A 72089-nucleotide genomic window follows, 5' to 3' on the forward strand; every position below is an offset into this window, starting at 1 on the left:
GATTACAAACCAAATCTTGTTATTAGTTTAACTTTCAATTACATAAACATGTGTTTTTTATGTGATATAATTTTGGATATTAAATATTCAATTAATTATTTACTTCATAATTACTCATTTTCCTTTATCATTACTGCAATAAATACATCACAAATATTAAAATATTATATTATCTTAAATGAAAAATTATCTATAATACTAATTATTTTCATTATTATTTTACCATTATTAATTGTTACAATAACTCTATCTTAATTTTTAGATGCTTTAAAACATTTTTTAAATATCATATTGTAATCGAATTATATATATTAGAAAATTATAATTTTATTTTACAAAAAATATATGAACTGCTTGCTTTTCCTTTATAATATCGAAAACCATATAAACTAGTATGAATATCCCATTGTGTACAAGCCACAACATTGTATTTCAGAGTTGCACATTTGACAATGAGGCACGTAACAAGAATGGTTGATGAATAATGTGAATCTTTTCCGTGCTATTTTGAATTGTAGCCGTTTTTCACCCACATCGCTTTCGATGGGTGTGAAAGAGGATCGACCTTGGAGCCTTATCGTGTGCACGTGCCACACGTCTATTCCCAATAGCTGGTTGATATTGACACGTTAATTTAATCACCATACTGTAACAATTATGCTTTTTTGTTCTAAAAGTTATGGAAACTTTATTTCCAACAATGTTGTTGGAAAAGTTATGGAAATTTTATTTCCAACGATGTGGTTAACAGATTACTGAAAATGAAAAAGCCTAGTTTAAATTAGCAAAAATAAATTCATTGAAAAAAAATAGTTTTTCCACAAATTTTGTGATCAAATTTATACAATTTCAAAATTTTAGATGTTTTAAAATTTTTGACGTATTGAATAGAAAAAACAATTCAACCACTCTCACTCTCACTTCTAGATTTTTTTTGAAAAACAAATCCCATCGCCATCCAGTGAAATTGTCACCAAGTGCAAATGAAAACGACACGTCAATTGGATCCCCGCCCATTCGACAAGACTAACGTGCAAGAGCGTAAAATGTTTCTATCAAGACTAACGTGCAAGAGCGTAAAATGTTTCTATCAAGACTAACGTGCAAGAGCATAAAATAATTTATTTCCTTCAAGAATTTTTTATTTTTTTATTTTTTTCTTTATCTATAGTCTATTTTGCAAAGTCAAGAAATAATGAATTTTTAATTTTTTTTTTAATGAGTGGCCTGATTTATAAAATCTTTACATTACTTGTTTCTCCAAACAATTATCACATCTCCTTCAAGAATATTTTGATTTGTTTTGAATGTTTATAAATATATATTTTCCTCTTATAAAAACAACATCTACACTCAAATCTATGCATCCAATGCAAGTAGTCAAATAAGATTAGAAATCAACATCTACACTAAAATAAGTGCAACTACTGCAAGCAATCGAATATAATTAAAAATCAACATCTGCACTGAAATCAATGCATCTAGTTCAAACAATCAAATAGAATTATAAATCACCTTCTACACTAAAATAAATGCATCTAAAGCAAGCAATCAAATGGGGTTAGAAATCAACAGCTACACTGAAATCAGTGCATCTAGTGCAAGCAATCAAATATAATTACATCTATACTCAAATCAATGCATCTAGTGCAAGCAATCAAATATAATTACACCTATACTCAAATCAATGCATCTAGTGAAAGCAATCAAGTAGGATTAGAAATCATCATTTACACTGAAATCAATGCATCTAGTGCAAGAAATCTTCTTCCCTTTGTCCCCCCTCCATCTATATCTATATCTCCCTCCATCTCTCCTTTTTTAATCTCTCTATTTCATCCCCCCAAAACACACATTATCTCTCTCCCTATCTATCTATATATTCCTCCCTCTTTCTATATCTCTCTTCTTCCCTCTCTTCACCTCCCATTTATATCTCTATCTCCCTCTACTTCTCCTTTGTCTCTCAATATCACCCCCGAAACATACACACTCTTTCTCCATATTTATTTATCTCTCCCTCCCTCTCCCTCTGTCTTCCCCTTCTCTCCCTCTATCCCCCTTTTAGCTCTATTGCATGCTTCTCTCCTCTCTCCCTCTCCCTCTATCTCCCTTACCACTCCCTCTATAACATCCCTGGTGAAAATTCCATGTAATAAAAGTTAATAAAGGCAAAAATAATAACAATGGTTGATGGGACACTTATTCCAAGTTGAACGTTGGGCAAGACATCCTAGTGTAGGTGTTCATTGGTTTATTATGGCTAATGAAATTGGCAAAGGCAACGGCTAAGTATTTGGAAATGAAAAACGACATTTTTGGCACATTTACTTATGAAAATAATGGAAATTAGGAGAAAAGGGAGGTGAAAGGTCACAGATTTCATGTGAGGAGGAAAATGAATGAAAATAATGGAAAAAGAAGAAAATAGAGGCCTCATTAATAAAAGGGTTTTTGAGGATCAATGGGTAGCCTTTTGTCAGTTCACTTTTGGAGCTATTTCATTATTCTCTCTCTCTCTCACTCTTGGACACTTAAGAGTATTCTTGGAGCATTTTGGCATTGGTTCAAGAAAGGAAAATAAGGCAAGATGAAGCAAAGATCGAGGAGGGAAAGGAATGATCAAGAAGCTACAACAAGATTCTTTGCAGGTAGCAATTTGCATGTGTATTTTCCTTGCTAGATTTGGCATGCATGGTATTTCATGTGGTTATTTTGTTGTTATGGCATGGGTTTTTCTAGGTGTAATAGCGTTTTCATCCTAGCCTTGTTATTTCTGGATAGTCATGGTGAGATGTGGTTTTCATGTTTTGGTTGAGATGGATTGCCGGATGGATTTGAAGCTGAGTGAGGTGGATCTCCGAATGATAGAGAACATGGCCTAGTGGTCCCTAAACCAGACTATGGATCATGGTAAAGCCACTGGCCTAGTGACCCCTAAGTTAGACTGTGGGTTGCAGTAAAGCCATGATTGTGTTGCTTTGGTGGACCTAGGAATCCATGTCGGTGAATGGAAGGATATACGTTAAAGACAATAGGTGGTTTTCTTTCCATTGGGCCTAGTAATCCAAGGTTTGGGATATGTGGTAAAGCCTGGAGGGTGTGTCTCAGTTTATGGCCTAGTGATCTAGGTTTGGATTGTGGTAAAGCCCGAGAGACTAGGAGACAGGAAAATTCCTCATGGTGTAGGTGGAGAAATCCGGTGGCATCCATGCGTGTTTGTCCTAGTGACCAGGTGGAGATCATGGTAAAACCTATTATGGCATTTTTATTGTGTCGGCCTAGTGATCCAAGATGGATTACGATAAATCCTAGTTTCTATTGATGAGGGTGAGGTGGTTTAGCCTCAGGATGCCTTGGTTGGTTCTTTGGTTTGAGTCCCACATTCATGCTCAGAATATGGCACGAGGGTGAATAGCTGAAGAGAGATTTGGCTCGTCCATTCTATGGTTGGGTGGAATGTGGTAGTCCCATCCCGGACTTGGATTTTGCATCATTAATGAGAGGTTATTTCTCCTTGTATTTCTATGAGTATTATATTGATTTTTATGTGGATCATATGGCTATGGTTTCTTTGGTATTTCTACTGTTATTTTGCTAGTTATGTATGTATTTTATGACAATGGATATGTATGGATCTCATCATGTTTTTACTTGTAAATGAATGGACAATGTATCTATGACCTAATAGATGATAATGCGGCAAATGATATGAGGGAACAATGGTTCTTAACAATTCTCAGATAAGTATGATACCCCTGTGCTTAAATTTTTTATTTACACCTCTAGATTAAATATTTGTGATACGTTTGAAGAAATGCCTATCATAGCTAGTAGGGGTCTGGTTAAGGGATTGTTCAACTATTTGTTTTTGCATCATTGTTCGCCTATTATTTTACTGTTCTGAAGATGTCATTCAGTTATGGACAGTGACCTCGGCTCTGGGTACGAAAAAGTGGATTAAATCTCAGGGACACTCGCAATGAACTGGATAAAATAATCCCTAGACATTGGCATGCTTGTAGCAGGAGAGCGTCTAGAGCCTCCTAGATGATAGTAGGCCTATATCATGAGAGTGTCGAAAGGTCAAGTGATGAAAAACTTTAGTGGGACCCAGGGGAAAGTTGCTTGAAGTGTTGGGATGAGTCTCAAGGGTGTTGTAGCTATTATGGAAGGTATCTATGTTGTGTTTCTATTGATTCCATTTCCTTAAGGTCACCTAGGAGGTTGAATTTGATCATGGTAGCCTCTCGTCGCATGCTTTCCCCGATTAGTTGGTTACTTGGGTAGATGTGGGCAGAGGATGTTACAAGGTCGTATCAGAGAATGATTCACCCCTCATAATGGATGGGTTGTGTGTATTGGTCATCCATTCATGTCAGTTTCATGTGTGTCTCTTATGCTTGCATTCCATGTGCTTGTTGCATTGTCTAGTGTTTATCATGGTTGTAGTGATGTTGCCATGTGGAATTTGAGGTTGTTGTTGTGGGATGCATTGTCATTAGCGTATGACTAATTACATGTTGTTATATGTTGCTTACATGTATCATTTTGTATGCTTGGTTATATTCTTGTATGTTTTATTATATGTGTTCTTGCGTGTGTGTGGTTGATTATGCATTGCTTATGCATATTGATGTTTACATGTGGCCATGTGTACAATGGTGTAATGGCTGTTGTCATGCATGAGGTCATGGTATGTGTAATTGATATGGTCATGCATTGATGACCAAACTCTATCTAGAAGGATGCTTATGTGTTCATGCACTTATTTGTATACATCTATACGTTGTTATGATTATGTTATACATGTATCATGTTGATTTGATGATCTTGTAGATGAGACATACTACCCGAGCTATGCTAAGGTATGTTGATTTATTGTGATTTGGTTTAGCTTACATAGTATGCTTTGCAAGAAAGAAGATCAAACGGCTAGCAAGATGGTAGACTACAAAGACTCTCCATATGAATCATATGAGCAGCATGGTGTTGGGAACTCTTCTAATTTAGCAGACACATTGAGAATATTGAAGGAAGAAATAAGGAGTTGTTAGGCAAACAACGACAAAATCATACAGGCACAAGAGAAGCAAGTAGAGGTAAATGCTATACTTCTTTAGAGTTTGTTAGAATTGCAATGACAAGGGCCACTTTGGATCAACCATGGACAGGAGGACATAACTAATGGGGCAAATGGAAGTAGGCCTCCTTGTGGTCACATTTCAGATAGAGATGCCACTATTATAGATGGAAATTGTTGGATACTCCAAATAAGAGAGGTGATGGATATAGGTACTATTCTAGTTCTGGTTCTGATAAACATTGTGATTGTCATCGTTGTCATCCTTATAGGAGGAGTGATAGGGGGTACTTTCCATATTAATTTAAGAAAGCAAAGCTGCCTACTTTTGACGGAGATGTGAAGAAGCCGGAAGATGCAGAGGCTTGGATACTTGGGATGAACAAATTATTTGAGTTGCATAATTACACAGATAACATGAAGGCCAAATAAGTGATCTTCAGCTTGAAAGGTAAAGCGTACGTTTGGTGGGAAGATGTGAAGTGGGTCAGAGACATCAAGATCGATGACTTGAGTTGGAATGAGTTCAAGAGGATTCTCAGGAAGAAATAATTGTCAGAAAAGTGCTACGACAGTAAGGCCAAATAATTTTATGAGCTAAATATGGGATCAATGATAGATGAAGAGTATACGACTAAGTTTCTGGAGATATTGAGGTATGTAATGTATCCTACAAATGAGAAGGCTTAATTTTAGTAATTTGTCAGTGGATTGCCATTATCATTTAGAGACCATATTGAGTATGATGAGCCTCAATCACTTGAGGAAGTTATTGGGAAATTGAAACATTGCTATGGATAGTCAAAGTGTAAGAATGAATCTCAGGAAGTGTTGAAAGGGAAAGACAAAGGTAAAGGTAAAGGGAAGTCGAAAAGAACAAGGCCTCAGAATGCAAATGAGAAAGAAAACGTGGCACCACAAAAGAGGTTCAATGCAACTAGACATGAACATGGATCACATCAGTGACATAGAAGTGAGGGTACTGATCGGTTATAATATTTGACATATGGTAAGGAGCACCTTAAGAGAGATTATCCACAGAATCAGGGTGGTAGGCCTAAGATATATAGTGCGCAGGAGGCACAGACTGTTGGGGATGTTGGTCAAAGCATTCCTCATATTTATGTAGCATTGGATAACAAATAGGAAGATCATCAGGTATATATCATTGAGATGGATGGTAAGCTTTGTGATCAATTTATTTATATTTTGATTAACCCTGGATCTAATTATAGCTATGTTAGTCTTGACTTGGTGGATAAGTGTGGTTTAAGTAAGGAATTACATGCAGAATATTGGTTAGTGCGATTGGCTATAGGTACAAAGAAGTGAGTCCATCATTGGGTAAGAGCTTGTGTGTTTGATTTGAATGGTATGCCTGTAAGGGAGCTACAACCCCCATAGTTCTTGTACTAGCCGATCCATTTACTAGTACGCAGGCTGCTACCTGCTACAATGCTCCAAAGTTTTCAAATGCTACTAGAAGGGAGCTACCACCCCCTTAGCTCTTGTACTAGCTAAGATACTAGTACGTAGGCGCCGGCCTACAATCTTCTCTCCTCCAAGTACCATGTTTCATACATTTTCATACTAGATACTCCTGAAGCACAACACATAATCTGAAAGGCCACGTTTCATCCAATTTTCATACTGGACCCATTAATATCATTGAAGCACATAATCAATCAATCTTCTGAATCACCCAAACACCAGATCAATACATATACAAGGATAATATGTGAGTTATCAACCAGATCTAATCCATCAGATCACATAAAGATAAGTCATTAAGAACTTGATCCATTCAACCATCAATACTGAAGCTAAACGTAATCATGCTGTTATCAAAATTCAATACCAGTAACCAGACATCAATTATGCACCCAGAACCTTGCAGAATAGTCAAAGGTAGTTAAAACAAATTTCAAGCAGGGTCCGCAACTTCACCAATAGACATCTGCGAACATCCGCGCCCGTGATGCTTTCTTATATGCGGGTATCCGCACCTGCACAGTATTCTTATCTGCGGGTATCCGCACCTGCGCACTCTTTTGCTCTGCGGGTATCCAATCCTGCACCGTGTCGCACCTGCGGTCCTGTGGTTATATCCGCCCCTGTGCACTCTTCTGCTCTGCGGGTATCTGCACCTGCACCGTGTCGCTCCTGCGGTCCTGCAGCTAGATCTGCACCTGCACACTCTTCTGCTCTGCGGGTATCCGCACCTGCATTGCGTCGCACCTTCGGTCCTACGGGTATAGATAGTTTTTCAGTCATCAAGCATACCCCAGACTATCAGATCTACAGATCTGATCATGCGCCATGGAGATCTCGACCCATCAGTAGATCCGCCTTATAAAGCTCAGGTTCCTTCTTTATTCAGATCTAGATCTACACCATAACCCAATCATCGTATTGCAAATCTAGAACTTTATCAGATATTCAATTGATCAGATGATGCCTTGCCAAATGATCTCCTTCCTCTTTTATAGCCTTAGGCCTTTCACAATACCATGGTCCAAAACCATAACAAAACAATACCACGGACCCAATACTTGGGTTCAACTCTTTTGGATGCAATACCACGGACCAAAACCATAAGATAAAAAACTGTCGGACTAATACCATGAACCAACCATGAAAGTGCGTGGACTTTTCTCTGCATGAAAGTGCGTGAACTTTTCTCTTCATGAAAGGAACTTTTCTCTGCATGAAAGTGCGTGAACTTTTCTCTACATGAAAGAAACTTTTCTCTGCATGAAAGTGCGTGAACTTTTCTCTACATGAAAGAAACTTTTCTTTGCATGAAAGTGCATGAACTTTTCTTTACATGAAAGAAAATTTTCTTTGCATGAAAGTGCGTGAACTTAAAAATAACTTTGCCGCACTATAATTTATCATCTGTGTGATTTGCCATCAAGGACAACACTTGTCTCATAATGCGAACGATCTCCCCCTTTGGACTTGATGGCAAAGCTAACTTGTCATACTGAGAACTGTCATCTGATTCCTTTGAGTTGTCCAGCATCCCATGCATTCTGTCACATCTGATATCTCTTCCGTAGATTCATCTAGATATATATAAGTGAGTTGATCTTCTACGAGTTGGTTGCCATCAAGTACAACACATGTATCATAATGCCAACAATAAGAAGGTTGAGACTTAAATGGAACTTGCATATAGCAAGAGTCAAGATCAAAATATAAATAGCAAGTGAAAGAAGAATGACCAATACTTAATTTCTTAATATTTGATGATAATATGTCTGTTAACAAAGGTTGGGAGATAGAATCAATGTTTTTTTAACAATAAACTGTCATGCAACAACGTCGAGCCAGAAGTTATACGCTAGGAAGTCAATAAAGGAGCACATAAGGGTGCAGCGGGGTTGAGTGGACATTGGCCTAACGTATAAAGGAAAATATCCAATCATATAGGAGTCAAGATTACGTGGAGCATGAGTGGGGCCGCTAGGAATGTTGACATCATCCCATAGGAAAAGACGTGCGCACATTTGAAAATGACCGGGGACAATAGCTGACAGAAGTCGGGATCAACTATTGACGGAAATATTTTTGTTTGATGGGATGAGTCCAGTATATGAGCGCGACAATAAAAGGAATCCAAGTGGAGTTGAGGGCCCACGTATCCACTTACATCATCCTAGAAGAAACAAAAAGCATGCACAATTAGGATAACTAGGTTGACATAAGCCCACGCTGACCTATACACCAAAAAACATAGGAGAGCGAGGCCTTGGTCTTGAGAGTTGGTCGTATTATGAAGAGAAGTGGAAAAAGTAAGTGTCGAGATATATAGAGAATAAGGCCATGGAAGTTAATGCCTATTATAAGAGCTTGAGATCAACGGGTTTAATAAAAGTGAGTCCCTCCTCTGTTGATTACTAATAAAAGGTTTTGGTTCCCCTTGTTTTGGCTTAAAAGTAAGGGAAATGTCTAAGCCTCTGTTGGGAAGAGTTCTTGGAATAGAGAAGCGCTTTGGTCCTCATTCTTGATCAGGAATTGGGCTGAGAACCCGAATACTAGTAGTATGAACGAGTAGATAACTTTTCTTGAAACAACACAAAATATTTAGATTTAAACCAAACCTTTGGGTTTGATGGATGAATGGGCCAATAGTTGTTTTAAATGGGTCTTGAAATGCACCATGTGATTGAAGGAAGCGCCTAAGCATCGGTAAAGCGACCCCGGGCACAAATAAGCAGGTTATCACTTATAAGTGGTTAGGCCTGCATCACTAAGTCTCATACATCTCAGTGATGTTCCTGTTAGTATATGTCACACTATGCTGGAAAGAGTCATGATTGTATATGATGGATTCAATCTCTGATTCACCAATAGAATTAACCTTACACCAAAAAAAAATCACAATTTTAAAATATTTTAAAAAATTGTACTTTTAGTTAAAACATCATTTAAATGAAAGGAAGTGATAAAGATATCGATATTTTTTCTTTTCTTTTCGTTTTTACATATATAATGGTCATGACTATTCTCTTTTAATTTATATATATATATATATATCATATTTTTGGGCTGAAAAACATGTCTTCTTAACTCTATAAGAGTATGATATATACCTCATTTGTATTTATAGCAAAATAAATTCTTATTTTTTGAAGATAAATATATTGTAACAAAAATCCATTAAGATGAAAGTGAACTCCTAATTAATAGGTATTATCATGAAGGGGAAATGATTATAAAAAAGAAATGCATCTTTCACAAATGCTAAAAAGAGTCTATTCACATGATGTGACAACTAAGACACCAATAATTGCACTTATCTTGAAAGAGAAAACCAATTTGTGTGGAACTTAAAGAAGATGTAGTGGTAGACATTGAGTCTTATCCTCTCTATGATAAATATATTTTTGAGTAGGCTCAAAAGAGGTTTGAAACATCTTACTATGTCTTTTTCAAGTATCTATTACTTTTCTCGAAAAATCTTCAATAGTATATACATTTGATGACTGTCTTTTTCAAGAAGAAAAGTAAGACGTTGTGATCATTAAACTTGATTAAGAATAAATAGAAAATATTGTCTATGGAAAACCTCCCTAACAAAAATTACCATGATGACATGGGCTATAATGGAAGGAAATCAGGGAGATCAATCCTATAACAAAATAATAAAGAATCTCATTGAAATGCCATAATTTATCACTAGTTTTGAATTGAGTGAGTGATGTGTAGTATATGGCTAATTCCTACTTAGGATGGCTACAATATTATGAACTCAGGTACCAATTGTAAGTCTACCTACTTGTTCCTTATGCTTTGATATAACCGTATTTTAGGAATAAAGGAAATGTCATGTCCTTTAAACGAACATTAATAATGAGGTTTCTGGATGCAATGAATGTACTTATTATATTAATTATACATGGGTTTCATATGGTTTTAACCTCTAACATATTAATAAATATCACTTTTATAAATTAAACTCCCTTTACATATTAATAAATATCACTTTTTAAATTTTGTTATGTAATAATTATCAATAAAGTTTTTAATCACTTATTACTAAGTTAATGGAAAGCTATTACTTAATACTAATTACTCATCACTAAGTAAATTTAAAGTGTTGAATGACTCATATTAAAGTTTCCAAAGACGCTCGTAAATGAGATAAACTCATTTTGAAGGGAATTAATTTAAGCTTACAGTCTAACTAATAAATAAAATGACCTTTTTGGTTAGATTTTTTAGAATTTTATGTTTAAATTATTTAATGTGTAAAGTTAGAGTGTAGCAAGGTTTTTTTAACCTGCTAAATCCATTTATGCATTCAAAATACATTTCAAACAACAAAAGAGCACAATCTTACTAGAAATTGTATTACTACATTTTTTTCAGAGGAAAAAAAAACCACCATATTTTTATATATAGATATAAAAAGACATATAACATAACATAAGGATAACTCCCGACAGATTTGCAGAGGATGGCCGAATGCCAAAGCCACAAAATCCAAAAATTTGATCCTGAAAGCCTCTAACAGGTCCAGCTAAATGAACATATGACCCAAAATAACGAAGAATGCAGCAGATTACAAACCAAATCTTGTTATTAGTTTAACTTTCAATTACATAAACATGTGTTTTTTATGTGATATAATTTTGGATATTAAATACTCAATTAATTATTTACTTCATAATTACTCATTTTCCTTTATCATTACTGCAATAAATACATCACAAATATTAAAATATTATATTATCTTAAATGAAAAATTATCTATAATACTAATTATTTTCATTATTATTTTACCATTATTAATTGTTACAATAACTCTATCTTAATTTTTAGATGCTTTAAAACATTTTTTAAATATCAAATTGTAATCGAATTATATATATTAGAAAATTATAATTTTATTTTACAAAAAATATATGAACTGCTTGCTTTTCCTTTATAATATCGAAAACCATATAAACTAGTATGAATATCCCATTGTGTACAAGCCACAACATTGTATTTCAGAGTTGCACATTTGACAATGAGGCACGTAACAAGAATGGTTGATGAATAATGTGAATCTTTTCCGTGCTATTTTGAATTGTAGCCGTTTTTCACCCACATCGCTTTCGATGGGTGTGAAAGAGGATCGACCCTGGAGCCTTATCGTGTGCACGTGCCACACGTCTATTCCCAATAGCTGGTTGATATTGACACGTTAATTTAATCGCCATACTGTAACAATTATGCTTTTTTGTTCTAAAAGTTATGGAAATTTTATTTCCAACAATGTTGTTGGAAAAGTTATGGAAATTTTATTTCCAACGATGTGGTTAACAGATTACTGAAAATGAAAAAGCCTAATTTAAATTAGCAAAAATAAATTCATTGAAAAAAAAATAGTTTTTCCACAAATTTTGATCCCAGGGCAAAGAATAACCAGTTACACCGAAGGATACGGTCAACACAGCCAAAATTACACCTGTGACCCAAGTTAATTCACGGGGTTTTTTGAATCCACCTGTGAGATAAACACAGAATACGTGCAGGACCATCATTAGAACCATCATACTTGCCGACCATCGATGAATTGATCGGATTAACCAACCAAAGTTAACTTCGGTCATTAAGTATTGAACAGAGGCAAAAGCTTCTGTAACGGTCGGACGATAGTAAAAAGTCATAGCAAAACCAGTAGCTACTTGTACTAAAAAACAAGTAAGTGTGATCCCCCCTAGACAATAAAATATATTGACATGAGGAGGAACATATTTACTGGTGATATCATCCGCAATCGCCTGAATCTCGAGACGCTCTTCGAAACGATCGTATACTTTATTGAGATAGGTAAACTGAAATTCCCCCTCTGAAAACCGTACATGAGAATTTCCCTTCATACGGCTTGAACAAGAACACGCAAATGCTTTTGGACACGAATAAATAAATTTTGGAAAAGAGATACTTGAGGGTTCGTTGCCTGACCGGCTGGAGAAATGAAGATCATTCGAAACAATCCAACATTTCTATTAGAAGACTCTATAGTGCCAAAATTTCAAAAAGTGTCAGACGTATTGAATAGAAAAAACAATTCAACCACTCTCACTCTCACTTCTAGATTTTTTTTGAAAAACAAATCCCATGGCCATCTAGTGAAATTGTCACCAAGTGCAAATGAAAGCGACACGTCAATTGGATCCCCGCCCATTCGACAAGACTAACGTGCAAGAGCGTAAAATGTTTCTATCAAGACTAACGTGCAAGAGCATAAAATAATTTATTTCCTTCAAGAATATTTTGATTTTTTTTTTTTTTTTTTATCTATACTCTATTTTGCAAAGTCAAAGAAATAATGAATTTTTAATTTTTTTTTTAATGAGTGGCCTGATTTATAAAATCTTTACATTACTTGTTTCTCCAAACAATTATCACATCTCCTTCAAGAATATTTTGATTTGTTTTGAATGTTTATAAATATATATTTTCCTCTTATAAAAACAACATCTACACTCAAATCTATGCATCCAATGCAAGTAGTCAAATAAGATTAGAAATCAACATCTACACTAAAATAAGTGAAACTACTGCAAGCAATCGAATATAATTAGAAATCAACATCTGCACTGAAATCAATGCATCTAGTTCGAACAATCAAATAGAATTATAAATCACCTTCTACACTAAAATAAATGCATCTAAAGCAAGCAATCAAATGGGGTTAGAAATCAATAGCTACACTGAAATCGGTGCATCTAGTGCAAGCAATCAAGTATAATTACATCTATACTCAAATCAATGCATCTAGTGCAAGCAATCAAATATAATTACACCTATACTCAAATCAATGCATCTAGTGAAATCAATCAAGTAGGATTAGAAATCATCATTTACACTGAAATCAATGCATCTAGTGCAAGAAATCTTCTTCCCTTTGTCCCCCCTCCATCTATATCTATATCTCCCTCCATCTCTCCTTTTTTAATCTCTCTATTTCATCCCCCCGAAACACACATTATCTCTCTCCCTATCTATCTATATATTCCTCCCTCTTTCTATATCTCTCTTCTTCCCTCCCTTCACCTCCCATTTATATCTCTATCTCCCTCTACTTCTCCTTTGTCTCTCAATATCACCCCCGAAACATACACACTCTTTCTCCATATTTATTTATCTCTCCCTCCCTCTCCCTTTGTCTTCCCCTTCTCTCCCTCCATCCCCCTTTTAGCTCTATTGCATGCTTCTCTCCTCTCTCCCTCTCCCTCTATCTCCCTTACCACTCCCTCTATAACATCCCTGGTGAAAATTCCATGTAATAAAAGTTAATAAAGGAAAAAATAATAACAATGGTTGATGGGACACTTATTCCAAGTTGAACGTTGGACAAGACATCCTAGTGTGGGTGCTCATTGGTTTATTATGGCTAATGAAATTGGCAAAGGCAACGACTAAGTATTTGGAAATGAAAAATGACATTTTTGGCACATTTACTTATGAAAATAATGGAAATTAGGAGAAAAGGGATGTGAAAGGTCACCGATTTCATGTGAGGAGGAAAATGAATGAAAATAATGGAAAAAGAAGAAAATAGAGGCCTCATTAATAAAAGGGTTTTTGAGGATCAATGGGTAGCCTTTTGTCAGTTCACTTTTGGAGCTATTTCATTATTATCTCTCTCTCTCTCACTCTTGGACATTTAAGAGTATTCTTGGAGCATTTTGGCATTGGTTCAAGAAAGGAAAATAAGGCAAGATGAAGCAAAGATCGAGGAGGGAAAGGAATGATCAAGAAGCTACAACAAGATTCTTTGCAGGTAGCAATTTGCATGTGTATTTTCCTTGCTAGATTTGGCATGCATGGTATTTCATGTGGTTATTTTGTTGTTATGGCACGGGTTTTTCTAGGTGTAATAGCGTTTTCATCCTAGCCTTGTTATTTCTGGATAGCCATGGTGAGATGTGGTTTTCATGTTTTGGTTGAGATGGATTGCCGGATGGATTTGAAGCTGACTGAGGTGGATCTCCGAATGATAGAGCACATGGCCTAGTGGTCCCTAAACCAGACTATGGATCATGGTAAAGCCATTGGCCTAGTGACCCCTAAGTTAGACTGTGGGTTGCAGTAAAGCCATGATTGTGTTGCTTTGGTGGACCTAGGAATCCATGTCGGTGAATGGAAGGATATACATTAAAGACAATAGGTGGTTTTCTTTCCATTGGGCCTAGTAATCCGAGGTTTGGGATATGTGGTAAAGCCTGGAGGGTGGGTCTCAGTTTAGGGCCTAGTGATCTAGGTTTGGATTGTGGTAAAGCCCGAGAGACTAGGAGACAGGAAAATTCCTCATGGTGTAGGTGGAGAAATCCGGTGGCATCCGTGCGTGTTTGTCCTAGTGACCAGGTGGAGATCATGGTAAAACCTATTATGGCATTTTTATTGTGTCGGCCTAGTGATCCAGGATGGATTACGATAAATCCTAGTTTCTATTGATGAGGGTGAGGTGGTTTAGCCTCAGGATGCCCTGGTTGGTTCTTTGGTTTGAGTCCCACATTCATGCTCAGAATATGGCATGAGGGTGAATAGCTGAAGAGAGATTTGGCTCGTACATTCTATGGTTGGGTGGAATGTGGTAGTCCCATCCCGGGTTTTAATTTTGCATCATTAATGAGAGGTTATTTCTCCTTGTATTTCTATGAGTATTATATTGATTCTTATGTGGATCATATGGCTATGGTTTCTTTGGTATTTCTACTGCTATTTTGCTAGTTATGTATGTATTTTATGACAATGGATATGTATGGATCTCATCATGTTTTTACTTGTAAATGAATGGACAATGTATCTATGACCTAATAGATGATAATGCAGCAAATGATATGAGGGAACAATGGTTCTTAACAATTCTCAGATAAGTATGATATCCCTATGCTTAAATTTTTTATTTACACCTCTAGATTACATATTTGTGATATGTTTGAAGAAATGCCTATCATAGCTAGTAGGGGTCTGGTTAAGGGATTGTTCAACTATTTGTTTTTGCATCATTGTTCCCCTATTATTTTACTGTTCTGAAGATGCCATTCAATTATGGGTAATGACCTCGGCTCTGGGTACGAAAAAGTGGCTTAAATCTCGGGGACACCCGCAATGAACTGGATAAAACAGTCCCTAGACATTGGCATGCTTGTAGCATGAGAGCGCCCAAAGCCTCCTAGATGATAGTAGGCCTATATCATGAGAGTGTCCAAAGGTCAAGTGATGAAAAACTTTAGTGGGACCCAGGGGAAGGTTGCTTGAAGTGTTGGGATGAGTCTCAGGGGTGTTGTAGCTATTGTGGAAGGTATCTATGTTGTGTTTGCATTGATTCCATTTCCTTAAGGTTACCTAGGAGGTTGAATTTGATCATGGTAGCCTCTCGTCGCATGTTTTCCCCGATTAGTCGGTTACTTGGGTAGATGTGGGCAGAGGATGTTATAGAGTCGTATCAGAGAATGGTTCACCCCTCATAATGGATGGGTTGTGTGTGTTGGTCATCCATTCATGTCGGTTTCATGTGTGTCTCTTATGCTTGCATTCCATGTGCTTGTTGCATTGTCCGGTGTTGATCATGGTTGTAGTGATGTTGCCATGTGGAATTTGAGGTTGTTGTTGTGGTATGCATTGTCATTAGTGTATGACTAATTACATGTTGTTATATGTTGCTTACATGTATCATTTTGTATGCTTGGTTATATTCTTGTATGTTTTATTATATGTGTTCTTGCATGTGTGTGGTTGATTATGCATTGCTTATGCATATTGATGTTTACATGTGGCCATGTGTACAATGGTGTAATGGTTGTTGTCATGCATGAGGTCATGGTATGTGTAATTGATATGGTCATGCATTGATGATCGAACTCTATCTAGAAGGATGCTTATGTGTTCATGTACTTATTTGTATACGTCTATATGTTGTTATGATTATGTTATACATGTATCATGTTGATTTGATGATCTTGTAGATGAGACATACTACCTGAGCTATGCTAAGGTATGTTGATTTATTATGATTTGGTTTAGCTTACATAGTATTCTTTGCAGGAGAGAAGATCAAATGGCTAGCAAGATGGTAGACTACAAAGACTCTCCATATGAATCATATGAGCAGCATGGTGTTGGGAACTCTTCTAATTTAGCAGACACATTGAGAATATTGAAGGAAGAAATAAGGAGTTGTTAGGCAAACAACAACAAAATCATACAGGCACAAGAGAAGCAAGTAGAGGTAAATGCTATACTTCTTTAGAGTTTGTTAGAATTGCAATGACAAGGGCCACTTTGGATCAACCATGGACAGGAGGACATAACTAATGGGGCAAATGGAAGTAGGCCTCCTTGTGGTCACATTTCAGATAGAGATGCCACTATTATAGATGGAAATTGTTGGATACTCCAAATAAGAGAGGTGATGGATATAGGTACTATTCTAGTTCTGGTTCTGATAAACATTGTGATTGTCATCGTTGTCATCCTTATAGGAGGAGTGATAGGGGGTACTTTCCATATTAATTTAAGAAAGCAACGCTGCCTACTTTTGATGGAGATGTGAAGAAGCCGGAAGATGCAGAGGCTTGGATACTTGGGATGAACAAATTATTTGAGTTGCATAATTACACAGATAACATGAAGGCCAAATAAGTGATCTTCAGCTTGAAAGGTAAAGTGTACGTTTGGTGGGAAGATGTGAAGTGGGTCAGAGACATCAAGATCGATGACTTGAGTTGGAATGAGTTCAAGAGGATTCTCAGGAAGAAATAATTGTCAGAAAAGTGCTACGACAGTAAGGCCAAATAATTTTATGAGCTAAATATGGGATCAATGATAGATGAAGAGTATACGACTAAGTTTCTGGAGATATTGAGGTATGTAATGTATCCTACAAATGAGAAGGCTTAATTTTAGTAATTTGTCAGTGGATTGCCATTATCATTTAGAGACCAGATTGAGTATGATGAGCCTCAATCACTTGAGGAAGTTATTGGGAAATTGAAACATTGCTATGAATATTCAAAGTGTAAGAATGAATCTTAGGACATATTGAAAGGGAAAGACAAAGGTAAAGGTAAATGGAAGCTGAAAAGAACAAGGCCTCGGAATGCAAATGAGAAAGAAAACGTGGCACCACAAAAGAGGTTCAATGCAGCTAGACAAGGACATGGATCACAACAGTGACATAGAAGTGAGGGCACTGATCGGTTAGAATATTTGACATATGGTAAGGAGCACCTTAAGAGAGATTATCCGCAGAATCAGGGTGGTAGGCCTAAGATATATAGTGCGCAGGAGGCACAAACTGTTGGGGATGTTGGTCAAAGCATTCCTCATATTTATGTAGCATTGGATAACAAATAGGAAGATCATCAGGCATCTATCATTGAGATGGATGGTAAACACTGGATCTAATTATAGCTATGTTAGTCCTGACTTGGTGGATAAGTGTGGTTTAAGTAAGGAATTGCATGCAGAATATGTGTTAGTGCAATTGGCTACAGGTACAAAGAAGTGAGTCCATCATTGGCTAAGAGCTTGTGCATTTGATTTGAATGGTATGCCTACTGGAACACATCTGAATGTATTACCGTTAGGATCATACAGTATGTTGTTGGGCATGGATTGGTTGTATCTTCATAGAACCAAGGTGGATTGTTATGACAAAGCCTTTGAGTGTGTTGATGACAATGGGGATCCAAGAGTCTTGCAGGGAAAGAAGAAAGCCACATCACTTAGGATGGTGATAGCTATGCAGGAAAAGCGCAGTCGCAAGAAAGGGTTTATGTTATTTACAGTGCATATTTCTAGTGACAAAGGTAAGGAAGTTGAGGATGTAGATGTTTTGAGAAGGTACCCAGTTCTGTAGTAGTTCCAGGATGTATTTTGTGAGGAAATTATAGAGTTTCCACCTCGCGAAGAAGTAGAATTTTCTATTTAGTTAGTGCGAAGGGTAACTCGAATATCAAAAGAACCTTACAGGATGAGCACACCTGAGTTGGTTGAGTTGAAGCTACAGTTGAAGGAAATGTTGGACAAGGGATACATTAGGCCAAGTGTATCACCATGGGGCACACTAGTATTGTTTATGAAGAAGAAGGATGGTACGCTCAGATTGTGCATTGACTACATGATGTTGAACAAAAAGTGACCATGAAGAACATGTATCTGTTGCTAAGGATTGATGACTTGTTTGATCAGTTGAAGGGAGTAGTAGTGTTCTCGATGATTGATCTGGGATCTGGATATCACCAGGTATGCATCAAAGAGGAGGACATTTACAAGATAATTTTCTAGACTAGGTATGGGCATTATGAGTTTGTTTTAGTTCCATTCGGTTTGACTAATTCTCCATCCACATTTATGTGCTTGATGAATAGTGTATTGCGTCGATATTTGGATAAGTTTGTTATTATGTTCATTGATGGAATATTGATATATTCTAAAAATGAGGAAGATCATGCTGAGAATTTGGCAACAATGTTTAGATTGTTGAGAGAGCATCAGTTGTATGCTAAGCTCAACAAATGTAGTTTATTTCGGACTAAGGTACATTACTTGGGACATGTTGTCTCCAAGGAGTGAATTGTAGTAGATACATAAAATATAAGGGAAATAATGGAGTGGGTAGTGCCAAATAAATGGATGAGGTGAGATATTTCATGGGATTGGGAGGCTATTATAGGACGTTCATCAGGAACATCTCGCAAATTTCTTATCCTATTACATCATTGCAAAGGAAAGGTAGGAAGTTCTAATGGACATAGGAGTGTGAGGCTAGTTTTGAGAAACTTAAGTAGTTGTTGACACATGCAACAATGCTACAGATTGCAGATCCGGAAAAAGAGTTTGTAGTGTGCATAGATGCTTATAAGAGAGGACTTGGCGGAGTCCTTATGCATGATGGATAGGTGGTATGCTATGAGTCGCAAAACTAAAGGAGCACGAGAAGAACTACCCAACACATGATTTGGAGTTAGCTACGATCATACATGCATTGAAGATGTGGAGGCACTATCTTGTTGGCATGATGTTTGTACTGATGAGCTACCACATTGGGTTGAGGTATTTGTTTGACCAACCGAATTTGAATGCCAAGCAAGATACATGGTTGGCCATGATCAATGAGTTTGACTTTGAGATCAGGTACATCAAACGAAAGGAGAACAGGGTGGAAGATGCTCTCAGTAGGCGAATACAACTAAATCACATAGCAATTATGAGCTCCTATGGGACGAACTTACAGGATAGGATATTGTATGCACGTCAGCGGGATGTCAGGGATATAGAGATTGTGCATAGGTTGCAACAGAGTATTGGTACTGGTACAGGTGATAGTATAGGTACACATAGAGGTGGTAGGGCATGTAAAGGTACAGGTGGTAATATAGGTATAGGTACATGTGACAGTATAGGTAGAGGTGTAGCACACAGGATGTGGACTATTATCTTACAACATATGGATTGGTTAGATTTAGAGACAAGATATATGTATCAAATAACAGTGAGCTCAAGAAGATGGCCTTGAGAGAGTTTCATGCGAAACCATATTCAGGTCACCCAGGTTATCAGAAGACATTGACTGCAATGAAGAAATTTTATTATTGGCTGAATCTGAAGAGGGATGTAACAAAGTTTGTGGCTAGGTGTTTCGATTATCAACGTGTGAAAGGAGAGTGTAAGCATGTAGGATGAATGCTACAATCGATTACGATTCCAGAGTGGAAATGGGAAGTCATTTCCATGGAATTAATCATAAGTTTTCCAAGAATAGTGAGACAACATAATACCATCATGCTTATTGTGGACAGGTTGACAAAGGTTGCGCACTTCATTCCAGTGAATTCTACATTCTCATCTAGCGATGTAGCACAGGTATTCATTAGATATGTGATCAGATTGCATGGTGTTCCAAAAAAGATTGTGTCAGATAGGGATGCAAAGTTCACTTCCGAGTTTGGGAAGGAGTTATTTGTAAGTTTGGGCATAGATTTGGCCTTCAATAGAACTTATCATTTGCAGACAAATGGACAGATAGAGAGGGTCAACAGGATATTGGAGGACATGTTGAGGATGTATGTGATGCATCAACATTGAAAGTGGGAAGAGTATCTTCCACTAGTACAATTCACTTACAACAATGGGTATCAAGAATATTGGAGGATGATTCCTTTTGAGGCATTGTATGGGTAGAGTTGCAATACTCCTATCAGTTGGAGTGATCCAATTAACAGGGTGTTGATTGGACCAACATGTTGGTAGACATGGAACAGGAAATGTAGGTAATCGACAAGAATCAAAAGACAACACTTGATAGGAAAAAGAGCTATGCAAATCATAATAGGTTGTTCAAGGTGTTCCAGGTTAGGGAATAGGTGTATTTGTGCATCAATTCAAAGAAGAGCTCCTTACGGATTGGATCATGTGCCAAGCTGGCACCACGGTTTTGTGGACCCTTCAGTATTGTTGAGAGGATTGGGCCAGTACCCTATCGACTTTCAATGCCTCTGATAGTGAAAGTCCATGATGTTTTCCATGTGTCATTGCTTAAGATGTATGTTAAAGATATTGATCATGTGATTGACAGTTCTATATTGTAGGTGGAACCATATGGAGAATTCCAACTAGATCCTCAATGTATATTGCAGAAAAATATGCTCATGCTCTAGAAATGACAAATCGAGCAAGTTAAAGTGCAATGGAAGCACTTTGGGCATGACGAAGCTACATGGGAGATGGTGGATCCGATGCAGGCTATGTATTCTTCTTTGTTTTCTGGTTGAGAAAAAACAATTTTGGTATGGTGTTTTGGTATATGTTTTGGTACATGTTTGATGATGTTTTGGTATATGTACATATGTATATGGATGTAAATACTGCCATGATCTATGTTATAAAGCTCCAATAAGCGATATGGGTGTCATGTCATTATGTTGTCATGTTGTTATGTTGTCGTGATAGTTTTCTTCTGAGCAGGGTGATCATTGTAAATACTGCATCGAGCTATGTTATAAATCTCCATGGGAAGTATGTTTGTTTTTCAGTGGTTTTGCTGAGGTATAGGTGTGGTTGAATACCAAGGATGGTGTCCACCAAGGGGGAGGGTTCTGTAATAACTCAGCTAAAAATTTCATGTAATAAAATTTAATAAAGGAAAAAATAATAACCACAGTTTATGGGACACTTATTCCAATCTGAATGTTGGGAAAGACATCTTAGTGTGGGTGTTCATCGGTTTATTATGGCTAAGGAAATTGGAAAAGGAAATGGCTAAGGCTTTGGAAAGGAGAAATGGAATTTTTGGCACATTTATTTATGAAAATAATGGAAATTAGGAGAAAATGGAGGCGAAAGGTCATAGGTTGCATGTGAGGAGGTGTTGATGGTGCTGGACCCACCAACATTCAGGGGATCACCCCAGTATGAAGTCCAAACTAGACCTCGCACTGTTTGGTGTGGGAGTCCCATCTGGTATGATGGCCCAGTTGCCATTGTCTTAAGGATTAGCCTCAACTCTTACTTGTCAGCACAGGAGAGTGGTTTGCGTTTTCTTCGAGAAGTGATGTTCGCGTGCCTGGTGAATGCTAGTGTACTTGTGTCAATGGTTTTTTCACTGTAGATGGAGAAGGTGGGAGTGAGTCCTAAGTTAGTTGGGATGAAGTCCCAACTCGGCTAGGAACACACAACACAACAGGATGTGCACGACTTCCGGAGGAGCAGTCCACACAGATGTGGCAGTCACAACACAGAAGGTAAGCTAACACGTACAACACTCAGCGAATGATTCTGCATGAGTGTAACAATTGTTACAACAAGTTTTATGTGAAAGGTTTGTCTGTTGTCCTGGGAGTAGCCACCACAGGCGAGACAACATTAACATCATATGCAACACATTTTCATTAATAGATTATGTATTACAACAAGGGAAATAACTTCGAGTGTTCAACAAAAGTTAAAGAAACATGAATTAAAAGTGTTCAAGATTATCCTTACAACAGTTACAATACATGTGAGAAAATGTTCTAGCCTTTTAGCAGGCTTCTAAATTAAGTGAAAGTTACAAGACACATCGTTACACCATACATCACTAGCCCCGAGCGTGGGGCGTTGGAGCCACTACTTACTCCTCAAAGAAAATATTACAGACTCTCTTGGCTATGTGGGAGGAGATGAGGTGAAAAGTCCTTTCCATGTACAAATGAGGCAGTATTTATAGCCAAGGGTGAAATTGACCCTTGAGGCTGTTCAACTACACTCATGATGGTTTGACTTCCATGAATTTTCTACTTTACATAACTCTTTGTACAAAAAGTGGGTCTCTTGGACTTCCACGTTACATTACATTGATTTGACAACATGACCCACAGTGGATATGTGGACAACATGACTCATGACATGACTCGACATGACAGTGCTGGTATATCGTGCTGCTGTTGGAGTGCATGTCGAGCAGCAGTGCTGCTGGGTGATTGATGTCTTCATGGTGTATCACAACTTCACCTCCACATGGCAAAGTGCACAGAGTCTTCGATGGTCATTAGTTCACTTGATGTTGCTTTGGCACGTTGCTCCTTTCTTGTATGTTGGAAGGCTTGACAAGCCCATCTGTTCGTGAAAGGTGCATGTTCGTCTGTCTGTCCATCTGTGAGCACATCTTGAATGTTTTCTCATTCGTTCATCCATGAACACATCTTTTCATTATCATCCATTCGCAAGCATATCCCTTCGTATGCATTGTTCATTCGTCCATTGGTGAACCTGTCCTTCTACATGTGCTCCCTTAGTTCATCCTGTTCATCGTCGTGCCATGTTTGTTAGTGTACATGTGCCTGCAGTCACTCATGATGAGACAACATCAAATCCAAATAAATCCTAGTCTACCATGACACATGATCATTTTAGATGCAGGTGACCGCGAGAGGCAGCAAGGTTGCAAGGCGGGATGATGGCTCTGGGCACTGTTGATGAAAACTACGCAAGAGTAACTGGGTGATGAAAATGGGCAATCCAAGTCGACAGTGACTGTCCACGAGGTCTGGCTCGGCTGGAAGGAAAAACTGTGAAATTTTTTTTAGGGAGAGTCTGGGCTGTGAGAAGGCAAGGTAGATAGTATCTGCACATTTTCTGAACTGAGCAGGCAATAGGAGCTGGAAGGCAAAATTTGCAGAATTGTTTGGGGGAACAGGTCGGGCTACATGGAGGACCAGTGGGCAGAAATTGCACAGTTTTTTTGGAGGAACTGGCCGAGAGCATGGTAGCCAAAACTATGCAATTCTGAGAGGAAACTGACAGTTGGCTATTGGGTCACTGTTAGCAGAAACTGCGCAATTCCCAAGGGGAACAGATAGTCATTTGGTGGGAGTTTGGCAGCAAAAACTACCCAATTCCTGGAGGGAACTGAAAGTCTGCTACTAGGAGCTGTTAGCGAGGGAAACTGCATTGAGGTTGGGAGGTCGGCCTGCTAATCATCTCTTCACAATTTCTAAGCTGATCAGACTGCTGGGCAGCAGAAGGCCTACTCATGAAAACTGCACAATTTTCTGGATGAGCAATCGGTCGATTGTTGGGAAAACTGACTCAGAAAACTGCACAATTTTCTAAGGAAGACAGGAATGGGCACTTTCTGTCTGTCCGTCCTGTCTGTGAAATTTCCTCAGTCAGCAGAATTTTAGCAATCTCTACGCAATTTTTTAGTGGAGTTAGTCCTGGGTGACTACCGGGTCTGACTCTTCGGGTGGCCAGCATGAAAGCTGGTTGAATCACTTGTGATCAGCACATCTTGGAAAGACTTTCTTGGTGCTTCTCCACTGTTTTGGGTGACAGTCGATCGAGTCGATGGCGGGGTGATGGTCTAGCTGTCAGAGGGGAGTCCGGTAGTCAGAACTTTCGTAAAATAACTAAGTGTGTGAACGATCAAAATATGCATAGGTGATGATGAAAACACACACTCACATGACTCGACGACAAGATGACTCAAACCATCTAGACACACATGCTCAACATGAATGATCGATGGTGCAAGCGACAAGCGCGACGCTCTTGACTGGTTGTTGATTGACTGTGATGATGCTTGTGCGACAGTGAATGTGACTCTGTGTGTGAGTGTGACAGATGCTTACATAGCGAACACAACAAGTGCACATGAAGCGAAGACTTTGAGCATAACCAGAAGATGGTCACAAGCATGAATTAGACACCAACATGTAAAAACTTGAATGAAATGAACAAGCAAGGCAGATGTAAAGAATCACACGGTCTCATGGAGTGAACTTGAGGGTGTGTAGTCATCAAGTGAAGCTCTCAAGGGAGGCTCCGAAATTGGGTGCAGCCCAAAATTTTGAAGGGTGGTTGTAGCCGCTACAACACTTGGCGACACAGTGGTAGAACTCCAGCTTCTCTATTTTGGTTCATTGCTAGCATAGGGCCTTGTTCTTTCGGGGAGTATTGAATCATTGTGTGGGTTACTTCGGCTTCCCCACTTACCCCATGGACATATATGGTTCACCCTTTTCCAACTCACTCAAACACAAACAAAAGTTCAGCTTGATCACATTGTTTCAAATCTGGGAAGGGTAGTTTAGCTCGCGAGTTGAAGATTTTCAGAGTATAAGTTTTCATCTTTGGTGTTGCTGCGCTGCGAGCAGGCCTGGACAGTACCTCGATGGAGTCATGCAGGAACACACACATTGCTCCACTGCTAGCAAGCCTAGTCAGTGTGCTAGTGGAGTTGCATGCTTCACCTCTCTACACAGGAAGCCTTTCTCTTCTTTTGCCTTTGTATTTTTCAAGAGGACTGTGCATATGCACTTATTTATTTTTTGGGCGGAAGAGGGATCCTAACTTATTGAGAGAAGAAGAGGTTGTTCCTTGAGAGAAGCATGTAAGACCTATGACATAGGTTTTCTCGTTTATATTTTCCCCTTCTCCATTTCTACTAGTTGGATGGGCTTGAACACACAGAGAAGAAAGGCTGAGTACAGGCATGGGGCTTCCCAGTGTGGACATAGGTTCATGGTTGGACCAAGATTTCCCTTGTATACAGTCCGTACTTTCCGTCAATACTTCACCGATTGAAGGTTATAACCAAGCACAGAGAAGACGAACACAAGACTGGCCAAGTGCTGCAATGTCGCAAGTCTTTTCAAATTTTAGCGACATGCTATATTCAAAAGCCACAACGTAGTAGTTGGAAACACTTATTTCTGGAAACAAAAATAGTAATATAACAAGAAAACAAAACAAATGTAAACAAAAATAGTAAGTAGAATCAAACAAAGTAGAAAAAAAGATAATAAGCAAAGAAAACAAGATGAAAACAACAAGTAGCAAGCAAACTATACACATGGCACAAGCATGGCCCAACCTACTAAAGGCAATGCTTGAGATCTTGGCCATTGACAGGGAGGTTTTCAATCCTCCCATCAAGTGATTGCAGATGATACATGTGGGGGCCAAACTTCTCGTGGACCAATGTAAGTCCACTAGGCTCCGCTACCGAAACTTGGTGGCATTCGAAAAGACCTTTAAGTGAAGACAACACCACTGCTTCAAGTACTGCGTGCAACATAGGATCGGATGATGGCATGCAGTAGTTGTTTTTTTTCCGGGAATGGTTCATGTTTATGAAATCAATGCATAAGAATATTTTCCCGGATTTCTTATGTGCAAAATTTAAATTAGAAAACAAAATATGATGACGAACTTTGCAAGTAATCCAATCATCCAAAATGTTAGTCATTTTTTTTTCTGTATAAGGAGTTCAAACAACATATGTGTTTTACTTGGTCTTTGCTACAATGGCTTTTCACCTCCTTTACTTGGTATCCTGCGTTGAATTGCTCACGTGTAGTGTGTACTGAGGTCATTATTTTCTCATGTAGACCCATCCCGGTACTGTTTGGTCAAGAGGTCAAAGATTTGTCGTTGGTGCAGTGTGTAGCTTGTACCAAGATTGGCTATCTTCGTATCATGATAGGTTCCCAGGTTGCTCTATTCATTCGTAGTGGTGGTCCTGTGGGTTCCACTGTTTCTTGGTCCTTGACAGAAATTCTACAAACCATAGAGCTTGTTGAGGGAAACCCCACCCTCGAGAATGAGGTTTCCTTTCCTTCCCTCAGCTACAGATTCCAAGGATTTCTTGCGCTTATCATCATCAACTGTTATGTCCTTGAAAGCATCAACATTGTTCGCAGGGTAGAGTATCACTTTGAGTGCGCCCACATTGAGGCTAATGGTCTTATGTAAGCTCAGCACGAGTGCTTCATACTCAATAATGTTGTTTGTGCATTCGAACTTTAAGCAGCTTGAAATCACACATTTTCTATCGTTTTTGGTGACTAAGATACACCCGGTCCTTGAGCCGTCATGTGTCTTTGATTCATCAAAATCCATGGCCCATGACCTGTCTATACACGGACCATTTGACATGTTAGTACTGCTGATACTGTTGTTGCCACTGCTACTGCTACTATTGGTACAATGCAATGTGCATGTTTCATTACCATCAGTTGGGTAAGGAAGGAGTCCCAACTGCGTGTATGATGGGGTTGGAGCTGGCCGTGCAGGATAACACTGCAATGTTGTTTCAAGGAGGCAGTTACCAAACAGAAGTTCTATGAAGGCCAATGTGATGGGACCAGCCCTATTGTACCCCGTCAATTATTAAACGTGTGATTTGTGATAATATCTGGCGGTTGATTTGCGTTATTGTGTGATTAATTGTTTGGTACCAGCTCTTAATTGTGAGGGGGACACCTGTCCCGACCTCAGGCTCTGCTCTCCCGCCTTTACACTACACTCCCGAAAAACCCTAATCCCTCATTTGGTCACTGTGCCCAACATTTCTCTGTTCTGCCGAGAGGGTTTGCTGCTCTGGTTTCATTTTGCAGTTGGTGAGGGTTCGATGGCTCTCTGTCTGCACACCTTGGTCACGAATCCTGCTCTTGTAGCCGAGGGTTCTGGTTATGTGTTAGCTCTGGTTGCAGTCCTCTGTTCGCTGGTTCTCTCAGGGGTTTTGAAGCTCGGCTCTGTGGATGCCAAGTCTCAGGGTTCTGCAAGTTGCTTTCTCTGTTCGGATGGTGGTGTTGGCTACCTCTTTGATGGCTCTGTGGGTGCTGTTTCACTTCATGGTCGCTTTGATTTTAAGATTGTGCTTGTGGTTATAGTTTTGTTGAAGCTTTCAATTTTCTGTGCAATTGTTTCACTGTATAACTGTCAATTTGTCAATTGTCCTAGGCCACAGTTGCGGGGTGACCCATCCCTCAGCTTTTGCTCGACAAGGCACAGATAAGCCCTCTATCTTTGATTCACGAAACTTCTCTGATTTTCTGTTAGTACTGAGGGTTTTCGCTCCTTGTGAGCAGGGTCCACTCTGGTGGTTGTGACCTAGTCGAAAGCTCTCCTTCTCCTGCGCGAGCTCGTCTCCTCTGGTAAGTTCCAACTCTGTAAACCCTTACCCCTATCTTTCTACTTCAGTTTCAGAATGTGACTTCTATTTGCTGATGGTTGGCTCTTGGTGGTTATAGGTGGATGTTGAGCTGTCTTGGTTGCTGGTCTTGGGTCCTGTTGCCCACATGTTGGAACGGGTAGGGTCATTCCATGTTGCTTTGTTTGTTTTCTTGTCTCGACACTCTTGCTACCTGTTGGTTGTCTCTGGTTTGTGGTCAAGGGTTTCAGCCTCTCTGTTACTCGCTTTATGTCTGAATGCCTTCGGTCCTTAAAGAATTTTGTAACTTATTTCTGAACGCTGTTTAAGTTATTAGTTGGGGTTTCAAACCACGGTCTCGCCGTTTGGTCTTCACAGTTTACAATCTCATCCTTAACTTGGATTGTAAATATTTTTGATACTTCTGTGTATATGTTTATGCAAATATTTTGAAAGGAAAAAGAAAATATATTTATATATTCTGGTACCTATAGATGTATGTGGCATCCTTACTATGACTGTGTTTATTGGTTCTATGAAACCCTTCGTCGATGTGTGACTGTAGTATTTTCCAGGTTCTTTGTATACTCAGGAAATGTAGATGTTGGTTGTAACTGTATTTGATTCCTCCGTTGGTTATTTCACCCTCGTATCTGTGGTTGATTCTTCCTCAAGGCCCTCTTTTGTTTCACTGAATTTGACTTTCTCGGTGGCTGTTAAGAAAAACTAAATTGCTAGTTCTTTGTGGTTACTTGGAACACACTCAGTTCTTAACTAGGAAGAAATTAATCTGTTGCTGCAATGGAAATGGATTCAGATTCTCTCTTAAAAAATGCTTGTATGTTTCTATTCTTTTTAGCTATGATGGAATCATTACAGTTTCTGATTTTTTCATTTTTTAAAGGATTATTGTACAATTACTTAAAACTGTCAGCAATTACATATGGTTATTGATGATAACTGTTCATTTCTTTTTATCTAGATTCTAAAATTAACCTACAATAGTAAATTTAAAAGAAAACGTAATGAAAATAAAAATAGTATGCCGAGACAGCCTTAAACTTGCCACGACATCCTAAATTATATTAACTAAAAGAATTAAATGAGACTTAGGAAGCTAGCTGTGAACCTTTCTAGTCTACTGAGACAAATACTCCAGCCTTGATCTCCCCTAGCTGGATGCTCCTGCATCAAGCTCCCGGGTAATAAAAATCCATGGCTCTGGTCTATGAGCTCCTCGACTGAATACCCTGCACACTATATCTGTCCTGCATCAAGCCATGAACTGTCCTCAATGGGATGGTTCTTCCACTTGACAAGGTACTGTAGGTACTCTTTTCTTCAAGTCCGCTTGGCCACCTGTGTATTGAGGATTCTCTCGATCTCAAGGGGATGAGCCGAAGGCATTTGCCTCATCCAAGAACTACTTCCTTTATAGGTATCCCGATTTGGCCGTGCCGAACTATCGTCTTCAGGACTGGCAGTGTATGGAAACAGATCTGCCACGTTAAAGATAGGTGATATGCCTATTCCTAGAGGCAGTTGCAATTCATAGGAATTTGTAGAAAATTTACGTAAAATTTTGCGAGTTCCAGTTTTCTTAAATTTCAATTTATTGTATTCACCCTTAGGGAACCTTTCTCTATGCAAATGTGCTAGGACTTGGTCCCCTACATTAAATTGTACCTCCCGCCATTTCAGATCTACCTGCTGTTTATACCTCTCACTGTTGTCCTGTAACTTTGACTTTACCTGCTCATGTAGGTCATTAATTGCTCTTGCGAAATCTTCCCCGTCAGCACTCCTTCTTTCCAACTGTCCCAGATCTCGTAACTCATGCACTCTGCGAGGATGCATTCCATACAAGATCTGAAAAGGACTATTTCCCATGCTTCGATTCAGTGAATCATTGTAAGAAAATTCCGCTTGGGCAAGTACACGATCCCACATTCGTGAATTTTCTCCAACTAAGCTCTGTAGCAGGTTTCCCAAGCTCCTGTTTACCACCTCCATCTACCCATTGGTCTGTGGGTGATAAGCAGAGCTGAAATTCAACTGTGTGTCTAGCTTTTTCCACAAGGTGCGCCAGAAATGCCCTATGAATTTCACATCCCTGTCGGAAACAATGGACTTGGGCAGGCCGTGCAGTCTGACAACTTCAGTGAAAAACAAGTGTGCTATGTGAGTGGCATCACTGGTTTTCCTGCAAGGGATGAAATGTGCCATTTTTGAGAACCGGTCCACTACCACCATAATGGAGTCATACCCTCGTTGTGTTCTTGGCAGACCCAAGACAAAGTCCAGGCTGACTGAGTCCCACGGTCTACTTGGAATAGGTAGTGGTGTGTAGAGTCTCATGTTCTGACTGTGTCCTTTCACCAACTGACACACTTTACACCTTGTCACATATCCCTGCATGTCTCTTCACATCTTCAGCCAGTAATAAAAATGACTGAGCTGATCCAAGGTCTTATCAAAGCCGAAGTTTCCAGAAAGACCTCCACTATGTTTTTCCCAGATGATGTTCTCCCTCATTGAACATTTGGGAATACATAGTTTTCCTCCTTTAAATAGCAGCTCCTCTTGCAAGTTATAGTCCAACCATGGACTATTATTCCTCAACGAGGGGTTTTGGCAGGCTTCATAAGCCTCCTTGAAATCTTCATCTGTCTGATACAAGTCCTTCATGTGTTTGAAACCCAACACTTGTATTGTGCTCTCCTGTAAGAGTAAAACTCTTCTGCTTAACGCATCTGCTACCTTGTTGGCCTATCCACTGATATGATTCAATACAAAGGTAAAACTCTGCAAGTACTCAACCCATTTCGCGTGCTTGTGGTTCAGCTTATGCTTCTGCATAACATACTGCAATGCAAAATTATCAGAAAACAAGGCAAACTCATTACCCAACAAACAGTGTCTCTAATGCTTCAATGCTTGGACGACAGCATAAAACTCCTTGTCGTAAGACGTGTATTTCTGCCTACTTTCATTTAATTTTTCACTGAAGTAAGCCACTAGTTTGTCTTCCTAGCTGAGTACAGCTCCAATGGCTGTACCACTGGCATCACAATGAACTTGGAAAAGTTTGTTAAAATCAGGCAATCTCAAGATTGGCCTTTCAGTGATTTTCTTCTTCAATATCTGGAAGCTTTTCTCTGCCACTTCAGTCCAATGGAAAGGTTAACTTGCCTTTTTAATGGTGTCCAACATAGGTGTGTAGATCCCACTAAAATCCTTTATAAACTTATGATAGAAACTCTCCAACCCGTGAAAACTCCGAACTTCGAATAGACTCTTAGGGGATGGCTAGTTGATTATAGCTACAACTTTTTCTGGGTCCATTTTTAGCGCATTTTCTGAAATCACAAAACCCAAATAGACTAAGTCCTTCTAAAAAAAAGGACATTTTTTCAAATTTATGAGCAACTTATTTTGCTGTAATTTCTCCAACACATATCTAAATGTCGAAAATGTTCTTCTCTAGTCTTACTGAAAATCAATATATCATCAAGATATACAATCACGAATTTCCCAAAGAACTCTTTCAACATCTTGTTCATTAGGTGCATGAAAGTGCTAGGGGCATTACTTAACCCAAATGGCATCACCAACCACTCATACAGACCTTCATTGGTTTTGAAAGCGATTTTCCATTCGTGCCCTTCTCTTATTTTGATCTGGCGCTATCCACATTTTAGATATATTTTCGAAAAATAGGCTGCTCCACTCAAGAAGTCCATCATGTCATCCATTCGTGGCAATGGGAACTTGTACCTGATGGTAATATTATTGATGGCCCTTGAATCAGTGCACATTCGCCACTCTCGTCCTTTCTTGGGAGCTAAAACTATCGGAACTGCACAATGACTTAAACTTTCTCGTATCAATCCTTTGTCCAGCAATTCCTGTACCTTCTTCCTGATCTCTTCGTTGTCCTTAGGACTCATCGGTAAGCATCCTTGTTTGGTAAAATAGCTCCAGGTATGAAATCTATGTGATGATTGATACTTCTCTTGGGTGGTAACTTATCTAGTAAATCATCCACCACAATGTCGCTAAACTCCTGCAACATATCCTGAATTTCTTCAGGTAAGTCTGAAATTTCAATATGTAACAACACTGTTGTCGGCCTCCTTACAACAGCATACTTTATCTCATTATATTCAATCTGCTTCAAAAATTCTTTTCCTCCCACCAGCAACGCTTTAGCTCCACTAGCTTCTGCTATCTCTTCTTCCTTGATGGGTACAAGCGTATGCTTAATCCCATCCTTGACAAACTTATAGCAGTTTGTCTTTCCATGATGAACCACTTTTCGGTCATATTCCCATGGTCTACCTAGCAGAATATGGCACACGTCCATAGGCATAATATCACAAGTTACCTTGTCCCTATATTTGCCAATATGGAACTCAACCTCACACTATTCATCAACTAGCAGTTGATGCCCTTTCTGTAACTAAGACACCTTATAGGGAGTGGGGTGCTTCAACCTTTTCAAACCCAACTTCTCCACCATCTCTATGGCAACTAGATTATTAGTGCTTCCACTATCTATAATCAGTTTGCAGCATTTCCCACGTGACTTACACACAGTCTGGAATAATGCCTTTCTTTGGGTTTGGTCAATTTTCTCCTTTGCCGGTTTCAGCAATACCTTATTGAAGACTAAGGCCTCTCCTATCTCTGGTACATTCTCTACCTCCTGGGGCGGTGCCTCTGCTTCCTCTGTTTGAGCAACATATGCTCCTCTTGGTCCAACTTGTTCATCTTCAAGACACTCATAAGACTTGTGCCCCCACTTGTGCACTTGTAACACTGGATGGCAGCTCCTCTGCCTTTGCCACTACCCCTTCTGCACTGGTATGAGCACTATGATGGATGGGACATTCCGTACTTTGAGGAAGAAGAAATAGAGAACAATCAGGGTCAACAACAAATAAAGGCAGAGGATGAACAAAAGCAACAACAGAAACAACAACAACAACAACAACAACAGGAAGAAAAAGTAAATGATGAACAAATAAGGTTTGAAACCACCACCCCACCACTCAGGAGATCAGGTAGGAAAGCTCAAATGCCTGCAAGATATAGGGAAAATGATTTTATAACTAGTATGATGAATGTGGTCGAACAATGTCATGGAAATTGAGGGTTGCTCGGCCCCACGAAACTGTCAATCACACAGTCGAAAATTGAAAACCCAGCGCATTAAATATTCTCTTGGAAGCAAACTTTAATGACTCGCAGTTTATTCAGAGATTTGCATACTCTCGGTAATGCCTTCTCGTATATGTGCAAGTTAATATTCATATTTCTTTTAATTTGTCAACAGTCTCTCCATGGTATGAGAAAGTGATTGAAATTTGAATGTATAATATATTTGGTGCTGTTGTTTGTGCTTGTTTTCTTTTGTCAGATATTCATATAATAATGAGGGTTAGCTGCAATGGCTTTCGCCTCTTGCACAAGGGTTGTAGTGAATTTTGTGTTCTCATGCCTTGCCTTCACTGGATAAGGACAACAAAGTTGCAAGAGAACACCACTATTTTCTTAGCCAAGTTTTATGGGCGCGTTGGTCTCACATATCTCATAACTAGGGCCCCCGAGCAATTAAGGCCTCGTAAAGTAACATTTGAACGAATTTATCTTAATGTAAACCTGGGTATTTTTTCCTGATTCAAACACACGAGATCCAAAATCCCTTACCTAACATGGATTTTCAGGTCATAGATGTATAGTGGCTTGATATTGACAAATCCATTTAATCTGGGACCTCATTTGTAGCGCCAGACTACATAACTATGTTTACAAAACCCTTTTAATCTCGGTTTCACTTGTAGTTCTAGATTTTGTATTTTTGTTTTGCATATAATGATACGTAAACCAATTTAGTGCCCATTTCTTAATTTCATATGAGCCTCTTGAATTTCCAAAATGCACAGCAAACCATGGGCCTCTCAGAATGATTATGTTCAATTTTCTCCCTGCATTATATGACTTTGGTATATTTTTGTGTCACAATTTTTATAAATCTCACCAATTTATTAAGGATACTCTCGGAATATATCAAGAAACATTGTTAAACTACAAAACAACATTTATTTTTTAATTGTTATTCATTATACTTCTTCCTTTGAATAAGTTCCCTCTATTCATTTGCAAATCGAAGAGAAATAGACATGACAATCCATAAAAATAGTTTGAGTGGTGGGTGGTGTAGATATATTCAAGTCTCTTTTATGCTTGCAATAGGATTCTTAATCAGATATATGGATCAATCGACCTTTTTCTTTCTGGGAACTGGAAATAATGCCAGGTGATGGTAGACAACATCCTGCAAGGATCGTTCCTTGCTTCTACGAAAGGAAATTTCATATCCCCAAATCCTAGATTTATGTTGTCTATGAATTGGATGGCACGCCACGAGCAACACAAAGAAATGAAGGGTAGAGGGAGAAGTAGATTCAAGGGCTTCAACAACAAAAAACCTAAGCATAAGGAACAAGAAAGTGCACCGATTGACAACCATTATGGTTCAAGTAGTAGATCTAATGACCAAGAAAGTGTAAATGAGACGTTACAGGATTTAGGAAATGGTAACTTTAATGGGGATTATGTAGATATATATTCGAACTCTCTATTGGGGAAGGAAAAGGATCAATTCCTTGCTGCTTAACCACAGATAGAATGTCGTCGTGATCTGCTCTGGAGCGTCAAATCTAGTCAACTTGAGACTCCTGCATCTACCTGGAATACCATGGACCTAAAGATTACACTTGGTTCTCAAAGGTACATGACCTTAGGAGATAATTCCAGAGCTTAGGTCTAGAAAAACAACCTTTGGATTGAGGCCCATTGGGATCACTTCATGGGGTAGACTTGTCTCCCATGGAAAATTATGCTTTCTAGTGCATCCAAATAGGAATTTCAGATACTCGACTCTTCTACACATTACTGTATCTATGAAATAGGAGTAAACTATTATACGATGGCAGAACTAGCATTTTACAGACTTTCAAAGCCAAACCTATTTACGGTGAAATAGTAAATGATCTTCTAAAACAAGTGAAAAATTGTTCCAACACATTGCAAGCCTCGAAGCCTTGGGCCAACAAAGGATCCAACTTCTAAAATGCTGATGAAGGGATTGGAAAATATTACAGCAGAAGGTTATTCCCAGGTGGTTGACACAAATCATTTCAATATTTGTGTGTGGGCTATTAATAATGCAATATGAAGCCGAGAGGAAGGAAAATTAAATAAGTGCTACCCCATTGGTGAAACTAGAAGAGACATTGGTTGGAGCTTGGTTATTGACACTATGTTGTTGATTTACGAGCATATACACGTTAAGTTAGGTTATGTTGTTTTCGCGATACAATCTTGATTTTAATTAGAATCCCTACACGATAGGTTGTCCCTGTCAAGAAAGTTGGTAAGTTATATGCCTTCTGGGAGAGTGATTGATTTCCCACATGGGAGAGATGTTCTTTTGACCCAACACATCGATTTTTAGTACTGGTGTGAAAGTGAATGGAGTTGAATCCTATACTTAGACTAGGTTAATTCTAATTCTTATTTAATTCAATAACATATTAGTCAATTCTCCACAATGATTTATTAATAGATGACCATCACCTCATGAAGTATTTCTAAATTAAGCACAATACCAAAGTTAAATATCCATGACATAAACTCGTTATCATTTTGATAAATAAACATAATGAATTATAATTATTTGATATAATTATATGGGTCAGTGCCATGATTTCATATAAACAAAAGAGAAATAGAAAATATTGTGATAAATAAGTTGATCAATAAAGGAAATCGGGTCAGAGAATTGTCATTTATCGGTGGTACTTTTATTTTTTCGAATAACGTGAACCCTTGGTGAAATAACTCTCAAAAGTTTTCAAACAAATAAAAAAAATGTGTATGAGTTGTTATATATGATGAACAATTAACAATGTCGTGGTACAATTAATTTAAGTTCACTAAGATTTAATTTGCTTTCAATAATGAGTTTTCAAAAAATTGAATATGTGTTGTATGATTGGTGGAGTTTCTTGTTAACAATGATTTCATTGGTGGTTATGTTGTAGAAAATGGGTTCATTAAATAGAATCTTAAATATATCATTATCATAAAAACAAAATAAACAAATTAAAATTATACAAATCCATCATCAAGACAAATAACAATTTTTCATATTTAATGATTGCAATGTCTCTTCACTAAATTTCTATTTGTAATCTCAAACCACTCACCACCAAACAATATCATTATCGTCAATGCCCTTACACCTTTACAACTCAATGGATGTCATCCATAATCTTGAGTTATCGATTGATCCTACATGGTTATCACTATTAATTTCATCACATGCTGCAAAGGAAACACCATGAAGAAAAGACCTTTACAACTTAATGGATCCCATCCATAATCTTGAGTTATCGATTGTTATCACTAGAAATTACACCACATGTTGCAAATAAGAAATATACCACTCCTTTCACTCAATAACAAAATGGAGGCATGGAAAGGAGGAATAGGATAATTATGGAGATAGAAAGGTGAATGTCCCATAAGGATAAGAAAATATTGTGGCCAACATTCATAAAAAATTTCCTTGTAAAGAAAGAAGTAATTTCCTTGTAAATTTCCTAAGAAAAAGAGAGGTAATTTTGATGAAAAAACAAAGGAGTATATGTGTTCTTGCTATAGTGAAAGCTTAAACTTTATTGACTACTAGATGTCCTAGCTACAAAGATAATTGTGATTAATAGAGATGATGTAGATGAGAAAATACCATTCTTCTCTAATTGGGAAGGCCAACAAGAGATACCAAAGTGGTACAATAATATATATATAAATAATGAACAGTTAACAATGTCATGGGACAATTAATTTAAGTTCACTAAGACTTAACTTGCTCTCAACAATGAGTTCTCAAAAAATTGAATATGTGTTGAATGATTGGTGGAGTTTGTTGTTAACAATGATTTCATTGGTTATGTTGTAAAGAATGGTTTCATTGATCGATTTTTGTCTACATACAATCAAAATATTTTTCCAAATTATGGTGTAGCAAACTTTGCTTTGCCTTTATATGCTTAAGTGGAAGTAGAGCACGCAAGATGGCTATGTCGTTTGATTGTTGCACTCACAGGAGTTGTGCATTTGTAATAAATTTATCATAATGTTTATTTCCCAAGAAAGATAAAATATCTCTTCATGCTTATTAGTTGAATGATGATCCATAGTTAAATTGACTGAAGAAATTTAGTTTAAAAGGGTTAGAAGCATAGAACCATTGAAAATTACAGGTGGAATTTACTTGTTGTTTGTTACAATAACACTTATTACAAGTCAATACTTTTCTTCGCTCACTCTAGAGTTCTCAATAATCCAAGACAAAGACATAACTTATTCAACCCCTCGACAAATATATTTTCAGATGACAACCATCTAGAGTAATTTTTGTTTAGATCATGTACAAACACAAGATGATATGTGAGACTGACCAAATTTAGGTCTTCCTATTTTACCGATTCGCAAGTGAGAATTAACCAACAATTAGGCGAAGAAAGAGAGATTAACGGTGGAAATGGTGGTCAAAACTAGGAAAATGCATTAACATTGTCTACAAGAAATCTATCAGAACACCATCAAATCAAGGAAGGGGGATGGCAAAATAAGAATTTCTATGAAATATCATTAAAGGAGTGCAATCTGCTCCTCACCTCAAAATGATTATAGTCATCAAGATAGAGCTTACTAATTATAAATATAAGTATCACATATGTTGCATTGAACACACCTTTCCCTATCAAGATAATTATGCTATAAACTTGATGCTATTTTTTTATGAACTTAAAAAATCAATAAACTTAAACCAAAGAAAAACGAGGTACATGGATCTAAAAGCCATCTAGGTTGAAATGTACATAAAAGTAATATTAAATTCTAAAGCCTAAAACAAACTTGATCATGTTCTGTAGACTAAATTCTTATTTCAAATAAGAGCGCCCACACACACATACACACACATATATACTTCTAGGTTGAAATGTACAAAATAATATTGTAACTTCAAAAACCTAAAACATACTTTGATCATATCCTACAAACTAAATTCTTATTTCACATAAGAGCACATATATACTTCACATCTAGGCATATTGTTTATTTTCACAACTAGGAAGTCAATGTTGAGAGATACATATTATTCGTGTAATTTTTAAGTGTTACTTTTTGGAAAAAAAAAAATGGTTTATTTTCTGATCTAATTTGTCTAAAATCTTTCCAAGATTCATTGAAATGACAAGTTTTGTAGGTGAACTCTTCATAATCAAAGTTCCTCTGGGGTTTTTGAGGGTGTTGAATTCATATATGTCATCAAAATAAACAACAAAAATTAAGATTTGATCACAAATCTTTTTATGGGATTCCAACCATAAATCTAGAAATTCCAAAAACTCCAAAAAGTCGTACTTAAAGACTACTCCAATAAATATTATTGATAATAATCATATGGTTGTTATTATTTATATATTTATTTTTTTTCCTGTGGAAAAAGTCGTAATTTTCATTAATAAGATAAAATTAGATTTTGTAGATGCTGAGAATATGCACTATGTAAGGCATTGCCTGTCCAAAATAAGTTTAAACAGTGGTATAATTCCCCAAACAGGGAAAAAACTGATCAAAAAGAAAAAAAATTATGGTCTCTACGCAGAGAGAGTATAGTTCAACTTAGTTCTGTAATAACATGTAGGAAAAAAAACATAAATATTTACATATAATCAAAAAACTTCTTGACTCATATTGAGCCATCCAGTTATGCTTTTAGATCTATGAACAATCTATGATAGTGCTGATAGGTAACACCATCCTTCTCCTCATGTATAAACCAAGTACCATCATCCCTGTGTGCTGCCTCCTTGGATAGGTGATCGACAGCTGTGTTGCGCTCCCTGAAAATGATGGAAAACAAAAGAGGAAAAAGTCAAGGTGAGCCTGTGAATATCATCCAAGATATGCCTCAATGTGTATGCATTGCAATTAGATTTTGTATTTTCCAGTTGCATACTAATTTTGAATCCCCAAAGAGTTGTAGGTTCGTGCAATGTTTGTTTAGGGCAAAATGGATGAGGAATTTAGCTATTATGAGCTCAGCGTAATTATTGGTGCCTCTACCTAGACCCATTTGTAATTTAAAGGTATGGGTTTCTGATAAATGTAGTATGGCTCCCCCCCACAGCCTATCTCCTGGGCCGATCCGTCGAAATAATCCCATGGCATAGAAGTATTTATGATTTCCGACCTGATGTTCCTATTGTGCTATTGGGTGGTCTCTTCTAGAATGGAGTGATTATTCTAGACAGAATAGAGGGCCATTTTTCTCCTTTCCTGTGGTGGCCTTCCACCAGTTGTTCCATGCATCTTTTATATTTTCACCATGCCACCAGCATAAAATGGGAAGTGAAGTGTATAAGCTATTCTATAGCTCTTGGGTGGTAGGGCAGTCTAGAAAGAGGTGATCATTGTCTTCACTGTAGTTTCTGCAAAGGTGGCACCAAAATGGTCCTAAATAAGATTGCTTCATCAAGTTTGCACCAGTCGAGGTTTTGTTGTGCAGAATAGACCACATTAGCAGCCTAGTTCTAGGAGCCGCTTTTAGCTTCCACATCAAGGTCCACCAAGGCTCAGTAGCTTGGGGTTTATAAGGTTCCATCAATACCAGATATCCTACCTTGGGTGAATATGAGCCATGTTTGGCAAATTCCCATATTAGTTCGTCATCCCCTTTTGTAATCATGATGTGGGCATCTGTTAATGCAGTTAAGTAGTCGCACTAGTCCTGTTGCCAATGCAGAGGGATATTTAGAAGGTTCCCTGATTTCCAAGCCTGTTGTGTCATGGTAGAACGGGCATTGTCGACAATATGGTAGATATGTGTGATGCCCTGATCGACAAGGAGTGTTTTCAACTCTGTAGGTAACCTATGAGCATTGCCACAGCCGACCCAGGGGTCTTCCCCTATGTGAACAAGTGATCTAGATCAGATTCTCCATGTCAGTCCATTTCGAATAAGACTCATAGCATTTATTACAGCCTTCCAAATGATGGATATATTTGAGGTATTCCTTTGTGCTTGTCTGATCCAGTCTAGAGTATTGGTAGGGGCAATATATTTAGAGACAACTACCTTTGTCCATAGGCTACAATTGTTGAGCAATTGCCATCCTAGCTTTACTACCAATGCTTTGGAGAAGACATCCAATCTCTTAATCCCCCAACCTCCCAACTGTTTGGGCAGGGCAAGGGTCTCCCATCTAGCCCATGCAAATATTCTCTTAGACTGTTTCCCCTTCTATAATAATCGACAACAAATGTTTTGTAATCTTGCCAATATCCCTCTAGGAATCCAAGCCAACGTCATCCAGTATACGGGCGTTGCTTCCAGAACAGCCTTGATCAGGATCAATGTGCCTGCTCTTGACAAATATTTATGGTACCAGATATTGAGTCATTTTTCTACCTTGGTGATTAACCAGGTCCAATTGGCTATTTTATGTCCATGAGGCTTTAGTCAATAGCCGAGGTACCTCAAAACTTCTTCCAGAGGCAGGAGAGTAAAGGAGAATCTCCTGAGTGCATACTGTATTTCATGTTGAGAGCATCCTGTAGCTGTAATAGTGGATTTTGCTTCGTTTAGCACCATTCCCGTGGCTTTTTGAAATATTCCAAATGCGTTGTGCAGAGATGTTAAGTCGCCAATGCCTCCTTTGAGGAAAATAAGTATGTCATTGACAAAGATCAGGTGTGTCAAAATGTAGGTATCAGTGATCTTAATTCCTGTAATCCGCCCTTGCCTGTGGTCTTCTCCAATAATTCCACTAAGACCCTCCATTATGAAAAGAAATAGGAGAGGGGATAGAGGGCATCCATGCCAGAGCCCTTGTTCAGCATGAAAAGAGGGGGATGCCAAACCATTGATTAGTACACTATTTATGACGTTGGTTATACAACACATGATCCATTTAATGAAGGTGTAGGGGAATCCCAAGTGAGTTAGCAAAATTTGGATGTAGAGCCAACTAACTCTGTCAAATGCTTTTGATAGATCTACCTTCATTATCATACATTTCAATTTTTTGAGCTGAACATAGTGGAGTAGTTCCTGAGCTGTGCCTACTGCCTCATGAATCTATCTGTTCTGTAGGAAGGAAAATTGTTCCAGGGAGATGTGCGAGGATAGAATTGGTCTTAGGCGGTTAGCAATGATCTTAACATTGATTTTGTAGATACAGTTACACAAAGATATAGGCTTGAAATCATCAAAGGTAGATGGTTTACCAGCTTTGGGGATGAGAGCTATGAAAGTGGAGTTAAGGCCTTCTGACATCCTCCCGCGCCTTCGACAATCTTCTATGATCCTTAATAGGTTTTCCCCTATGATGTCAAAAAAAGCAATGTAAAATTCCACTATCCAGCCATCCGACCCTGGGCTCTTATCCTTCTTGAGCCATTTTAAGGTTCCTTCAAGCTCATCTAGAATGACTTCTCTTGTAAGTTCTAGATCTGCCTCCTGGTCTACGAATTTGGGGAAGAGCTGGGAAGTGCGCATCACTTCAGCCAGGGTGGCGTTAGGGGGAGCCTTATAAATGTCCTTAAAATGTGAGTTAGCCTGCACTGCTATCTCTCGAAAGGTTTGTATAGCTTTTCCATGCTCAGTTTTTAACTCCCATATTGTATTGATCGCCTTCCTCCCATTGGCATATTTGTGGTAGAATTTGGTATTGTCATCCCCATCCTTAAGCCATATTTTCCGACTCTGTAGCCTCCAGCTCTCTTCTCTGTCCTTCAGGATTTGTGTTCTCTTCTGCATCAGTGAGGCAATTTTATCTTTTTGTTCTTGGGAGGTAATTATCCCTCTAGTATTCTCCTCGAAAGTGTAGATTTCCTCCTCTATTGTTCTAAGCAATTGGTCTTCCAGTTTTCTTTTCCTGTGAGCCCTGTATTTGGATAGGAATTTCAACTCCTTCAGATTATGGACAAAGTCGTCCAAAATGTTCCCACCAGTTCCTGGAGGGTGAGCCTTCTAGTATTCAACCACCATCCTCATATAATCAGTGTCCCTCGGCCATGTGGAATTAAATTTGAATGGAGCCTTTGGCTTATCAATGGCATCCTACATTTCCAGATAGATAGGTTTATGATTAGATAGACCCCCAAATCCAACCCATTGTCTGATACAGGTACCTCTATTAACCAGAGGTTCTTTCATTAGGAATTTATCAAGCCTTATGGCAAGGCCTCCCTCACTAGTTCTATTATTCCTCCATGTGGGTTGTATCTTGGCAGAGGGAATGTCAATAAGGTTGTGGTCCTCCAGAAGATTCTCAAAAAATGCTGATAGCATGTCCACCTATGCTTGATATCCCCAAGACTCCGCATACCCTATAGAAAAATTAAGATCCCCCCCCAAGGATTATGTTGTCTTGTTGGAGAAATGTTGAATTTAGCAATTTCCTCCAGTATTCAGCCCTGTTGTGACAAGGGTCATATAAATTGATGATTTTGTAGTCAACTTCTAGGGTAGATGAGTATATATCAGCTCCCAGGAACCCATATTCCCCCCAAACATTATTCAGCTTAGTAGAACGATTGTTAATGCCGAGGGCTACCCCTCCAGATTTTCCCGTGGTATCTAGCGAATGAAATGACCATCCTGGTAACCATGATTCGAGTAAGGGAGTGATGGTGCTGGCAGGACCAAGGGTTTCTTGGAGAAAAAGGATATCTATAGCATCTGATGCAATCAGTCGTCTCATGGCTAATTTTTTCCCAGAGCTAGCCAACCCTTGGCAGTTAAAGGAAAGCATATTCATGGAGGGGGGAGGTCAAGGGTTTTCTCTACTCTAAGAACCCAATCTATGGTTTTTTGTTTACCCATGGAAACCTCCTCCCCTACCTAGTGTTTGACTTTGGATAGTGAGGAGGGGCGCCCCCAAGATGGTTTAGGTAGCAAGGGGGTTGATTCAATACCAAATCCTATAACATCAAGACCTTGTGAGCAGAATCTCGAGCGCAGGGGGTATCGAGGTTCAGTGCTAATAGGATGGTCGGGAGGAGGATGCAAAGGGGACTCTGGGATGGATGGCTGGGAGGTAGCGTAAACAGGGGGAGGGGTCATAATAGGACAATGCTAATAGATAGAGGGCATCTGGAGGGAGCTGGGGGGATGATGAGGGTCTAGAGCTTGTACAAAATAGTGGAAAGCATAGGCTTTAGCATGAGAGTGAGTGGAAGAATTACCTGGAGATACAGATGAAATAAAAGCAGTGGAGAGAGTAGGAGTTGACATACCCGTGGAAAATTCATCCCCTATAGCTGCCCGAGCTCTTGTCAGAGGTGGAGAGGGTGGCCGAAGTGGAGCTTTCCCATGCTTCTTATTTGACTCTTTCTCGCGTAACTTGCCTGCTTCTGCTATTTCTTAGGGTTTGCTCTACTCTAAGAACCCAATCTATGGTTTTTTGTTTACCCATGGAAACCTCCTCCCATACCTAGTGTTTGGCTTTGGATAGTGAGGAGTGGCGCCCCCAAGATGGTTTAGGTAGCAAGGGGGTTGATTCAATACCAAATTCTATAGCATCAAGACCTTGTGAGTAGAATCTCGAGCGCAGGGGGTATCGAGGTTCAGTGCTAATAGGATGGTTGGGAGGAGGATGCAAAGGGGACTCTGGGATGGATGGCTGGGAGGTAGTGTAAACAGGGGGAGGGGTCATGATAGGACAATGTTGATAGATAGAGGGCATCTGGAGGGAGCTGGGGTGATGATGAGGGTCTAGAGCTTGTACAAAACAGTGGGAAGCATAGGCTTTAGCATGAGAGTGAGTGGAAGAATTACCTGGAGATACAGATGAAATAAAAGTAGTGGAGAGAGTAGGAGTTGACATACCCATGGAAAATTCATCCCCTATAGCTGCCCGAGCTCTTGTCAGAGGTGGAGAGGGTGGTCGAAGTGGAGCTTTCCCATGCTTCTTCTTTGACTCTTTCTCTCGTAACTTGCCTGCTTCTGCTATTTCTTGTTGTGGCTACTCTTCTACTTCCATTGCAGACTATGGCTGGACCTCAAGGTTTGATGTACCCAGTTCTTTTTCATTCGACCTCTGACCTGCCTTGTTATTCAGGGGACAATCCCTAAATATGTGGCCAACCTTATGGCATCTTCGACATCTATAAGGTACTCCTTCATAGTCCAGAAATTGTTTCCGAGAGTATGTCCTCCATTGAATGGTGATGTGTTCCTATAAACCCCCTCTGGTATCCATATACACCAATATCCTGGCATAGGCCATCTTTCCTGTGGATTGATAAGACTTGTCATACTCCATATACGTGCTTAGAGAATTCCCAATGCGGCGAAAGATGTCTTCGGACCAAAACTGTAATGGGAGCCCCGGCAGTCTAATCCAGATTGGGCCGACCCCTATCTGCTTTGTTTTTGGGTCAAAAAGTGGTGTCCATCTCTTCAGAAGGACATGCACATGCTCAAAGTGCTAGAATGAAGATAAAACCCAGTTCGTTTGATCAGGCCTGGTGAACCTTAATGCAAACCAGCCTCTCACGAAGGTCTGCACAGTAGGTATATCGGCCAAGTGATGTCCCCAAACCTTAGAGGCCCATAACTTTAAACGGGCCGCAGAGTAGTTCTGGCCTCAGATTCTTCCAACCAATACTCTTTCTGTGAAATCCATTGTTCCCCTAATTGTATGTCCTCCTCGAGCCTGAGAATGATGTCTTCAGCTTTATATCTAAAGCATCTAGATTTCTTGCGAGGCCACATTTCAGCTGTTGTATCCTCCTAGCGATCAGAGTTATCGCCAAAGACGGGTGTATCCTCAGGAGGAGGGGGAGGGTCGAAAGGAAGGGCATCTGATAAGGGAGGGATGTTCGAAAAAATGTTGGATGGGGGGGCAGATGAATGTGGCGTGATTAGCAGTTTAGAGATGACGACAGTAAATGAGCTGGGTAATGAAATGTTAAAACCGGAGGAAGAAGGATGGGAGGGTAGGCCAGCACAAATATCCACAGGGTTCGGGTTAAGGAAACCTGAGGCAAACCCTAGTGAGGAAGGTGACGGTGGAGGGGTGGAAAGGGATGGCTAGGTCAAGGGGTCGTCTGGAAGTATCACCGAAGGATCTAAAGGGCCCGAGAACGGAGGTAAATCGGTGATGGTTTCTGTCAACATACAGCTAAACAGGGTCATGCCTTCCTCAGTAACATGTGGGGTCGTCCAGATAGAGCCTTCCACCAGCGGTTCTTCCAAATAGTCAATGAGATTGAGGTCCATAGTTGTCGGGGAACACAGGTCGCCAGTTGCCTGAGGGTAACCGTTAAGGGAGAAACGATTAGGGCGGGTGGTAGTGTAAACGGAGGCCTAAACACCGAGCGCAGAAACAAAAGGGTTAGGGGCGCAGTAACTTCGGTAAAACCTTGTTACAGAAGCAAAGACGGAGGGTAAGAATGGGCATCCATCACTATCGAGCAGCCTACATGTTTCTGTTGTTTGCTGCCAGCTATAGTGTCTCATACTGTAGACACGAGGCCCTGCCCATTTTCGCCCACGCGTTCCATGCTCGATATTTATATATTTATTATTTATCTAATAACCATATATAAGCATTATTAATAATAACCAATATGGTTGTTATTATTTATATAATTATTAGTAATCACAAACAGTCAATCTTTAATAGCTATCTCTAACCTATACATTATTAATGTGGTTGATATATGGCTATCCCATTATGTTAACCATTTTTATTAATGTGGTTATACATGTGTTTCATATATTACATTAGTAAATTTGGTTTGATTGTGTTAATTATATGATTTTATAATAGATAAAAATTTCTAAAATTATTTAAGATTATAAAATTTTAAAAATATCTAAAGTTATTTTAAAATACCAATAATATTATTGATGAATACAAATAACTATAACTTACAATTAAATGTCCCACTTTAGTGAATCACATAGATTACCATATTTTTAACAATATGACAGTGATTATGAAAAAAAGTATTTGAATCGGACGGAAAGCCAATGAATGAGATGGAAGGCCAATGAATCGCAGATAATGAATGGGATGGATGTACACATTGACAATTAAATTTTTTAACATTTATTAATATAAAAAACCTACAATATTAGGGTTTAATTTAAATCTCAACCCTGGGTAAATTTCACCCCTTGATATTGTGTATTCTATTGAGCTGAACATACACCGCTTGAGTGGGCATAATGGTTAAGAGCATGTGTTTTCTCCTAAGAGGTCACAAGTTCAAGACCAGAGGAGGTAGAGTATGTATGCCTTCGTAGACTTAGAAGTCAAATCGTTGTGTGAAGGTGGGTCCCTTGTCCCACAAACAAGGGGGTCTCATACACCAATTATAGTTGTGCAAACAAGGGGGCCTCATACACCAATTTGGTGTTTGACTTGACAGTGACCTTAAAATTGGATAATAATAATAATAATTTTCTTAAAATAAAATTATATTATAGAACGCTGATTCAATAGATACCTATCCATGAAAAAAAAAAATGTAAATTGCAATACTTAATTATTTAAAAATTAACTAAATAAGTGTGTTTATTTTAGAGTACATTTTTTATAATTTTAATTTAATCATCCATAATTATTTTTAAGCGGTGGTAGAGATTTAACTCTACGGAATATGATAGAATACCCATAATAATATGCAAGATCACATTTTTAGGTTTATCTCCAAGTTTCTTATACTATTTTAATTAAGTTATCCCAAATTAATTAATTAAATAAAATGTCACATGTCATGTTGGACATGTGGTATTGATAAACCATGGTATTAGCCAATGATATTGTAGCAAAAAACTATTTACAAGTTAATAATTTTCATGGTAAAGTGAGGGTGAATCTTTATGGTTAGGGACATTTTCACATTTTTCCTAATATATGTGTATATATTTTACTCATATATTAATCTATTTTATAGTTAATAATAATAATAATTTAAAAGAAAGTTATAGTTAAGTTTATTTTTATGCTTTTAATTTTTTTATTTGGCCAATGTGAAATGTAAAATGAATCAATGTTTTGATGTTGATAATGAATTAATGTCACATTTACTAACCATTTAATTTATATAACTATGTGTGGAACTAGAAACTCGATTATGAAAGTGTCGTCTTCCGATGTCGATCTTGCTTTGAAACATGCCATCTAGCCGAAAATTGCCCAAAAACCTCCTAGAAAAAGAACTGCTAGAAAAAACCACCACAGATCTACATGGTGAGAAGGAGCACAAAAAGAACACTACATTGTCATCAAAGAAGAATACTCTAGAGAAAACTCTGAATCACAAGAAATTGGGCAAGAAAGAAACAACTCTCAAGACAAGCAGGGAGAAAGCCCAGCCCAACAACAAAAAAGTGAACTCGACAACCCCCCAAGCATCAACAGATATGAGGATTCAAATACCGCACAAAATAAATCTTCATTGAACAGCAAAGCAGATCTCCTAGACCAAACTTCTTCTCCGACTATCTTCAAAAGGATGAACACAATAGATTGTGAAGATAAGACACCAATGTCCCAAGAACCAGAAGAGATGAAGGAGATGCAAGATAAAGGAACCCAGAAGACTGTAGAGAAAAAAAGAAAACTACAACACCAATCTCGCCAAGAAAGACAAGGAGCCATACAATTAAAAACTAAGAAAATTATAGATCCGATAGACCAATTTGGTCTCAGTGGACGTTAACCACTATCATCATCATCAGTAAAATAAATTGTATTAATAAACTAAATAAACAATAATAAAACATTAAACAATTCAAAAATATTGTAACTTTAAAAATAATATTATTTTTATCACATTAAAAAACTGAAAATAATAACTATTTTATATTAATATATTTTAAATATATCCATATTTTAAAATATTTACTATAATATTAACACTTTAACAAACAAGAAAATAGTTATTCACATTTGTTTTCTTAGAAATTCACTTATAATTTTCCATCGAAAGTAATAGCTACCATCATCGGGAAACCTTTATAACTAATATTCAATAAATAAAATATGATATTTTAAATGTGAAGAATAAAAACCATACCCCACTGTTTTATATTTTTACAATAACTTTGATATCAACTATTTTTTTATAAAAGAGATAGTAACCCACGGTAAGGCGACACTTTGAATTGAGCTATCTTCCTCGATAACCACTTTTCAAGATTGTAAGTCTAAATCCGCTCAGTGTATTCTTTGAAGAACGTACACAAATGTCACAAACTCATGCATTTAAAAACAAAGTAAGGTAATTGGTTGAAGAAACGCCTTTTGGGTTTCATGCCCCCCATCGTCGGTGAGGTCCTTCTGGCGACCGCGTCCCATCCCTCCCCAATGTTAACAATGAGTAGCTCTATCCCAAACCTTAATATTAACAGCTCTGTTTCCTCGCTTGCCGTTTAGATACTCCATTTGCGGAACTCCTATTTGTAGGCGAGCTCGCCAGACGACATGATGGGTCACCTAACTCATGCAACCACCGCACACCTTGAATTCACGTTTTCATTTCTCTGAATTCCATTCGATCAAAGATCATTTTCAAATCCCTTGCACTTTGATGGAGAAAATTGAAACTGCATGCAAATATCGGTCCAATGTTCAACGCGAGAAACAATAGGAAATGTTGCGGGTTGCAGATTCCAAGTCTGGTTAATAAGCATGCACCCTCAGATGGAGAAAATTTAAACTGCCTGTGTTGATCGAATTGAAAATATCAGTCCAATGTTCAATGCAAATTGAGATTAAATTTCATAAAGAACATGTAAACAACACAACAAACATTTTTTACCCAGACGTCGCTCATATTATAAGTTCAAAATAGGAAATGTCAAAACCTATGCAGATTTCAGGTCTAGTTAATAAGCATAATGTTTGTTTTTTTGTTGTTTTTTATGGTGCTGGTTACAAAAACCAAATTTGTAAAACCCAAAATCCTCCACATTACTAAAAACCAATCTATTTAGACTATTATATAAAGGAAATGTTGTTTTGGTTTGCACACAACTGGTTGTGGCTTGTGCGTCAAGGTTAGGAGAGAACCAAAATTTATTCAAACTATTATATAACAAAATGTTGTTTTGGGTTGCATACAACTGGTTCTGACCCAAAATTTCTTGTTCAACCATTGCAACAACTCATTGGTCAACCATTGCGGAAAATCTCTTATTAACGTTACTTAACCATTGAGGAAACTCGCTGTTTCACCATTGTGGCAACTCACTAGTTGACCGTTGAGGCAGATCGTTGCTTTACCACTATGTCAACATGCTGGTTTATAGTTGGGAGTCCTTATAGTTGTGGCAACTTGTTGGGTCAGAAAATGATAAAGAAATTCAAATGGGAAACAATCATTGCCCTTTCGGTGCAAGATCCTAAAGAAAATATCATATTTTCTAGAACAAAGTTAGATTGGTCTGAAGTAAATGGAAAACACATGGAGATTGATTGATTGCAAAAATCCCTTCAACTAGAATTAGAGACTTTATTAGAGGAGATAAAATGAACCCAGATGCTCCATTCAAACATTTTTATGTAGCTATGCTTGTTAATATGGCCCCGAGGAAAGAAGAGGACAATATAAATGAAGCGAAGATCCTCATTTGTGAAAATGAGTGGTTGCCAATGCCATTTCATTGTTAAAGTTATGGTTCAAATCCCTGAGATAGCGATAATAACATATAACATGTATAAGCATGTAGATAGTCAAGGATGGCCTTGTCATGTCCAACAGGACACTTTGTGTCATGCCCCTACACTGGCGCTGCACTGTAGGAGGTGCGACACCACCGACCACTTTCCTTTTAACAATACTTGCGATTGTGGACTATGCCTACTTTCTATACTTAGTTTATTTTTCAGCGTTCCTAAGTATACATTCATTAGCACAGTGGAAACATTCATACATCATTCATCATTATTATCTTTTATATATGCACAGCAAATAATAAACCGGGAGGGGCAACTCCCTGAAATATGAGTCTGTCCGATAATATCAATGCTTCACAAAATATTCCGTTTTACAGTCTTTGCAGGAAACCCCAAGTTTCCTTGGTACAATATCTTCCAAATCATGCAAGTTGGCCTGCATTGTTCACACCACCCAAACCACTGTTCGGAGTGCCCAAGGATACTTCCGCCCGTCACACCTCGTTCATCGTCGCACTGTTTAGCGTGTCATTCACCCTTGGCTCGTTCATTCGAACGCCCTCAACTCGTTCAGGCGGACACCCTCGCACGCCCTCACCCGTTCAGTCGTTCAACCCGACGCCCTTGAATTCCCTCGCCCGTTCACTCGTTCGGCCCGACACCCTCGCACGCCTTCGCCCGTTTGCTCGTTTGGCCCTGCTCCCTCGCACGCCCTCTCCCAAAAACCTTCCAATGACCTCGCTAGAATGTCCTTAAACGAATTCATCCAAACATTCACCCATTCGGTCGTTCGGCCCGATGCCCTCGCTCAAACGCCTTCGCATGACCTCGCTCGGTCATTCAAACAAACACCCTTGGACGCCCTCGCTCAGTCGTTTGGCCCGACACCCTTGCACAGTCGTTTAGCACGATGCCATCGCATACCTTTGCATGACCTGCGACACCGTTTTCTGCGTTTGCCCCAGCTCAGTGTTTCGGCCCAAGAGTCTACCTACACCTTGCCAAATTTCAATCCTTTCCAAGTTAGCTTGCCCTCTAACTCACATGAACACTTGGAAACTTTCTTGAATGATTTTTGCCACCATTCTAATGCTTTACTTATATGGCGGTTAGCCCATCGTTTAGGATGTCGACTCACCAAGTCGACCCACCTTTTCATCCAACTCACCCCAAATTCGTGTCGGCCCATGGTGTGGGCGCCTATGTGCAGGACAACCCCCACATATAAACTTTCCACTGCCCAACACTTAGTCATTTTCACAAGATGACTCTGTGCGTCGCACGTTTCCTTCATTCGGTCGACTCATCGCACCATGCACACGCGCCCTCCACTCGTCGTTCAACCGCCTAGCTCGTCGCTCGCCCGTCGTGCGCCCGTGCCAACTCCCGCCGACCCGTCGGTTAAATGCGTCCGCCCGGCACGCCCGACTCGTGGGCTTGACATACTCCCCCACTCTAAACAGTTGTCCTCCTCGACAACACCATCATATGACATTGAAAAGTGTTGCTAGCTCCAACATCCAAGGATGCCCATGCTACTTCCCTCTGCTCTGCCATTGCACAAACCATAAAGGCTCATGTCTCCATAAATAAGAAAGTCTCCTCAATCCATGATCATCAACCACATCCGTCGTAATCCCCACATGTTGCTCCCACTGTGGAAGGTTTGTCCCTCCAACTCAAGCTACATGCTTACTGCAACATATCATGTTGACTTCATCATGTATCACCATCGTGTGAACTGCTTCCATGATACTCCAACACAATGCTAACACATCTCTGTCCACTGTTGACCCCCATGAATCGAACTAGTCAGGTAGCTAATCCAACTGTCGTGCTCAAATCATAAGAATGCACATCCTTATGCCATCATCAGTAATTTCTCAAAATCCTGTCACAACATCAACTCGATCAAGAATCCATCTCCATCTAAGTAAGCCATGCCCAGGTCCATGAAGTAGTCTTCATCTCATCTGCAACATGTTTTCCATGATGTTTGGTATCAATGTGTTGCATGAAATCAGTCGCATCTAATCCAACATTATCATCCATATGTGTAAAATCCATCTCCTCAAAATGAAGAGATCCTCTCATCAAACTCGACTCTCGATGTGCCACATTCAGGTCCATGAAGCAACTTTCATCATATCTACAATGTGCCATCCCTCAAGTCTGCCAAGGAAACAAGTATACACTTGTCTCATCTCCCATGTATCACAAGTGGTTAAGTCTTGGCTCAACCCATGCCCAAGTGTTACCACCAAGGCATCACCATCGCTGTAACTCCATCACTCCAAATCCACCATAATATGAAGTCCCTAAAAGTCACAACCTCATGTCATCATGAGCTCCATGAGTCATCTCCAACCAACACCCTATCAAGCATACATGTCTCGGCCCAAAGGTCTCTGCAAGATGCCTCAGCTCTCCATGTAGTAGGAATGCTCCATAGTCTGCTTATAAATCCAACTAGTCCATGGCCTCATTGTACTCAACTACACAACATCCCCATCAGCTCATAAATAAAACATCTCCATGTCACATCAACAAATCCACCTGCACAACATCCATGCCTTGGCACCTCTCATTGGATGCCCATAAGTGACACCTCTACATATGGCTAAAGCATGACCCATTCCTCTGCAATGATCATCACGTTCCTCCCTTGTCATGGGAATTTGCACCTTCTACCATAAGGTCACAAACAACCCCAATAAGCTTTGCAACAGTCAATGGTCCTTGCCTCTCCATACAAGGTCTCATCGTAAACATCCATGGTATGATCCTCCATTGCATTGGCAAACTGATTTTTCTCTCCCTTGCATATGGCCCATCTACCAAAAGCTCAACTGAAACACAAGTATAAGTACTTACTTCATCATGAGGCTCCTCCATGTGAGTATCCTCATCCACCAATGTCTGCAAACTATAAAATCTTGATCCAACTTGAACAATTTCAAGTTCATCCTTCATCGTTGTCATACCTACAACATCCTCAATCATGATGGCTTCCTTTTCCTTATCATCGCAATCTGTATCTTTCTCCTTATCTTGAATGAAAGCTATGAACTACTTTTTCTCAGGAGTTAGCCATTCCAGCTTCTTTCAAATCAAGTTCTACCTTATCTTCAACTCCTTGAGTTCTACATCAAACAAGTCCACTTTCCCTGCAAGTCGATAGGCTTCATCCCTATTCATGTTAGAGATCCCTTCCTTGACCAAAGCACGAAGAGCATCCATCATTTCGAACAAGTCCTAGCTCCATTATTCAATTCTTTGTTCTAAAACACTCGATTCTTCAAGTAGACTTCCTTTAGATTGACTTGGCCCCGATGTGTGCCCCTGCCATTCTTCGAAGGTCATAATCCCTGCAAAACCCATTTTCTACAAAATGGACATCTTCCTCAATTCTCCGAATCACCAAAGCCCGTGGAATCCAGAGCTCTGATACCAACTATCATGAAGTGCGGTGGGATCAACTTTTCTGCAAATCTGATTCTCTGAATCAGGGCTCTGATACCAACTGTCACGCCTCTACACTGGTGGTACTCTTCCAACCACACTATAGGACATGCAACACCACTGACCACTTTCTTTTTAACAATACTTGCGATCGTGGACTACGCCTACTTTCTATACTTCGTTTATTTTTCAACTTTCCTAAGTATACATTCACTAGCACAATGGAAATTTCATACATCATTCATCATTATTATCTTTTAAGTTTTAACATATATGCACAGCAAATAATAAGCCGGGAGGGGCAACTCCCTGAAATATAAGTCCTTCCCGATAATAACAATACTTCACAAAATATTTAGTTTTAAAGTCTTTGCAGGAAACCCCAATTTTCCTTGGTACAATATCTACCAAATCGTGCAAGTCAGCCTGCACCGTTCGCACCACCCGAACCACCGTTCGGAGTGCCCAAGGATACTTCCGCTTGTCGCACCTCGTTCACCGTCGCACTGCTCAATGCGTCATTCACCCTCGACTCATTCCAATGAACTCCCTCAACTCATTCAGGCGGACACCCTCGCACGCCCTCGCCTGTTCAGTCATTCAGCCCGACACCCTCGCACACCCTCACTCATTCACTCATTCGGCTTGATGCCCTCGCACGGCTTCACCTGTTCGCTCGTTCGGCCCGGTGCCCTCTCCTGAACGCCTTCGAACGACTTTGCCCGAACGTCCTCAAATGAATTCACCCGAACATTCACCCATTCGGTCGTTCGGCCCAGCGCCCTTGCACGCCTTCGCCGGAACGCCTTCACATGACCTCGCCCAGTCGTTTAGAAAAATGCACTCGGGCGCCCTCGCTTAGTCATTTGAACCAACGCCCTTTCACGCCTTCGCACACCCTCGCACGACCTGCAGCTCCGTTTTCTGCGTTTGCCCCGGCTCAGTTTTTCGGCCCAAGAGTTTGCCTACACCTTGCCAAATTTCAGTCCTCTCCAAGTTAGCTCGCCCTCTAGCTCGCATGAACACTTGGAAATTTTCTTGAATGATTTTTGCCACCATTCCATTTCTTTACTTATATGGCAGTTAGCCCATTGTTTGGGTTGTCGACTCACCAGGCTGACCCATCGTTTCGTCCAACTCACCCCAACTTCATGTCGGCCCATGTTGTGGGCGCCCATGTGCGGGACCACCGCCACATATAAACTTTCCACCAGCCAACACTTAGTCATTTTCACAAGATGACTTTGCGTCACACATTTCCTTCCTTCGGTAGGCTCGTCCCACCATTCTCACGTGCCCTCAACTCACTGTTCAATCGTCTAGCTCGTCGCTTGCCCATCGTGCGCCCGTGCCAACTCCTACCGACCCGTCGGTTAAACGCGTCCGCTCGGCACACCCGACTCGTGGGGTTGACACTTTGGGTCATGCTAGGTCCCTGCATCTACCAAAGTTATCAAGGGAAATGGTTTCCTATCTAGAGAGTTGTGTCTTCTTGGAAGTGCCAGCTGACTCAGTTTGAAAAATGCATGTTGAAAAATATGTTGACATGGATGCTGCAACTCGAGATAGGGATTTCTTTTTGTGTAGGAAATATGTTGTTAACATCTATAATTGTTTAATGGAAAGAAAGTATCAGTTTCATAAGAAGGATGAAGTGAGTGTGAACCTTTGGTTTAGAAAACACCCAGGTTATTTTTCCTTTTACTAAAAGCCTAATGGTTGAGAGATCCCTTTTATAGTTTGAATTTAGACGAAGTGGATGTTGGAGACCATGGTGAAGCTATCAAATAATAGCCTAATAGCCATGGATTGAATATTCAACATGAATAGATATGGGGTCAGTGTATTAAGAATGATTGATCTAGTAGAATAATTTCACTAGTAATGATTGATAATGATTAATAAGATGAAGTTGACTCATATGCCTCTCGAATGTGATAGTATCAGTTGTACACACTTGTGGTGTTTGATGAAAAACAAAGTGGGGTGCTAGTTGCATGGGTGGTGGCATCACATAGTACATCAAATGACATTTCACTATGGTTGGAACACCTCATGCATAGGTGTCACCAAGTTGATCATAGTTGTAAAGTTAATGGCTTCATGGTTGATGATGCATTGGTTGAAATCGATGCTTTAAGGTAACTTCAGTATTCTTATTTTACATTACAACATGTATTTATTACAAAAATAACATGCTTGAAAATAATTGAATGTGGTAGGAGAATCACAAGGTGAAATATTATCTTGTGTGTTTGGAATGTATGGCAAGCATGGCTAAAAAATGTGAATCGATTGGCCAGTAGTCCAGAAATAGAAAAATAGATGTCTAGTGCTTTGGGTTGAATTATTGTTCCATTTTTAAGTGAGCAATGCAATTAATGCTTTCTTCAAAAAAATTGTTAATGAGGAGAATTTCCTATAATATTTACACAAGAATTGGGTTGCTAGTGACAAGATTTGTAAGTTGACAATCTCTTTCTTACATTTCTCTTTTTGGTTTTCATATGGACGAAATATATTCATTAACCCAACTTTTATGCAATTAGGGATGTGGGTAAAAGGTTGTTTGGATTTTCCCCAAGCAAATTAAGAGACAAACAATGTTGTGGAGTCATATCATGTTACCTAAAGACAAAATTTCTATCTTATAGAAGAAAGAAATGTTCTCATAGGATGGATTGATTGATATATGTTCTTCTAACAAATGTTGAACCCGGTTATCAGTTTAAGGAAATTCTAAAAAATGAATGATTTTTGAATAATTACAGGAAAGATAAATAATTTGAATCATCAATGGAAAAAGAAAAAATAATTCCAGATAGTGATTGCAGCTCTCATGAGAAAATTTCTCATGCTTTTTTTGTGAGGATTTAATCGAAACCCAATAAGAAATTTATTGTCACTTGTCATAGCAAAAATTTCTTAACTTGTGATTTCCCATGGTCTATTCATGGCAACATTTGCAAACATGCCATAAAGGTGGGTTGGTTGTCTTCCAGTTCAATGGCTTCAAACCAATTACTAGATCATCAAAGCACCACTGATACCTACAATGACCCTTATGAGATAAATATAGAGGCAATATCGGATCTTGGTGAATATGCAAGAACATTTTCCATGGATAATCACAATGTTGATGTAAATGTTCAAGGACTTGAGTTGGCCAAAGAGGAGTTATTTGGCTACATAGACTTGGTTCGAAAAAGTCTTCCTGCTACTTTGACCAAGATTGTGTTTAATTTCCATGACCTTAGGTGTAGGCTAGAATCTTAAAATCTCTGATGCTACCACACCAAGAATCTCAACGATACTACTTCGCACAACAGAATACAAACAATAGTAAATCGCACATGCATAAAATATAGATTTTTTTTAAAATTTTTTTAACCCAACTTTGTTATATTAATCCAACTGATACAATACAACAGTCTAGGGCTCCTGTACTAAGGACAATGGCCCTCATACATCCACTAGTACAAGATACAAACTAGGGCTTGGTCTCAATCCATCAACGACTAATATACCCTCAACAAGATACTCTAACTAGCTAGACGATGAAGTCGACTCTCTCATCTCCCCTCGGTCATACCATGTACCTATCCAGTCCTTTGGCTCTCGATCTACGGTTCCTACATCTATCAATGCTCCAAGTCCATCTAGCCATTGAAGCTCGGCTATCCAATCTTCTCTCTAGTTGTGCCTTAGTCCATCAATGCCAAAACAGATCAAGACTTCCATTGAGTTGTTCACAAATCCACTTTCAATAACTCTCAACAACCCACTGCTGCTCCTTAGCTACTTATGGACTTAACCCCGCTATGGTCTTCTTGTGTTCCTCCAATGAAGACCAACATAGGGCAGGAAGGGCTGCCACCTATCACTACAAGATTTCCATCTCCCACAATGAACACAGTCTAAGAGGATTTCCCATCATCTGTTGTAGAAGTCCTTCTCCACACACAAGTCTAGGGCTTCTCAACTTATCCTCTTGGTCATCAACCATTGAGATCAACAACTGCCACTCTAGAAACTAATTTTGTTCATGAAAGTGTTGAAAATCATGCTCCAACTTGAGCACTATCACGTTGTCCTCTAGTAGACCATAAGTGCCCAATCACATCCAGACTTGGTCTTGTCTCAAGCTTCCCTCCAATAGTACACAAGAGACCAAGTCCATGTTGTAGCATTTCCACCTAGTTAGGGAATCCATACACTTAGGAAACCCTTACACATGTCTTCCCACAGACTCCACCAATCTGCCCTTTTCTCTACAATAGAGGATTTATTTCACAAATCGGGGCACCGACAACTTGTCCTCTCCTAGGACACAATTCAACAACCATCCAAGGAAAATTCTGCAACTCTCCTTGCTTTTTTCCTCTTGCCTCTCATCTTATGTGTATGTTGTCACCTTGGTTGCTTGCTATACTTCCTAACAGTCCATGTGGGCTCCTTCAAATAGCTCCAAACGTTTCTTGAAGTTGTACACCAACTTGATCCAAGCACTGGTCAAACTCTTTGACCCAACATCCCTCCAAAAACATTGTTGTACTGATGCTTGCACTTGTTGTTCATAACTATCATGGTTAGGGAACTTACTGCAATGCTAAATCCACTGGACATTCCCCAAACAAGACCTTAAAGGGTTGTGACATACCTTAAGAAGGCTCCTCTTTTGCCACGCTACCTCCTTAGGGCATAGTCCACCCTTAACAACCCTTATGTAGCTCCTTGTTGTGTGCTATGGCCTGCGGCCTAGCACAACAACCCTCTTGTAGCACCGACCCCTCCAAACAATGCCCAAACACCCTCCAATAGCAGCATCCTTGCCTATCATGAAATTAGCCTAAGAACAAGCCTACTCGGCCCTCAAAACAGCAACTGGGATAACCCAAATACATTCTGCACTAGCCTCCTTACTCGGTCTCCCATGTAGAATTTGAACCCTCTCCTCCACACTGTCTAGGTCTCTTCTTTTGCTGCGACGAGGGATAGATAGTCTCCTCTCTCCACTGATTCCTTTTGTTGAGAAGATTTTGCATAATGGATAAGTAACAAGCCTCATACTCATTTGTTATTTATACACAATTAGAGTGCTCCAAAACGTCACATTCTAGGGGATGTCCAACTGTTAGATGCCTAAAATATCCTTAGTCTGACCTTAAACATAAGTCACAACGCCAACATATGACTCCAAAACTTCATAACTCCTCAACGAAAACTTACAATCGGATGATTCTCGTTGCGTTAGAATCGTCTCACCAAGAGCTATCATCCTCATCCATCACATGTCAAAAACTCGTCACAGCTTTGGCCTAAACATCTATGGGAGAAAAACCCCAGGCTTGGGTTCTAAGCCCACAAGCCTACTTGTGGCACTTTGACCTTCAACCATTGAACACTAGGTCTTGGAGTACCTCCCAAGCTACACAAATCACAAATTGAACATTTGATTTCATTGTTTAAAAAAATGTTAGATGACGCCAAAAATATTCATATTATGGATTATGAATTGACGTGTGGGTTGGGAGATCCAAGTTGACTCAACTCCCAGATTTAACCAGGATATTTTGCTTTCGTGATGTGATTAGATTTCATTTAAAAGAGCATAAAGGAACATATATGCATTCTGTAAAGAAGAAGGAACATGACAAGAATCGGCAACATCAAACACAAGACGTTGATAACGGAGTTCATCCAGGAGGGACTACGTCTCCGAGCCCTAGTGTCAAGATGGTGTAGGCCACTGCATTAAGTGTTGGAAAGAGTGATGATGTACATGCATGTGTTTTCTCTATCATACAAGGAATATGCCGTCACGCAGGAGTGGCTCCAAGAGATGTTCCGTTGCAAGAACTCTCATTCAAAAAGGACTCCTATCAACATGGCATAATTTCACATATGTTAATAATGAGAATCCGGCCAACATGGCATCAAAGGGATCTAAATTCAAACATACATGGAGACAGATGAGTATCCCGTCAACATGATGACAAATGGATCTCAATCAAAACATGACAATAAGTACATCTCACATCAAGAACAAAACAAGATCCCACATCTAACATCAAACAGTGATCTATACAGCACAATGCATCTCAAGCAAAGAGACAAAGAAGTAAATGATAACAGTGCATATACCTCACATCAAAGAGTTATCTAAAGAAGAGGATGATAAACTACTGAATCTGGCTGTACCATCAATCTCATGGCATCAAATATCATGGAAATGACAGCTCACACATTGAATGCTGACACTTGCACTCCACTTTGAAATGTGGCCGAAAAATGGAAAGATAAAATGGAAAATCTGATTACACCATCAGATTAGTGGCATCGAATAGTGTAAAATCGACTGTCAAATTTATGAATTCTTACAAAGTTAAAATCGGGGGCTATAGGAATCTTTTAGATTCCCCCTAGATTCCTCAAAGATTCCTTCCTCCGGGTCATCTGAAGATCTGCTGCTCAGATCAAAATTCTATCTGTGCCATCAGGTTCATGTTGCTGAGAGGTGTAGCATCGACATAAAGTTTGTCCAATTTGGACACTGGAAAAAATTTGCCCTCTTGAAAATTGGGCTCAATCATGGTTCCACCTGCCTTTGCTCCACGCTCATCGTTCCACCTGCAATTCATTAAAAAAAAAATCACCTCGAACTCCACACTCTGCCTTTGATGCTTCTCCCTCCCGTTCAAAATGAAAATCGAGTCTATATATGATTTCGTTGGTGAAGGATTCAATGAGGAGCACTGTGGGCCAATGGTTCTAAGGGCGGATGTTGTGGAGGCGGGTCGGGTTCAAATCCCGCCTACTCCAAAATAGTCCAGATTTTGTAAATAGTTACATTTTTTTGGGTGCATTTTGGTTTTCCGTAACATGCAATTGCCGCAGATTGGTTGGTATATCCCTTTTTTATTTAAAAATGGATCATAGTTTGGGGTTGGTGTGATATAGTGCGGTTTCGGTTGGGTCGCCCGTAGAGTAGGCTGGCCACGTGGTCAGGTGGGTTCGATTCCTGTCGACCCATAAATAACATATCTTATGTTTAGTGTGTTGCAGTGGCATGGGCCGGATCGACCGAAGGTGGTCCGCCCACCCCGATATATAAAATGCAGTGATATGTGGAGTTGGGGCCGGTGGGGGTCATGGCCCATGGATCATTTTTAATTAAAATTTGTTATATTGTTGAGATTTGGGAGGACGAGTGGTAGGGGTCATGGCCCGCCACCTCAACATGTCTTTTTTTTTTATAATAAGGCTATTGTTTTGATTTTTTCTAATATAAGGAATATTAGACAAATTAAGTACCCAACAAATTCGCCCACTTTCGGGAGCTAGGTTTCATACCCCGGGGTCGGTCAAATTGTAGGACACTTAAACCTGGCCCACAACCCAACCTTGATTGGCTCTTTCTCCCTCATACGAGATCAGATTTGAGTGTCGTTCACACCGTTGGAATTAGGGCGACGAGCACTTCGATCTGGTTCTGGTTTGGGAGCAATCTAACCACTTTGAATTTTGGCCCTTTCTGAGTCCTCTGGGACTTCTGCCTGTGTCTAGATCCACGTGGATCAATCCTCCCCATTGAGGAGCTTTTGGTCCTCCAAAAGCATGAAAAATAATATGCCACTTCTTTGTACCCTATCTGCACTTAGAAGTATCTGATATGTCACCCTTCCTATTCCTTCACCTTTATCCTTCAGAGTCATAAGCGAATAGCCGACAACTACAACCTCTGCAACCTGTAGTACATTGTTTTGCAAATTACATTGTTGACTTACATGACCAACTAATGACACAAGCATCCCATACTTTCCATGAGTTTATAACACATACTCGGTGGTCAAGTTTACATCAAAAAGGAAACAATACCCTAGCTACAAAAACAAGGCCAACATATCATTGTTGCTTCAACAAGTGATGGAAAACACATCATCACTGCAACACATGATTTACAAAAATAAGGCCACACTATTGTTTCTTTAACAAGTGATGGAAACACAACATCACTTTCACAATTTAAAATGCAACACAAAATAAGACCAGACATCATTGTTGCTTAACAAGTGATGGAAAACACATCATCACTTTTACATTTTAAAATACAACACATGATTTGAAAAAAAATAAGACCGTGACATTCTATCACGCCTAGAAGAACCATTTATCACTTGTCAATGTGAATGAGTTGTTTCCTTGCGGTGCATTTGCTGGTCGAACAATTGTTTCATCTGGTTCATGCATTGCCACTTTGTATTTAAGGTGTTGGTCTGGATGGAGCCTCCAACAAGTGGCTCTTTGATGGCCATCTATGTTGAATTGACTGTAATACATCTTCTTCCTCCAGATCTTCTTAACATGTTTCTTTACCTGTTGTTGAGAGGGTCTTTCATGCCTCCTCCTCTTATGTGTTGCTATTCTTTTCCAGCACTCAACAGATGTATGGTTATGTAATACACAAAAGGTACATGTTTTTCGATGCCTTGATTTATGTCCATCATTAACAACATTATTAAAATTGAAATGAACATTCAAATATCGAGACTGGTTATACCTTTCCTTGCTGTCTATGGTGTCATTATGGCGATGAGAGATTTCCTCAGCTCTTTCCCTGTAATGGACACTACCATGGGATGATGGAGATGTGTTCTTGTCTCTTTCTTTCCTCGATTATTTCGACGATGTCTTGGAAGCATCTGACACCTTCGAGCATTCTCCTTCAGTGTATCCCAAGCCTGTAAATCGAGGTTTATGCACGACCTCCAATGGATGAGTTATGCCTTGGTTATTAATACCAAGTTCTTCTCCTTCCTTGTACCTCATCCTGGTAAGGAGCCTCATGTTTGTCCCTGTAATTGGTATCTCCACATTTCCAACAGAAATCATACTATGTGAAGCTGAAACTGAAGTGGAATCAACACCTTTTACCTCCACTATCGATTTGGAAAGAACTGATGAGGGCTTCTCATCATCTGTTGTTGGTGGTTCACTTGTTGTCTTGGCGCATTCCCCAACTTCTTTTCTGACATACCCAAGTACTGCATGACGGGATAATTCCTCTACTTTGATGGGGTTGACAATGCCTTGGCCATTAATTCCCAAGATTTTTCATTCATACCCCATTTTCTTCAATAATTTAGAGCCAATTCCTGTGGTATCATTTTCAAAAACAACGAAATCATCATCAGGAAACATACACGAAGACAGAGAATTACTTTTTATCTCACATGGGTCATGCTGCAGCTTTTCAAAGGCCTCATCCTTAGCTTACAGTTGGAGTAGCAATCTTTGTTTCTCCTCTTTCTCTTATTGTAGGAGCATCGTCAATTCAACTTTCTCTTTTTAAAGATTCTGGTTGTTGTGCTTCAGTTCTTCTAGGGCCTCTTCCGTGGCTCACAACTGAAGCTACAATCACTCCTTTTCCTCTATCTCTTTTTGTAGTGCTTCATACAGTATTTCCACCTTTTCAGATTTAATTATGAGCATGGTCTCGTACATTGCTTTGTCATCCTCCATCGCTGCACATTCCATTGTTCCTGCTCGCAATTCACATCCACATAAAGACTACTCTAATACTAAACTTGATTCGAGTTGACTCAACTGCCAGATTTAACCAAGATCTTTTGCTTTCATGATGTGATTAGAATTCCATTTCAAAGAGCATAAAGGAACATGTATGCATGCTATAAAGAAGAAGGAACATGACAAGAATCAGCAACATAAAACACAAGACATTGATAATGGAGTTCGTCCTGAAGGGACTACGTCTCCGGGCCCCGATGTCAAGATGGTGTAGGCCGCTGCATTAAGTGATGGAAAGAGTGATGATGTACATGCATGTGTTTTCTCTATCATATAAGGAATATGCCCTCACACAAGAGTGGCTCCAAGAGATGTTCTGTTGTAGGAACTCTCATTAAAAAAGGACTCCTATCAGCATGACATAATTTCATGTATGATAATAATGAGCATCCCGCAAACATGGCATCAAAGGGATCTCAAATAAAACATACATGGCAACACATGAGTATCTCGTCAACCTGATGACAAAGGGATCTAAATCAAAACATGACAATAAGTACATCTCACATCAAGAACAAAACAAGATCCCACATCAAACATCAAACAGGGATCTATACAACACAATGCATCTCAAGAAAAGAGACAAAGAAGTACATGATCACACTGCATATACCTCACATCAAGGAGTTATATGAAGAAGAGGATGATAAACTGCTGAATTTGGCTATACCATCAATCTCATGGCGTCGAATATCATGGAAATGACTGGTCACACATTAAATGCTGACACCTACACTCCACTTTAAAAAGTGGCTGAAAAATGGAATGATCAAATGGAAAATATGATTACACCATTAGATTCATGGCGTCAAATAGTGTAAAATAAACTATCAAATTTCTGAATTCTAAGCAAGTGAAATCTGGGGCTACAGGAATCTTTTAGATTCCCCCTAGATTCCTCAAAGATTCCCTCCTCCGGGTCATCTCAAGATTCGCTTCTCAGATCAAAATTTTGTCTACGCGATCATGTTCATGTTGTTGAGAGGTGTAGGATTGACATAAAGTTTGTCCAATTTGGATACTGGAAAAAATCCGCCCTCTTGAAAATTGGGCTCAATCATGGTTCCGCCTGCCTCTGCGCCACGCTCATGGTTCCACCTGCAATTCATTAAAAAAAATCACCTCGAAATATGCGCTCTACCTCCGGTGCTTCTCCCTCCCATGCAAAATGAAAATCGGGTCTATATATGATTTCGTTGGTGGAGGATTCAATGAGGAGCACTGTGGGTCGATGGTTCTAAGGGCGGATGTTGTGGAACTGGGTCGGGTTCAAAACCTGCCCGCTCCAAAATAATTTGGATTTTGTTAACAGTTACATTTTTTGTGGTGTGTTTTGGTTTGTCATAATACCCTATTGGCGTGGAGTGGTTGGTGTATCCGTTTTATATTTATACATGGATCATAGTTTTGGGGTTGGTGTGATACGGTGCGGTTTGGATTGGGCCGCCCGTGGAGTGGGCGGACCATGTGGTCGGGCGGGTTCGATTCCCGACGGCCCATAAATAACATATGTTATGTTTAGCGTGTTGCGGGGGCATGGGCCGGGTCCATCGGAGGTGGCCCGACCACCCCCCTATATATAATGCAGTGGTATGTGGAGTTGGGGCTAGCGGGGGTCATGGCTCGTCGGTGATTTTTAATTAAAATTTGTTATATTGTTGAGGTTTGGGAGGATGGTTGGCGGGGGTCATGACTCGCCACCTCAACATGTTTTTTTTTTATTTATAATGAGACCATTGTTTTGATTTTTTCTAATATAAGGGATATTAGACAAATTAAGTACCCAACAACTTTTCCCACTTTCGGGAGTTAGGTTTCATGCCCCAAGGTCGGTCAAATTGTAGGACACTTAAACCTGGCCCACATACCAACTTTGACTGGCTCTTTCTCCCTCATAGGAGCTCAGATTTGAGTGTCATTCGCACCACTGGAATCAGGGCGACGAGCACTTCGACCTGGTTCTGGTTTAGGAGCAATCTAACCACTTTGAATTTTGACCCTTTCTTAGTCCTTTGGGACTTCTGCCTATTTCTAGAGCCACCTGGATCAATCGTCCCTACTGAGGAGCCTTTGGTCCTCCAAAAGCATGAAAAATAATCTACCACTTCTTTGTAACCTATCTGCACTTACAAGTATCTGATATGTCACCCTTCCTTCTCCTTCACCTTTATCCTTTAGAGCCATAAGCAATGAGCCAACACATGCAACCACTCCAACCTGCAGCACATTTTTTTGCAAATTACATGCTTAACTTACATGACCAACTAATGACCCAAGCATTCCATACTTGCCACGAGTTTATAACACATATTCGGTGGTCAAGTTTACATCAAAATGGAAACAATACCCCAGCTACGAAAACAAGGTCAACATATCATTGTTGCTTCAACAAGTGATGGAAAACACAACATCACCGCAACACGTGATTTACAAAAATAAGGCCACACTATTGTTTCTTTAACAAGTGATGGAAACACAACATCACTTTCATAGTTTAAAATGCAACACAAAATAAGACCAGACATTATTGTTGCTTAACAAGTGATGGAAAACACATCATCACTTTTACATTTTAAAATGCAACACATGATTCGAAAAAAAAATAAGACCATGACATTCTATCACACCTAGACGAACCATTTCTCACTTATCAATGTGAATGGGTTGTTTCCTTGTGGCACATTCGCTGGTCGAACAACCGTTTCATCTCGTTCATGCATTGACACATTGTCTTTAAGGCGCGGCTCTAGATGGAGCCTCCAACAAGTGGCACTTTGATGGCCACCTTTGTTCCAATGACTGCAATACATCTTCTTCCTCCAGATCTTCTTAAAATGTTTCTTTATGTGCTGTTGAGAGGGTATTTCATGGCTCCTCCTTTTGTGCGCTGCTATTCTTTTCTAGCACTCAACAGATGTATGGTTATGTAATCCACAAAAGATACATGTTTTTCGATTCCTTGATTTATGTCCATCATTAAAAACATGATTATAATTCAAATGAACATTTGAATATTGACACTGGTTATACCTTTCCTTGTTGTCTCTTGTGTCATTATGGCGATGAGAGCTTGCCTCAACTCCTTCCCTGCAATGGACACTACCATGAGATGATGGAGACATATTACCATCATTCTCTTTCCTCGATGATTTCGACGATGTCTCCGAAGCATCTGACACCTTCGAGCATTCTCCTTCGGTGTATCCCAAGCTTGCAAATCGAGGTTTATGCACGACCTCCAATGGCTGAGTTATGCCTTGGTTATTAATACCAAGTTCTTCTCCTTCCTTGTAGCTCATCTTGGTAAGGAGCCTCATGTTTGTCCCTATAATTGGTATCTCCACATTTCCAACAGAAACCATACTATGTGAAGATGAAACTGAAGGGAAATCAACACCTTTTACCTCCACTGTTGATTTGGAAAGAACTGATGAGGGCTTCTCATCATCTGTTGTTGGTGGTTCGTTGGTTGTCTCGGTGCATTCCCCAACTTCCTTTCTGACATACCAAGTCCTGCCTGACGGGGTAAGTCCTCTACTTTGATGGGGTTGAAAATGCCTTGGCCATTAATGCCCAAGCCTTTTCCTTCATACCCCATTTTCTTCAACAGTTTGGAGCCAATTCCTGTGGTATCATTTTCAAAAATAGTGAAATCATTATCGGCAAACATACATGAAGACAAAGAATTACTTTTTACCTCAAATGGGTCACACTGTATCTTTTACAAGGCCTCATCCTTAGCTTGCAGCTGGTGTAGCAATCTTTGTTTCTCCTCCTTCTCTTCTTGTAGGAGCATCTTCAATTCAATGTTCTTTGTTTGAAGATTCTCGTTGTTGTCCTTCAGTTCTTCTAGGGCCTCTTCCGTGGCTCGCAACTAAAGCTACAATCGCTCATTTTCCTCTATCTCTTTTTGTAGAGCTTCATACATTATTTCCACCTTTTGGGATTTAATTCTGAGCATGGTCTCGTACATCTCTTTTTCATCCTCTGTTCCATTGTTCCTGCTCGCAATTCACATCCACACAAAGACTACTCTGATACGAAACTTGATCTGAGTTGACTCAACTCCCGGATTTAACCAAGATCTTTTGCTTTTGTGATGTGATTAGAATTGCATTTAAAAGTGCATAAAGGAACATATATGCATGTTGTAAAGAAGAAGGAACATGACAAGAATCAGTAACATAAAACAGAAGACATTGATAACAGAATTCATCCAGGAGGGACTATGTCTCCAGGGCCCGGTGTCAAGATGGTGTAGGCCACTGCATTAAGTGTTGGAAAGAGTGATGATGTACATGCATGTGTTTTCTCTATCATACAAGGAATATGCCCTCATGCAGGAGTGGCTCCAAGAGATGTTCCGCTACAGGAACTCTCATTCAAAAAGGACTCCTATCAGCATGACATAATTTCACGTATGTTAATAATGAGCATCCTGCCAACATGGCATCAAAGGGATCTCAATTCAAACATACATGGCAACACATGATTATCTCGTCAACATGACGACAAGGGGATCTCAATCGAAACATGACAATAAGTACATCTCACATCAAGAACAAAACAAGATCCCACTTCAAACATCAAATAGGAATCTATACAGCACAACGCATCTCAAGCAAAGAGACACTGATGTACATGATCACACTGCATATACCTCACATCAAGGAGTTGTCTGAAGAAAAGGATGATAAACTGCTGAATCTGGCTATACCATCAATCTCATGGTGTCGAATATCATGGAAATGATTACTCGCACATTGAATGTCAACACCTGCACTCCACTTTGAAAATTGGCCGAAAAATGGAATGATCAAATGGAAAATCTAATTACACCATCACATTCGTGGTATCGAATAGTGTAAAATTGGCTTTCAAATTTATGAATTCTGAGAAAGTGAAAATCTGGGGCTACAAGAATCTTTTAGATTCCCCCTAGATTCCTCAAAGATTCCCTCCTCCGAGTCATATGAAGATATGCTTCTTAGATCAAAAGTCCGTCTGCACCATCAAGTTCGTGTCACTGAGAGGTGTAGGATTGACATAAATTTGGTCCAATTTGGACACTCAAAAAATTTGTCCCTCTTGAAAATTAGGCTCAATCATGGTTCCGCCTGCCTCTACTCCATGCTCATGGTTCCACTTGCAATTCATTAAAAAAAATTACCTCGAACTGTACGCTCTGCCTTTAGTGCTTCTCCCTCCTGTGCAAAATGAAAATCGGGTCTATATATGATTTCATTAGCAGAGGATTCAATGAGGAGCACTATGGGCCGATGGTTCTGAGGGCAGATGTTGTGGAGGTAGGTCGGGTTCAAACCCCGCCCGCTCCAAAATAGTCCTTATTTTGTTAACAGTTACATTTTTTTGGGTGCTTTTTGGTTTTTCGTAACACCCAATTGGAGAAGAGTGGTTGGTGTATCTGTTTTATATTTAAACATGGATCATAGTTTGGGGTTGGTGTGATATGATGCGGTTTGGGTTGGGCTGCCCATGGAGTGGGCCACCCACGTGGCTGGGCGGGTTCGATTCTCGCCGGCCCATAAATAACATATGTTATGTTTAGTTTGTTGCGGGGGCGTGGGTCAGGTCCACCGAAGGTGACTCGCCTGCCCACATATATATAATGCAGTGATATATGGAGTTGGGGCCAGCGGGGGTCATCGCCTGTTGGCCATTTTTAATTAAAATTTGTTATATTGTTGCGGTTTGGGATGACAGGTGGCGGGGGTCATGGACCGCCACCTCAACATGTATTTTTTATTTTATTTTATTTTTATAATCAGGCCATTGTTTTGATTTTTTCTAATATAAGGGTTATTAGACAAATTAAGTACCCAACAAATTCGCCAACTTTCGGGAGCTAGGTTTCAGGCCCCAGGGTCAGTCAAATTGTAGGACATTTAAACCTGGCCCACAACCCAAATTTGACTGGCTCTTTCTCCCTCATACGAGCTCGGATTTGAGTTCCATTCACACCGTTGGAATTAGGGTGACGAGCACTTCGATCTGGTTCTGGTTTGGGAGCAATATGACCACTTTGAATTTTGATCCTTTCTCAGTCCTCTGGGACTTCTGCCTATGTCTGGAGCCACCTGGATCATTGGGTGTTTTTGAGTCATCTTTGAAGACGAAGAAGAGTTTCTTGAGCCCCAAAAAGGGAAGAAAAACAATCAAACGAAATGCAAGATTGGAAATTGACTTGAATATCATTGCAAATGAAGATGAACCATTTGAGTTTGAACAAATCAACAAGCGAGGTCTCCCTCGCTCCAACCATGCATGGCTTTCTAGGTTTGTTGTGATGCATTTGTTTTCAATTTGATTTTAATATTTATTAATGTATTACATGTATTATTATTTTTTTAATATGTTCAATTATGTTTGATTGGTGGTCAGGATATGTTTGTTGATTTGTCTAATTTTTGTGAATTGACATTTAAGGCCAGTAAATAACTCCATGCATTTACACTTAGTATTTCAATACATCGATTATTTTGTATGTTATGGAAGATATCTTTCACGAGGTTTTCCAAACTTTCATTATGATTGGATACATTGGTGTCCAAAGATGAATCTAATATATAAATTGGAATAAAAACAACAGAAATGTAACAAAAAATATAGAGGAAAAGAAACAAAATTGTAACTAACCATGTAAAACACAATTTTACCGGTTTTTATAACTGCTCAATGCTAATGATGATATATTATTGGATAATAATATATATTACAAAATCAAATATTATATATATTACAACATGAGCAACAGTAAGGGAGTGAATATCAACAAAAATACAGGGGTTAATCTCAATCTGAGAATGAAGGGGGATTTTCATGAATATCGCTGATAAAATAATCATTGTGTCTTGCTTCACCAAGACAAAAATACCCTCCTATTTCTATAATTTCATTCCAACATTCAAACTCTTTTTTTCATGGTATATGACTTTTTATATGTCCTTGTTAGCAGCCAGATCATTGGATAACGAAATCTAAGACCGACCCAGTTATTCCCACACTGTTCCATTGAAATAATATACTGAGAAACCCTTGTTAAGGATATATTTAAGTTTATGTAGTTGAATGGATATTTACTTCTATTTTGTTTTCCCGAGGCATCCCACCTTGATTTACATTCTTCTTGTGTGGTAGTCTCCAATATTTGAATCTAAGTTGCATAATATGAAATGGTCTGCTACCTATTCTTGGCGATATACTCTGCTACCTTTGAGGAAATGGCCAACTGTTATTGTTATTTTATCACCTCTATGGGTATTTCATATTCTCCTCTAACCCACATAATTATCTCGGAATTACATTTAAAAATTTTAAGAGCTTCCACCGAACTGGCCTAATTTCTCAAATACGATACAAAGGCTCTCAATTGGACATCCCCCACATCAGGGTTGGGATTTCATTTTTTGTTAAGAGATACCAGAGAACTATGTTGGTACAGTTCATAGAGCAAGTATTTTTCTAGATTCCTACAGGCCCTATATGCTTCTATGAAGCCATGTTTGTATTCAACTTGGAAAGGCTTATTGCTTATGATAACATTCTTTTTAAGCACCAACAATATTTTTTTCAAGTACACATTGTAATTGGTTGAAGGAGCCCTGCAACTAAGCACATCGTCCATTATATGTTCGAGTTGTTTCTTATCATTCTCCATCTTGTTCACCTTTGTTTCTAGCTCAACTGCTGTGTTTTTATGTTCTCCTTCAACTTTGTTTATATATTCTTCCCATGCCTTGCAAAGGTGATGAATTAAGTTTTCGCGAAATTGGAAAGGTATTAGTTTTCCCTTATAAGAGGGTATAGACATGACTAATTTATCCTTTTCTTCCTCATCCTCTGTTTGCAGAGCAACTTGTTTGGTCAGTTTGATCTCTGGTTCTTGATCCTCTGTTAGTTTCATTTGTAGTTATTGTTCCTCTTTTTGTACAACCATTTCTTTTGGTAGTTTCATCTGTGATTCCTGGTCCTCTTTTTTCACAATTGTGCTTTTAGTCAATTTCATCTCCGACTTCTGGTCCTCTGTTTGCACAACAATGTCAACAATCTATTTTTTTCCAAGGGGTATATTTTCTTGGACCCCTCGAGAAGGTATATCTATTACACCAATGGGTAGGGACTCTAAAACATGGGCCAAGCAATTTAATATATCAAAAGTTTATTTTTGTCTCAGTTGATCTGTTAGGGTTTTAACTTTGATTTGTAGCTCTATGTTTTTCATATGCAGAATCATATTCTTCCTTAACAATGAAATATATAGAGGAAGATATGTAGGGGTACTTGCTATTCCAACATGCTTCTTTGTCAATTCTGGTGGTGCAGTTGGTTGGTCGTCCTCATCATCCCCATACAATTCTTGTGGTGCAATCGGGTTGTCCTCCTCATGATCCCTACACAATTCTTGTGGTGAAGTTGGTTGGTCCTCCTCATTCTCCCCATACAATTATGGTGGTGAAGTTGTTTGGTCCTCCTCATTTTTGGACGAAAATTCTAGTGGTGCAGTTGGTTAGTCCTCATTTTTGGAGGAAAATTCTAGTGTTGCATTTGATTCATGCTCCACATCATCCCCATACAAAATTTAAATTGAGGCAAGGCCCTTTGTTTCTTACCATTCAGATACTCCTCATATGTACTCATTGTTAGAATCAGGAGAGGGAACCTTTTCAACTTGTTATTTTGTGTCAACAAGGTGGCTTAACCCTTGTTCCATGAATCCTTGTTGCATGCATCCTTGCTCCATGATTGCTTATTCCATCAATACATCTTGTGGATGATATTTCTCTTTCTCTTCTGTTTTTTATTTTGTAATGACGGGGATGGTTTTGAGGAACTAGAGTAAGACAAACTCACTTTCTCATGTTCTTCTTCGCTTTTGGCACTATTGTTGGGCGTTTCCTATATCCCATCAATCTTCTGGTGTCAGGTTTACTCCCCAATATTTCTACTTCATCATCATCATCTTGTTCGTCTCTTTTCTGTGGGGATTTAGCAACATAATCCTTAGCAATCCTAGTTTTTACATTGGGCAGCTTGGTTTCCATATGGAAAGCTTCCGTGGAAATTTCTATAGTTGGGTGGTCATGGGGTAGAGTTGCAACTGAGGGGTCATGGGGTGAAGTTGCAGCTGGGAGGTCATGGGGTAGAGTTGCAGTTGGGAGGTCATGGGGCGAAGTTTCAACTGGGAGGTTATGGGGCGGAGTTGTAGCTGCCAGGGCATCCTCTAGTGGGG

The sequence above is a fragment of the Pinus tabuliformis genome, chromosome 8 (assembly GCF_031772625.1).
Source record: "Pinus tabuliformis cultivar Carrire ecotype Pingquan chromosome 8, CPIR1, whole genome shotgun sequence".
NCBI classification, from domain to species: Eukaryota; Viridiplantae; Streptophyta; class Pinopsida; order Pinales; family Pinaceae; genus Pinus; species Pinus tabuliformis.